This window comes from Epinephelus fuscoguttatus, linkage group LG12, assembly GCF_011397635.1.
Source record: "Epinephelus fuscoguttatus linkage group LG12, E.fuscoguttatus.final_Chr_v1".
NCBI lineage: Eukaryota > Metazoa > Chordata > Actinopteri > Perciformes > Serranidae > Epinephelus > Epinephelus fuscoguttatus.
Window position 1 is genome coordinate 19,370,042 of NC_064763.1, and position 72,089 is coordinate 19,442,130.

The following is a 72,089-nucleotide window of genomic DNA, read 5'->3' on the forward strand; positions in this document are numbered from 1 at the left end:
GGCTTCAGCCCCTGAATTGAGACACCGCTACAGTCCTCTTTGGGTTTGTGACATCCTTTCCACCGTGCTTCTTAAAGGCAACAGTTTCTCCATGAACAACACAAACCCCAGAAATCTTCAGCACCAGTGCAAGTTGTGAGAAGACCTTATCTGAAGCTGTGTGCATGTGAGAGGTTATGAACATAATCATGTAAACTGTCATTTACAGTTGGCTATGAAGCTAACAGCAGTAATGAAGCAAAGCCAGTGTAATGAGGAGCAATATAAACTGTGACAAGGAAACAGCTTTTCTGTACCAAAACCCTAAACCAGCTGCTCAGTCTTGTTTCCTGCCCTGTTTTTTAATGTCTCTTTCCCCCTTATGTGCTGGACTGTAAGCCATAAATGAAATATGAGTACCTGCCTTAAAGAGGCACCCATAAACGCTGCCAAAAATCACTTCCAAAAATGCATCTTGTGCTTTTTAGGGAAAGTGGGCAAACCATCGCTCTTTCCTTTCTGTTGGTTGACTTGGAGTGCAGACAGGAGTGCACAGTGACAGGTTCTGTCCTAGATTTTGTGCAGCAGGGATACATATGGTTAGGCAAGTAGAGCTGTTTGATATAGCAGCTTTATAGTACTGGGCTTGTGTCAGTGTTGTTTCATGGATTAAACTTGCGAGGGTTGTGTAGCCCTCTGTTTTCGTCCTCACGGTGTCCTGGTGTCAAACAGTTGCCGTTTCATCACTACTACAAATGCAGCTGTAGCCAGTATCTCACATATCACTATCCTCACTGGAAATGCTGGAAATCAGAAGTACAGAGAGTTGTTGCATAGAGATGATACACCATCTCATCTAGTTGCATTGGTGTGAACCAGCAGGTTTTTAGAATGGTGCATTGCAAGAAGTTGCCTGTTTCAACTTGTCTCATCGCGAGTCTTTGGTCTGAACTGGGTGTTAAACTAATATGGATGGATGTTTAAGTGCTACTTGGACGGAGATGGATGGTATTTTGTGAAAGTGTCATTGCATCTTGTCAGTTAAAGAGGCTAAAATTAGCATATTAACTGGGGTGTTGTGTTTCCATCAATTCTGATCGGAGCCAGAGCTGATGAATACCTGTGACTACTGCGGAGTCATCTGACCTGGGTGTGAATGCTGATTGTAACCTTTCCCGTTACATTTAAAAGCCAGATGTTAGCGGGTGCTAGTGGGTTTCCTGTGCAGTGGATAAGGGACTCGAAATAGATAGTTCCTGGTTTAAATTAAAGATATTGACAATTTTTGAGCATTTCATTCAGGCCAACTTCTTGTGTGGCTGCTTGTGCTATCATTCAAAGATCTCCTCCAGACAGGTTTTAAGATGAAGACAAAGAAGAAGAAGACGTACTTTATTGATCCCGAGGGGAAATTTAATGAAAAGAGCCAAAACAGTGGAATAGTGGAATCAGAGATATTATCTTATCTATTTTGTGCCTTCTTCTTCCTCGTCCAAACCTCATGACCCACAATGCAACTCAACCACTGACAGTGACATCACAAATTCAAGTATGTTTTACTATCAACAGTTTAAGTAGCCTCAAGCAGAGATGAGGAGCCGGCTACAGAGGTCTGGAAGGCTCACTTATTTGTATTTCACATCTCCAAATTTTCTTTTTCAGTTTCAAACTTGTAGTCTTCAGAACCAGCCTGTTATTTGGGGCAGTTCATCAGATTTCACATACAGCTCCCTCTGAAGCCCCTTTGTGATGGTCCGACAAGCTGTCGCAGTAAGCATGGAGCCCACACTGTAACTAACTGCACTCCCTGAAGAAATATTATCATATTTTTGGGAAAATGAAAGAGTGATTCCAGAGAGAAGCAGACAGAGGGGTCTACAGTCTGTGTTTGAAGGATATATCCAGGATGTCAAACTGACTCAGCAGCAACAACAGGTTAAAAAGACAAAGATAGTTAGAAGCTAAAGCCTAACTATAGGCTACAGATCACAGTGTAAAAGTGAACCACCACATCACTGCTGATTGCCACACAAGACAATGAATTTAAAGGGAAACCAGCCCGATGCTACGTTATGATTGGATAGTCTGCATCTGGGGGTGGGACTTAGCTAAGGGTCAATTGGATGAATCAAAGTTATCTAACTAGTACCAAATGTTTTCAAATGCCAAGTCCATAGCTTATCATAATTTAACCATCTTTTTTAATGTTTCCATCCCACAGTTTACACTCCTTGTTATACAGTTACACGTCATGGGCAAAGTGTCACATAGCAAATGTAGGAGCCTTTGCTACATTTTGCACTCTTCATCACTTCACACCACACTTGAAAATGACTGACCATATAACAAAAACTACAATCTGCAAGTTATGATTATTTATTTACACTAAAACAAATGTACAGTACAGGTTTTTTATAATTGTTGTATAAGCACTTAATGGCGTGGTATTTCTAATGATATTGACATAATTAGAAATAAATAAATTGCATGAAACCAGAAAATGATGTAGCACCTTTGCAATAATGCCATGGGTCAAACAGCTGCGACCTTGCTGTCTCAAACATGCGTGTCTCAAACGTGTGGGCTTCCTCTTGGATAGCAGGATTTTAATTTTTTTTTTTGGGATTCATCTCTTTTCCTAATCCAATTTAGTTGCAAATACTAGATATTTACAGTACAGAGCAGCAGTCTCCGTATGAGGTGTATCTGCCTTCATCCTGACAGGCAGAACTACTCAGTCTGGTTCGCATCTAGGGCAAAGCGTACGCTGCTCCTCCGAGGCTCGGGTCTCTCCAGCAGTGGTGGTGATGGTTCTCCTCCAGCAGCACCCTGGGAATGATGATGACTGGGTCGGAGAACCTCGTCCTTAGCATCTCTAGGAGGCAGCACATGATTATGATACCAGAGAAGAAGGAGACAGAAAGAGACACATGATGAGGCATTTCTCTCAGGCGAACAAGTCATTGGGTAGATTTGGGATGAACACCCTGTGACCGCTCATTTCAGATCAGAATATGAGGTGTCTATTTTAGGGCTGAAAGTTGCAACATAACTATGGAGCTTCTTTTCATGTTTGCTTGTCACAAATAATACAGAAAAATGCATAAAGGAAATCTGGATAGAACAAAGTGACTTACAATTCAAGTAATATGTATTGAAAAAAGAGTATAAAAGCCATTGTGCCTTAGGAATACACATGTAAAGTAGCTTTCGATCTATCTCTAACAATGCATTGGACAGCTTTGCATTTGGATCAATTCAAACTGTCGATTTAAATCTATTCTTTGACCCATTCAATTAGTCAAAGTGACACTATGAAGTACAGGATGCCAATAGTGCAATGAGGGTCTCGGGGTGTTCTGTGTAAGATTAGCTACAAGATGCAGTCCATTTATGGCAAAAAGTCCAATTTGAATGGAAATACATTAGCAGTAAATCAGAGTGAAGATCTTTAACATGCACTTACAATTTCCTTTGAACTGTGTGTTTCCAAAGCAGAGCCGCTTCCCTCATTCCATTCATACTTACCTCTCATCTTATATCCAAGCTAACACAAGTCTAGACCAAATTATTAAGCACAACATCAGATTGCAGGTCCAACAGATAACAGTGGCAGCATGCTTTTGAGACAAATTTGGAATAAAGAAAAACAAAACATTATAATGTAAACATAATATGAAACGTTCTGCTAGTGACAACAAGCTAAAATGCAACAATCCAATCACAAGAAAAAATGGTGGCATTGTATGTTGTGTTGGTATTTGCACGTTATTATGTACCAGTTATGTTGAAACTACATTATAACTACATTGTGGTTAATGTGTTGTTAAGTTTAGGACACACAAACTACTTGGTTCTGAAAAGATAATGTTTTGGCTTAAAATACCTGGTTTGGTTAGCATAGTTCTGACTGGAAACAGTGACGTCTCAGGAAAAAACAAACTATTTTTGTGCCTCTAGCCCGTTGGGTGCCTAAAAAGTTGACAGACACACAGTAATGACTAGCTACAAAAACAGTGACAGGTTACTACAAAACACCCATGTTTGGTGCCTAAAAAGCAGCTGGGAAAAACAAAAACTGGTCGCAACAGAACACCTTTGTTTGGTGCCAATAAAGCCACTGTAAAAACAGCGGCAGGTTCCTACAAAACACCCACATTTAGTGCCTAAAAAGTCGCTGGAAATACAATGGGTTGCTTCATAACACCCATGTTTGGTGCCTAAAGGGCTGCTGGAAAAACAGTGATAAGTTGCTACAAAACACCCATGTCTGGTGTGTAAAGGGCTGCTGGAGAAACAACAACAGGTTGCTACAAAACACCCATGTCTGGTGCCTAAAGGGCTGCTGGAAAAACAGTGACAGGTTGCTACAAAACACAAATATCTGGTGCCTAAAAGGCTGCTGGGAAAAACAGTGACAGGTTGCTACAAAACACCCATGTTTGGTGCCTAAAGGGCTGCTGGAAACACAGTGATGGGTTGCTACAAAACACCCATGTCTGGTGCCTAAAGAGCTGCTGGAAAAACAGTGACGGGTTGCTAAAAACACAAATGTCTGGTGCCTAAAAGGCTGCTGGGAAAAACAGTGACGGGTTGCTACAAAACACAAATGTCTGGTGCCTAAAAAGCCGCTGGGAAAAACAGTGACAGGTTGCTACAAAACACCCATGTTTGGTGCCTAAAGGGCTGCTGGAAACACAGTGATGGGTTGCTACAAAACACCCATGTCTGGTGCCTAAAGAGCTGCTGGAAAAACAGTGACGGGTTGCTAAAAACACAAATGTCTGGTGCCTAAAAGGCTGCTGGGAAAAACAGTGACGGGTTGCTACAAAACACAAATGTCTGGTGTCTAAAAATCCGCTGGAAACACAGTGATGGGTTGCTACAAAACAGCCATGTCTGGTACCTAAAGGGCCGCTAAAAACACAGTGATGGGTTGCTATAAAATATCCATGTCTGGTGCCTAAAAAGCTGCTGGAAAAACAGTGGGAGGTTGCTACAAAACACCCATGTCTGGTGCCTAAAAAGCTGCTGGAAAAACAGTGACAGGTTGGTACAAAACAACCATGTCTGGTGCCTAAAGGGCTGCTGGAAAAACAGTGACAGGTTGCTACAAAACACAAATGTCTGGTGCCTAAAAAGCCGCTGGGAAAAACAGTGACAGGTTGCTACAAAACACCCATGTTTGGTGCCTAAAGGGCTGCTGGAAACACAGTGATGGGTTGCTACAAAACACCCATGTCTGGTGCCTAAAAAGCTGCTGGAAAAACAGTGACAGGTTGGTACAAAACAACCATGTCTGGTGCCTAAAGGGCTGCTGGGAAAAACAGTGACGGGTTGCTACAAAACACAAATGTCTGGTGTCTAAAAATCCGCTGGAAACACAGTGATGGGTTGCTACAAAACAGCCATGTCTGGTACCTAAAGGGCCGCTAAAAACACAGTGATGGGTTGCTATAAAATATCCATGTCTGGTGCCTAAAAAGCTGCTGGAAAAACAGTGGGAGGTTGCTACAAAACACCCATGTCTGGTGCCTAAAAAGCTGCTGGAAAAACAGTGACAGGTTGGTACAAAACAACCATGTCTGGTGCCTAAAGGGCTGCTGGAAAAACAGTGACAGGTTGCTACAAAACACAAATGTCTGGTGCCTAAAAAGCCGCTGGGAAAAACAGTGACAGGTTGCTACAAAACACCCATGTTTGGTGCCTAAAGGGCTGCTGGAAACACAGTGATGGGTTGCTACAAAACACCCATGTCTGGTGCCTAAAGAGCTGCTGGAAAAACAGTGACGGGTTGCTAAAAACACAAATGTCTGGTGCCTAAAAGGCTGCTGGGAAAAACAGTGACGGGTTGCTACAAAACACAAATGTCTGGTGTCTAAAAATCCGCTGGAAACACAGTGATGGGTTGCTACAAAACAGCCATGTCTGGTACCTAAAGGGCCGCTAAAAACACAGTGATGGGTTGCTATAAAATATCCATGTCTGGTGCCTAAAAAGCTGCTGGAAAAACAGTGGGAGGTTGCTACAAAACACCCATGTCTGGTGCCTAAAAAGCTGCTGGAAAAACAGTGACAGGTTGGTACAAAACAACCATGTCTGGTGCCTAAAGGGCTGCTGGAAAAACAGTGACAGGTTGCTACAAAACACAAATGTCTGGTGCCTAAAAAGCCGCTGGGAAAAACAGTGACAGGTTGCTACAAAACAGCCATGTCTGGTGCCTAAAGGGCTGCTGGAAACACAGTGATGGGTTGCTACAAAACAGCCATGTCTGGAACCTAAAAAGCTGCTGGAAAAACAGTGACAGGTTGCTACAAAACACAAATGTCTGGTGCCTAAAAGGTTGTTGGAAACACAGTGATGGGTAGCTACAAAACACCCGTATTTGCTGCATTAAGCTTTTTATCGTGACGTATTTGCAAACATACAATGCCAACATTTTTGTTTGGCGACTGGGCTGGATGCAAACGCTACACTTTATAACATGTGAGTGATCTGCCTCATAAATGAATGTAATCTCCACTCTTCTACCTGGGTGGATAATTCAACAGTCATGCAGTTTCTTTTAACCATGAAGAGTGGGTGCATTACAGCAGCCGAGAGGCTCAGGCATGGCTGAAGATGTCTGGGCTAAACCTGGGGCCTCCTTAAGAATGGGCACCTTAAGGAACCTTACATGTAGGATGTGACAGCAGGCAGTCAGACAGCCCCATTCACCCTAGTCTAGTGTCCATATGGAAGAGAAATATACAGAAGTGCTATGACCTGAGGAGTAGACCAGAGATAATGTGGTGAAACAAAACTGTGCCACTGTACAGTAGAAAACAAACGGAAACCATAACTCCATGAGCATGTATGAATGGGAATGAGTGGCATTTGTGGCTCGTGGTCTATTTCCTTTCGCTGCTCTCATGATCGATTACCTGGGATTGGGTAGTGCACAGCCCCACAGGTGTTGCTTTAGAGTCTGCACCCAGCCAATATCTCGGATTGGCTGGCAGAGTTGTATGTAGTGGTACTGTTTTAGCACAACCCTTCAAATGAATCAGAATGTCACTCATTAGCACATGACAAATTGGACACAGCATGAGAAAGAACAATATGATCTCAGCATCATATCACACATTAGTGGGTGTTTTTTTTTTTTTTTCTCGCATAAAAGAGCATCATTCGTACATTAACTAGAAGCCTAAGAAGCACATGACATCTTATTCTGGAATGAGTGTCTGGACATCCTTTGACGTGCATGTTGCTCTATAAATTGGATGAGTTCTTGGAATATATTGGAGACAAGATGCAAAAATAATATATTCTTCAGTTCTCACATTGAGGGCAACATGCAGGGCCTGGACAGGATGTCAGAGCTCATGCCAGAATGTGGCTGGATAAGCATAGAAAGAAGTTGTGAGAGCAAAAAAATTCTCTTCCATGTGGATTTATTCAAAGTTGTCTGTCTCACGAAGACAAAGACTGGGACAGGAGAAACTGGGACAGATACCTGCAACTGCTAATCTTTCATTCTTCTTAACGAAAAAAAGCAAGAAGACACTGCTTTTTCTGCTTTTTGCATTTATTTGTAATGTTGCATTAAATATGAGCAAGCAGATAGAAACACAAGCACGTCACAGTCATTTTTTTTGTTGTTTTCTTTTTGCCCAAGACATAACTTTCTTTATCATACTTTCTATCCTTATTTGCCTAATAATCACAAAGATAGCACAGGGTGTGTGTGGTGTGCTAACAACATTTACTGCCCCTACAAGCCCCCTCCCTTGTGTTACATGACAAAGCGTCCCCCCCCAACCAAAGGCTGCAAAATGCTATTGAGACAGGCCCTCATCTCTGATGGGGTCCGTGCTCAGCTTGGATAGACACGGAGGTTGTGGTGATGGTTGCTGTCTCAGACGCCACAGAATAAAGAGATGGTACAGCCGTCCACTCAGAATGAAGGGAAGGATGCTGAGAAGCAGAGCTAATGCAAACAGTGAGGTGTGTGTGTGGGGTGGAGCACACTGATGGGCTGACCCATGACAAGACTGTACAGTGCTCTTCTAATCCAAAAACAAATTAAAAAATGATGTCTCTATATATACGATAAGAGTTAGTGAAAGCAACTGGATGCTTTGGACCGAGTGCAGACTCAGCCAAAATGTAGCCCTGCTATAATATAATATATTTATATAGATATAAAAGGGAGGTTATAATTAGTTTTAACAGATAAACAATTACAATACAACTTACTTCATGTTCCCTTTCAACACATCACACTAAGGAAATCTGGATTAAAGAGACACTTCACCCCGAAATCAAAAATACATATCTTTCTTCATACTTGTGATACTTTTTATCAATCTAGACTGTTTTTGGTGTGAGTTGCCGAGTGTTGGAGATATCGACTGTAGAGATGTCTGCCTTCTCTCCAATATAATGGGAGTGCCAAAGAATAAATTTGAAGCTCAACAGCAATGTCTCTTTCCAGAAATCATGACCTGGTTACTCAAGATAATCCACAGACCTTGTTGTGAGCAGTTTTATGTAGGAACTATTTTGTGTCTACTGAACTACACCTGCAGACCGTATCACTGCGCAGAAGGAAGTGTGCATCTACGTCTAGCTCACCTAGCATCAAAGTTGCATAATTGCCTTGAGTTGGTTTGTGTTCTCAAAGCAGAATTTACAAGCGGACCAGATGCTCTCGATTGGCCAGAATTTCCATGTAGGAAAAATCCAGGAAGTAAACAAAACACTGAAGAAGAGTACACTTGCAAGATAAATGTGACACTTTCTAATGTCACAATGGAGGGACAACAACGCAGGTTGATTTTAGCGCTGCTCATCGTGGACTATATTGCTGTCATTGTTCATTTTAGTCAAACCATACAGTTTGAAAACGAGGCGCAGCTCCAACTAGAAAACAATGTGTTGATGCATTGGATGTGCTGAATGTGCATAGTAAGGCAGTACAGGAGGAGGTGCACATTAATAATCTTCCAGGACTGTAACATGCTCATGTTTAACCCAAACAATGTGTCATGTGACTGCAGTTGGTTCAGATCCAGGTTGAAACACGTTCTCACCACAAACAAGCCGCACTAGAGTTTGTTTGTAACCACACTGAGATCACCTCTTCAAGAGGGACTTAGTCTGGTTCTTTTGGTGTGCTGTGTTCACACCTGCCCAAATGAACTGCGCTTAGGGGGCAAATGAACATGAATTGGACTGAACTGAACCAAACAGGGCAAGTGTGAGAGCACCCTAAGTTAGCCTGTAGCTAGCTATGAAGTGCTAGGTTAAAACATTTTTTTTCACATCTTCATGTATGATGAATAAAGTGGATTATTGCTACGTTTAGCCTCATGTTTATTCATAACAACAACATAGGGCTCAAATAACCATTGAGTTTGTGGATTTGTCCTGTACTGTGGGGACATGGCTGTAGCTATGTCTCCAAGCACGAGCCTCTCATCCATTAGTTGATCCAAGTCTTCTTCTGCACGGTGATATGGTTGGCAGATGTAGGTCGGTTGAAAGAAAACAGTTCCTTGACAATCTAGATTGATAAACAGCACCACAGATTAGAGGAAAAATACACATTTTCGATTTTGGGGTGAACTGTTCCTTTAAACCGTAATTCAAAAACGGAGGTTTTACACCTTATTTTGGTTTGCTTTGCTATAGATACCTCTCACACACAAACACAGCACCACCATGATGAACTTGCCACACACAGCAAAAGGACCTCCAGCGTTAAATCAACATTTTTAAATAAACTACACCATCAAACCAACATACGTTTCATCCTCTTGGAATTTGGGCAAAACATGTGGAGCATGGATTCAAAAAAACGGAGGCTGACGAACATTGGAGTCCAAAACAGAAGCAGTAACACTTATCATCACATCACTGTGCCCTTATTGGAGTGTATTCAAATACAAGATGGTGCTAACAGACACAATTAGGAAAATGAGATCAAACTTCTATATCCTTGGTGGTGAATTGTTCATAATTTATTAGGAATGTGAATCTGTGCTTCATCTATACAGCCTCCTCTTTAAAGGTTATGTGAAAAGTGCTATTAAGCAGCAATATGAGCCGTCTTTCTGTTATCATCCCATAGCAGTCTAATCATATTGGTTACGGTCACCCTCGGCAGAGTGCATTTAAAAAAAAAAGCCACGAGGAGGTGTGTGTTTGTGTGCATGCTGCTGCAATTGCATAACTGCTGTGAAGCTTTGCGGAGGGATCAGTCTTGTAAATAAAGAGCACACTGGAGGTGATTACACTGAGTTATGGCTATTGAGATTGACAGCTCTGCATGCTGTGTGCTTCGCAGACTGGATACAACTTGAACCACTCAACACCACATTTCCCAGCTCCACTCAACTCATCCCTCGCTGATTCTGAGAAATGTTGTTACTCTAATGTTAGATGTCAGTATGACTGCACGACAGTATTATCTTATTCTGTGGGAATACTCATCTGCTATGCAAATGACTGGTGTTTGATGCATAATCAGTTTAGTGTGACCCAGATGGTTCGCTGGCAACAAATTGGGTGCCTTGAGAGAACTGAAATACCACGGTATGAATGGGCTTCATGTACAAACAGCGAATGCTGAATGGGAGAACAGGTTGTTTCTCTTTAAATGAACTGAAAACAATTTTGTGGAGCCTACAACAGAGTTCAGAATGAGACACTGGGTTACAAAATCACATTGAACAAAAGCGTTGTGATAAACATTGAGCTCTATGAACAGAGAACCGTAGCAGAGATGACAGAGCAGGTACAAAACAAGCCATGGATCATACACTTGTGACTAACCAAGCGGGACATTTATCAAAGATTTTCAGATTTTTAATTTGTGCAGAAACCATATCCAAAATGCCAATTTGATTCTCCAAAACAATCAAAAAGAAAGGGGGAACAAAATCCTTGATAAACTCAACAAAGCAATCTGCTCAGCTGATCAAAGCCAACCCTTCAGAATTGCTTGTCGGTGGGGCCCATGCAACGAGAGCCATCCATTGCCTAGCCAGGCAGCCAGTAGCCATGGCAACCTGCGGATGGAGGCGAGCAGAGTGGGGGGTGGTGGGTGGCATCAAATGGCAAGGGAAGAGGATGCTCCCGCCCACTCGTTACTATAGCGATCTAACATAGCGTGAGGTGGGAGGAGCAATGGCATGTCATGTCTAAACCCCAATATCTTGTTATTATTGTAGCCAAGAGGTAGTGAAGGAGGACAGAGAAGAATGATGCCGAGAGACCGAACAAAGACGAGAGTAGAGAAAGAGACTGGAGGGGGAAACAGAGGGAAAGAAGATGAGAATAAAGATGAGAACCTTAATTAATTTTGCAGCCTCTGTGTTTGTTTCTCCCCCGAAAACATAAGAAATAAAAGGAGAAGTAGTGCTAAATGATTTTTACTCTTTTGCCTCAGCCAGTTTGTTGTTCATCTCTTTACTTTTCTCCTTGTCCCCCACCGCTGGCCGGTTCTCTGGCTGGTTCTCCGAGGTCGTCTTCTTGGAGCCCCTCAGCGCGGCGCTCTGCTTATCTTTGGCTTTCTTCAATGGCTTGCCCTGGCCTGCCGCTGTGGCTCCAGACTTTTTGGGTTTAGAGCGAGGGACACTATACCTGTCAACCTAAGGATGTGTGGATAGTGGAAATGAGATTCCTGAGCTGAACTTTTTTTTTTTTTGAATTTCTAAAACTGTGCCGTGCAATGAGATGAGCATGACAAGAATTTTTCCTCTTCTCACCTGTTTGATGGGGTCCATGTAAGGCTCACTGTACAAGCTGCGTATCCTCCTCCGCTCCAGGGCCTTGTTGTCAGCGGGCTGCAGCGGGGCCTGCCCCTTGAAGGTGGCGCTGTAGCTGGTCTCTAGGCTGGTCTTCCCATCAGGTGGAAGGTACTGGGACCGGGCCCGGATCATTTTTGCCGGCTTTACGTCTCTGTAGGCCTTGTACTCAGTTCTGTGTGTATGAGAGAGAGATGAAGGTCAGGTATCAGGAGGAAAATGTCCTGTGCTGCAGAGCTTTAAAACCCATCAGTGATGATTATCAATGCAGAGTCATGACAGAGCACTGACCTCAGTTGAGGATACTTATGGCTTTAAAGGTCTCAAGTTAAAGCAATGGTTTGACATTTTGGGAAATATGCTTACTTGCTGTCTTACAGAGAGTTGGATAAGAAGATTGATGATGTTCTCATGCATGTATGGTACCTTTTAGTACCAGATCTGTGTACTAGGTACCCCAACAGAGGGGGGACCAAAAATGGGGACAGTACGGAACGGTTCCATTGGTACCATCCACAACTTTTCACAGTGGAAAATATGCATACAGAACTGAACTGTACCGTACTGCTCGGTGGAAACAGGGCTTTAGAGTGCATCGGGGTGAGAACACCAGGTTTAGACAAGAGGCGAAAGTGCCGCAAAACACCCTGAAGCCTGGAAGCCAGCCACAGGGCTCTGTGGCTCTGCGGACCCACAAGTTCAACTTCAGACAGGAGGTGGAAACGCCCCGAGGTTGTGAAGCCGTTGGGGGCCAAATTCCAGGTACTGAAACTGGTTCAAATGTAAAAAAGTTTTCAACCTCACTGTCCAAAAAACAAAAAGAATCCACTACAGTCTCCGGTAGTTTCTTAGCAAGACTCTGAGAGGTCTCTGCACCCAGACAAGAAATACCCCATTGTACAAACACCCAGGGTACAGACATGAGATAGTATCCACCCTCTCATCTACCTCTCAGAAGGAAAGTTATCCTTAAAATCCACACTATGAGAGATTTTCCAAAAAACGATATATAGATTCCCATAAAACTAATCCATCTCAGTCATCACTTATGACAGACTAGCAGTGTGTGGCAGTATATTTATCTGCAGAGATCCTGCCCTCTGCCTGTATTGTCTTATTTTCTTCTTATTTTGGTTTGTTTGGGACGTTTCTGGCTGTCAGCCTTTGGGCAGTGGTGTGTAGCCTCCAGCCAACAGTAGCGTGAGGTCAGGACTCTATAAAAATGTAGCGACCAGGTTACACTGCTGTCTCCATCTCTCTACCCTGATCTGTGGTTGCAAGCTGCAAGTCTGTGTCTGTTTGATTGAGGGTGAGGTTGAGCCACACACACACACACACACACACACACACACACACACACACACACACACATGCACGCAGACATAGAGCAGAGAAGCCAAGCAGACAGGATGAAGCATGTACTTCGGCTGAATTCACACAAATCTGTCAATGCAGCACCTCCCTGCAGGGCTGTGCGGAGGTGTGCGTGTGTTTATTTGTGCTTTGCAACATAACCACCATGAAACAAATCAGAAAAAACATTTTATTACTCTGATTCTCTGCTTTGTCCTAATTACTGCATAGTGCACCTTTAACATCAATTAAGTTTACTGTTTGTTTTTAAAGAAGCCCTATTATCCTAATTTTCAGGTTCATACTTGTATTTTCAGTTGCTACTACCACGTTTACATGCATTAATGTCCAAAAAACACTTTATTTTTTTATCAAACTGTCTGTGCTGGAACACCTGTATTTACCCTCTGCATTTCCAGGTCTTCCATATCTTGGCGTCTCTGCACCGTCAGGAGTGACTGTAATGGAGAATAATGTCCCATTCTGCCGTTAAAAAAAAAAAATCACCAATTAAAGCTTCTAAACCAAAATCTTAACAACTTGACATGGTCCAGCACAAATATGATCCAAAATCAGGAAGAAATTAACAACACTGGCAACCAAGATTACATGTTTTCCTGACATTAGCATGTAGCTTCAGTACTGCACTTGCAGCTGCGTATTGAATGTAACAGAGTACAGCTGTACTTTCTGGCACAAAATATTCCCAACTGGACATGTTATAGCAGGAATATAATAAATGAAAAACAGTGGCAGCCAAGTTTACATGTTTTCCCTGATGTTAGCATGTAGCTTCATGTAGCACTGTACTTGCAGCAAGGTAACGACTGTGACAAAGTATAGAAGCACTTTTTTATGTGAAAAATCATTAATGAAAGATTCTTAACCAAAATCTTCACAACCAGACTTGTTCCAGCAGGAATACGATCCAAAATCAGGGAGAAATTAACAACATATCCAAGATTATATGTTTCCCTGATGTTAGCATGTAGCTACATGTAGCACTGTACTTGCAGCCAGGTAATGACTGTAGCAGAATACAAAGGCACTTTCAACCATGTAAAATCACCAATAAAGCATCTAGCACAAAATCTTCACAACTGGGCATGTTCCAGTAGGAATATGGTCCAAAATCATAGAGAAATTCACAACATTGGCGACCAACATTAAATGTTTCCTTGATATTAGCATGTAGCTTTCTACCATGAAAAAAAATTACCAATAAAAACTTGTAAACTGAAATCTTCACAACTGGACATGTTTCAGCAAGAATATGATCCAAAGCTGGGGAGAAATTTACAACATTGGCAACCAAGATTATTTCCTTGACATTAGCATGTAGCTACATGTAGCACTGTACTTGCAGACAGGTAATTACTGCAACAGAGTATAGAGGCACTTTCAACCATGAAAAATCACCATTAAAAGCCTTTAAACCAAAATCTTCACTATCAGACATGTTCCAACAGGAATACAATCCAAAATCAGGGAGAAATGAACAACAGTGGCAACCAAGATTACATGTTTTCTTGACATTGGCTTGTAGCTTCATGTAGCACTGTACTTGCAGCCAGGTAATGATTACTGTGAAAAATCACCAATAAAAGCTTCTAGACCAATATCTTCACAACCAGACATGTTATAGCAGAATTGTGACAAAAAACTGCAATCAAGTGTACATGTTTTCCTGACATTAGCATGTAGCTACATGTAGGAGTGTAGGCTATGTAATGTCAACACTTGCAGTAGCGTGCCTGGAGCAGATGACCACATAAAACCCCCCCGCCAAGAACTGACCTTCAGCTCGTCTTGAAAGTAGAAAAAAAACATTGGAAACAGAGTATTCAGAATGCTCTGTTTGTTTATGGGGATATATATATATGAAAAGCATTCCCAGCTACTATCGTGCTTCATTATACCTCTTCAATATTTCGTATATTTGTATTTTCTTTACTCGTTTCGTGGCTGACATCTGCGGTGTAATCATCCCTATGCAAATCAGTGATTATTTTGGGTCTCTACATTGTCCCTGCGTATTGTGTTTTGTTGTCCCTGCATATTGTGTTTTGTTGGCGACTCTCTCATAAAAATCATTAAAGGAAATCTCTACAAACATAGATATTACTTTCTATTATAATCCCTGTGTAGAGATCAAGTGAAGTGGTGCATCACTACGGTAGAGCAGAGTATGTCAGTGGTGCTGTAGGTGGGAGGAGGTCTGCACCGCAGCGTGGTGGTGTGATACTCTGTAGTCCTCCTCACACAGCAGTTCTGAAGAAGGTCAGCAGTATGGCATTCACACAGAGCTGACTGGCCTGCAGCATGTACTCTATATCAGGCTCCCCACATTTACAGACCAATGGATAAGTATACCACAGAGTCCAACCGCAGCAGCTTGATACCAGGTGCATATTATAAGATTATTTTTTGGGGGGGGCTTTTTGCCTTTAATGGACAGGACAGATTGAAATAGGGTGAGAGAGAGAGTGGGGGTTGACATGCAGCAAAAGGTTGCAAGCCGGAGTCGAACCTGCGACTGCTGCAGCGAGGCATCGCCTCTGTACATGGGGCGCCGGCACTATCCACTACGCTACCGATGCCCCCAGGTGCATATTATAGTTTATACTTTAATACATCACACTGCATCACTGTCTTTCTCTCTGTCTTATACTTTTGATTATTCTCTGCAGTGTAATGTCTTCCCACAGCATCCATTCATTTGAAACTAACATTGTAGATACAGATGATTATTTAAGGCTTAAACTACTAAAAATTATCACAGGATAAGGGCATGGTGAAGACATGAACATGAGCTATATTGACAGAAGCTTCACTCTTAACAGCTTTGTCCTACGTAATCTTTTTATCAATCATTTTTATCTTTGCATGTCTTGTCTGCACTTTTGCTATTTTTAATGGTGATTTTTTTTTTAAAATTATAAATCATTAACTAGGGGCGGCACGGTGGTGTGGTGGTTAGCACTCTCGCCTCACAGCAAGAGGGTTGCCGGTTCGATCCCGGGCGTGGGAGCCCTTCTGTGCGGAGTTTGCATGTTCTCCCCGTGTCAGCGTGGGTTCTCTCCGGGCACTCCGGCTTCCTCCCACAGTCCAAAGACATGCAGATTGGGGACTAGGTTAATTGGTGACTCTAAATTGTCCGTAGGTGTGAATGTGAGCGTGAATGGTTGTTTGTCTCTATGTGTCAGCCCTGCGATAGTCTGGCAACCTGTCCAGGGTGTACCCTGCCTCTCGCCCGATGTAGCTGGGATAGGCTCCAGCCCCCCCGCGACCCTCAAGAGGATGAAGCGGTTAGAATGAATGAATGAATCATTAACTAATTATTTTTACCTTTTATATCTTTTTTATATCCTTTTTTATCTTTTTCTCTTTACTCTTTTACTGTAACAACACCCAAAGAGTGAACAGAGCAATGGTCAGGCGTCAGGGAGAAGAAAATAAATATAGAGAAAAAAAAATAGGAAGCCTTTTAAGTATGCATGATCACTGAAAATAAATAAATATACAGTACATAAAACATACAGACACAAGTTCCTAAAATATCAGGAAAACTCATCTCTGATGCAATATTCACGGAAAAAATGCACTCAAAAATCATCATACTGCTTATTGACTCAAACTTCCTGAAACTATTGTGTTCACTTTTTGGATTAATTTGTATTTATTTAAGTTATTCTCTACTGTTACTGTTATGCACTGCATATAATATGAAATATCCATTAAATATGAGACTTAGGTGGAGGCTGTGAGTTCACTTAAAAACATTTAATATCATAAAATGATTTCTGATACTCAAGTACAATAAATATCAGATACTTTACTTTTGCTCAAGTAATATAGGCGAGTTTCTGGTAAGATACCTGTACTTTTACTCAGGTACTTCATCCACCTCAGCCAATATTTTTCATGGTGTCTTGCTCCTCCTATCGTAAGATACTGAGATGCTGTAACTTCAAAGGAAAACAGACAGCTCTCTGTTTTAGGGCAGTCAGGTGACACCTATCTGTTGTCCCCTGTGGCTCCACTACAGTCACAAGCAAATAAATTTCCCCCAACGCAGCACAATGCAGCGTGAGCGCAGTTGTAGCCAAGGTTCAGTGAAAAGTCTGCGCTCCCCGGGGCAACACCACGGATAGAAGAGCAGACGAGGCTGGGCTGCTGTACTCGTGCCTCATTAGAACAATTTGTTCGCACAAGTCATATAGAAAGACATCAAATCAATAACTGGCAGCTATGGAACACAGCCTTGGAGACCACGTGATTCTGTTTGATGTAATGTATGTTTCAGGGACGGGTGCATTGATTTAACATGTTTTAATGTATTACACTGAGAAGGGGTGGTGAGAGTGGAGCTGGGGTGTCTGACCTTGCATCACAGTGTGGAAGCTGTGTAAATTTCCACATAATAAAATGCATGGAAGGGATGATGTGTCCAAAAGACCTGTCACGTCCATCACAGCCACAGTTGTAGGATCGATATTGTGCTATCCTGATCATGTCTTGAAAGACAGCTCAGACTAAAACCAACCACTCACTGTAAGCTCCACAAAATGGTCAAATTATCATACATTATGGCACCTTTGGCATTGTTGATCGTACAAAGGGCATGATTATCACACAAATAGGATAATTATTGTGCATCTGGCATCGCTGTTAGGCTCTGACCTCAAATGTTCTTGTGGTGGTTTGTCATGGGACAGCATGTGGGAGTCAAACAACAACAGAAGGACTTAGGAGTCTTAGATTTTTCTCAGTGGATTGTAATGGTGTGAAAAAAATTTCTATATCAGTTAAAGTATACGCTACATACCTTGCTGTCAGACGGCGATTTGCAATGGGCAACTGAAGCGGTTGTATCATTCCCTTCAAACCCAGACTACATTTGACTACATGATTTACCCTTGCCTTGATCAGTTAGTTTGTGTGACTTTGGGGTTTAAATGGGTTAGTTCTGACTCAAAAAAGTCTTAGGATAACAAACAAATAAATTAAGTCATTGAGGCAGCAGTAGAGCAGTAGAGCAGCTCCCGTGCTCAGCAAGCTAGAATTACAGTTTTTTCAATGAGTCTGATGGCTTGGATGAGAGACTAAAGCTGTCAGTGGCTTCCCTGTCAGAGTGGGTTGAGAGCGGTAAAAATCCACAGCAGTACATTGTCTCCAAACTGGGGGTGGGCTGACTGCCATCTACTGTTGTAAATACAGTGACTGTGGATTAGTATCTTGTACAATCCCACTTCAAAACTTTCCAGTGAAGTCATACCTACTGTATGTCGGTGCCACTACTGAATATACAGCCACCGCCAAAAAACTTTCACAGGTGCTGGATCAAAAAATTCAAATAAAAGTGTATTAAAAAGCTCACAGCAATTTAATCTTTAACAGAGATCTTTGTCAGGCATCGTCAAATCACCATCACAAAGCAGAACAAGCAATATGAGCACACAAACACATTCGTCACTCAGGTGATTGTGATCTGCTTGAGTGAGAGTCAGTCCACTCTCAGGTTGAAACAGTCAGATCAGAGCTGAATAAGACTGTCTGATACCCCAACATGGGGGATAGAGCATGCCTCTATTAAAAGAAACTGGAGACATCAAAATCAGTTTTATACAGGCATATAATGAACGTAACATATCAGAAGTTAAGTCAAATATACAGTATATTATAAACATGTCATAAAAACTGCTATATAGAAAAATACAGTGAAAAAGTGGAGAAATAGAGAACAATGATATATTACGGGACTATACACAAATTCAGATTAGCAACTGCTAAGATATTGCTGTCTTAAATCTCTACTGCTTGCAAAAAGATATTCTCTTACAGACTGACAATCGCATAAAAGGTTCCTAAAATAACAGGAAAACTCATCTCTGATGCAATATTCACAGAATATAATGCACTCCCCTCAATTTTTTTCTTTTTTCCCAATTGGTGAATCTCATTCAGGGCGCCCTATTTAAACTGCTCTGGCCTGCCTACTGTTGCTGCTTCCTCTGCAAGCCACTTTGCAACCTGCTCCACCCCAGCTCCTCCTTTACATGCTGTGTCTGACTTATCAATATCATTTCTGTTTGTCAGTGATGCTGCTCTGTTCTGTTCCCGGGGGGGTCTTTACTGCTGCTCTCCCTGCCTTAGGCTTTCCATGTAGGTGCATGGAAGGGCAGGGAGGTTTGTTCTCTCTGCCTCGGGCTGTCCTCATTTGCACATGGAAAGGCAGGGAGGTGTGCTCTCTCTGCCTTAGGCTTTCCACGAAGGCGCATGGCAGAGGCCTTGGGAAAGGCAGAGAGGCCCCAGAACAGAGCCATACCGCCAAATATAATACTACAAATGGAAATAAAGTTTTCTTTGACTAAAGTGTTCGTGACTGAACTAACATTTAGGCAGTATGAGGAAGGGTAAATTCAAAATGCTTTAGAGATTTAAAAAATGTTATCCAAAGTGAAATTGAAAATGTCTGATGACAATGTTGACTGCTGGAGGGAAACATTGCACAATTAAAATTGCTGTGAGCTTTTAATACAGTGTGCGAACCACTAGTGAATATACTTTGGACAAAACTCAAACAGCCATGCTTGCAGCTTTGTGAGGTCCAACTAAATGCTTAAAGGCAGCATGCTAACATATCGTTAATTAGCACCAAACACAAAGTACAGCTGAGGCTGATCAGACAGGTCATTAGTTTTGCAAGTATTTAGTCAGAAATGGACAAAAATGTTGCACTAATGACAGTGAAACGGAAAAAGTTAAAGGGCCACCCAAGTTGTTATAATTCATAAACAGATAGATGGTGAACATGGAGGAAAATATGAATTTAATTATGATTTGTTATAGAAGTTACTCAAGTATTTCATCTAACCTTTGTGAAACTGTCAAGTAGAACATAAATAAAGACAAGTGACCTTTACAAATTCAAACAGATTTTCAATTAACAGTAAGTTCCCATTAATCTAAACTTTAATCAGCTATCAGGCGCTAACATTTAAGCTGTTCATGTAAACAGTTGTTCATGAAACAAAAAACTGAGGCGTAAACATGTCACTTTACTGTAAGATGAAAAGTAAATAGTCAATGGTACCATGTGTGGTGACAGTGACATGGCTGCTGAACACAGAGGAGAGGTGGAAATTACAGAGAGCGATTACATAACTGGACTGAAGTCCATTTTCACTGCTCGACTGGGCCAAGAAGCCACAATGCAAAGACAGGTTATACAACAATGTCCAAGGCCAAGGGTCTGAAGCACTCATATGACACCACAGTGTGTGTGTGTGTGTGTGTGTGTGTGTGTGTGTGTGTGAGGAAGACAGAGAAAGAGGCAGATTGTGAGTGCAGACAGGTTTCACAGCGTGAAACACCGGTCTGTACTGTAACATTGCTGCTATTCATGGACATATGACTGTGTAACAACAATACAGCCTGTGTCTCTGAGGTCACTGTGTACTTGGTACTTGTTTAAATGTTCAGAAAGCTTCCTTGGTGCTGTGGGTGTCACGTCACAGAGCTGTATCTGTTGCGTAAAGCTACTGTACATATCATGAGCGAGAAAACATAATAGTGTGAGGTTCACATGAGGCTCTGGAAATATTATCTCAGTGCTCAGTACCTCGGGACATAGTTAATGTTAGACACGGGCATTTCACTGTGCTACACTGAAGCTAGTAGCTCACTGTAAAGCACTAATATACACTGAGGTAAGGAGCGTTCTTGGTAAACCTCTTTGTTTCATGTCATAGAAGGTGTTATACAGACAGCTTGTCATAAAATATGCATCTTTAAGTTCTTGTTACACCTCACACTGCTCTCCTCCCATACACGCAGCTTTATTTATCGTGTTTTCAGCTCTGTTGCCTTTCTGGGTTCCTCGTATAAATATATTCCTCACAATGTTGTTTACAGTAACATCCAGGTAGAAAACCCCTGCCTCACGCATATGCAGTTTAAGGGCGCTGAGCAAATTGGGGCAACTAATGGGTGAGATATGAAGAGAGCATACTTAAGTCTTGTTGTGTATGTAACAATAAAGAGTGAAGAAGGGTTTGGGTTTTTCAGATTTCCATTTGTGAGGAGCAAACATGCTCTGCAAGTCAGCTCTGGACTCAGCGTCTTAAAAATGAGGAGATCATGCAAGTGTCAGGGGTTGGGTACACCTGGCAGTCTGATCCTCATAAGCCAATACATGGGAGGCACTTTGCGACAAGTAACATTTTTTCATTAATTGACCCTTTGCTAATTCCCGCCCCTGGACACAGACTGGCCAATCATAACGAAGCATTGGGCCGGCTGAGACCAGGGTCCGACAACAACACAGCTGTGCTCCATTGACTCTAATGCAGTTGTTTCAGATTTCCTTCATTTTCAAGCTGGTTTTGTAGATTTGGAGCTAAATGTTGTGCCTGGGGCACGTCGTGTATTAATGATACTCATTACCTGGAGAGGTTGGAAAAAGACATACGTGTTCCAAAACCAAAATCAAACCCTGAAAAGTGTAGGGTTAGCTAGCTAGCTACTGAAGATATAGCCTACTGAATGTATACACATGCTGCTTTTGCTTTCTAATGATTGTAACAGTGAAAAAAAGAGCGACCCTGCTGTACAGGAACCAGTGAAGGGAAGCAGGGAAACTTTGCTGATGTTCAACCAGCTGTGTGTCATCACATTGTGCACAGATGAATGTTGTTTGACTTTCCAGAGAGATCCCTGCCTGTCCAGCGGCAGAGGTCCAGGTGCCCAACACGGTTGATCTGCACACACTGTGATGCCACACAGCTGGTTCAATATCGGCAAAGTTTCCCTCTATATTCATTGTCTTGTGTGGCGATCAGCAGTGATGTGGTGGTTCACTTTTACACTGTGATCTGTAGCCAATAGTTGGGCTTTAGCTTCTAACTATCTTTGTCTTTTTAACCTGTTGTTGCTGCTGAGTCAGTTTGACATCCTGGATATATCCTTCACACACAGACTGTAGACCCCTCTGTCTGCTTCTCTCTGCAATCACTCTTTCATTTTTACAAAAATGAGATAATATTTCATCAGGGAGTGCAGTTGGTTACAGTGTGGGCTCTGTGCTTACTCCAACAGTTTGTCGGACCATAACAAAGGGCGGGGCTTAGCGAAAGGTCAATTAACGAATCAACTACAGCACTACTTAACTGGGACAGTTTGACCGCATGTGATTCGTTGGCAAGATGCTGAAAAAGTCAGGCGTCTGGAATAGTTTCAAAGAATTCCAGATCAATACGATACGATACTATGCGATATGATATGATACGATATGATATATTTTGTTGTCCCTGTAAGGAAATTTGTCTCGGACTCAGGGGCTGCACAAGTATTGCTGCCTGACAATAATACTCCATAAGAAATTAAGCATACACCATAAAAACAGATACTACACATAACAGTATTGCACATCAGCCATTCATGTGTTGCACATAACACCAGCACACAACAGAGCACCATAAGCAAAGCACCACACAACCCAGAAAGCATCAAGCGACATTCTTTAAAATCTTAATTGAAGTTGGCTGAAATTAATTTTTAAAGCGATTCAGTTTAAATTTGGGCATCCTGTATCGCCTGCCTGCACGTATCCCAAATCAGCAGCAAGCTTGGCAACTGTAAGTAGCAGCTTAGCCAGCCTTTTTTCTAGCTGTTATGGCCAAGGTTACAGTGACCTGCATGCTAACTAAGTAGCTGACTGTCACTTTATTTTAGGTGCATTCACTGAAAACTTCAAAAAGTCAGACTTATGTACCTGTTTTCATCAGGGACTCATACCTGCCCTTAAAAGAGATGGTACAGTTCTGAATAGTGCTGCGATATGCTTAAAAAAGTTCTGTTTACTGCATTAGACACCATCTACTGTATCACACCACCACGGTACAGTCACCTCCTAATGAACACTTCAGTATCTAACTAATAACCAACTCTGCCTCAACCTCCTCTTCTATTTTTATCTTACTCTAACTTTCTTTTCTTTCTGCATGGTTTCCTGATTTGTTATTTAGGAAGATGAGTCACTGCGGCTCAGGCAATGCTCTCATACTGCCTAATATTTCTTGCTGTGTGACGAAAGCTGCTTTGGACGGCTGACCCTGCTGACCCGCTGTGGTGGACGGGATGTGCAAAGAAAGGCCTCGTCACTACGACCAAACACTGGCAACTGACAGGGGTGGAACGGCGCCAGGGTACAACACTGCTGAGCTCCATGCAGCCCTGCTCTAACATGGCACAATCTGGACCACTCTCCAAAGAGAGAGTTATGAGAGGGAAGAATAAAAAACAAACGGCTGCAAATTTCTGCACAGTGGGATCAAACAGTGTCACAAGATGTCTTGACACACAAGTTAAAAGTACGATGACAGGTTATTGGCTGGCCAGACAACCAACCAAATCCAGTTTACTCCAGTAAACGACCAGCATTGAGAAGATGCTAACATTTGCTAGTTAGCATTAACAAGGACAGCTGAGGCTGATGTCATTGGCTGTTCAGGTATTTGGTCATAAACCAAAGTATGAGACTGAGCAGGATTTTGGCCTGATGATCCACTGGGAGAAAATAGGGGCAGGAATCACCAGAGGATCCACAATATGATATGATAATATCACGATATTTAAGTCACGACACAATGTTATTGCGTTCTGAAATATGTTGTGATATGCTGAGTATTGCGATAAAATAAATTGCAATATATATATTGCCATTTTTGTCAACTGTAAATTATATTTCCAAAAGAAAACTTGTTCAGTTTTCAGTCTGTTCATCTGACGTCAGCCATTTTTTCAGCAGCAAAATGTATCTAGTGGACTGAAAAAGCAATTGACTATACCATTCTAGTGGGCTACCTGAAGTTTAATTTGTATTTTTGTCATATTTATAATTTCTATGATAAAAAAATTGACACTTGACTCGGCACTGTGCGACGATGACATTGCCACGCAAAAATATCGCAATACTATGCTGTATCGATTTTATCCCCAAGAATATGAATATCCGTCCTAAATTTCATGACAAGCTATCCAATAGTTGTTGAGACATTTCATTAAAAATCAAAAATGTCAACCTGCTGGTGGCACCAGGCCTGTAGATAAGAGTGGAGGTGGGGGGCTTTCCGGGGAGCCCATTGAGAGCCGCAATAATTATATTCATCCTAAATATAAGCAATGATAACCACATTTTATTTTGAACCAAAATATTCACCATTAATAGCTAAAACAACAAAAATACCACATAAAAAATATACAGCTCTAAAACAAGCAATATAAAACACCAAAAGAGATCACTACAAAGAAAAGCCAAAACGTATGTTAATATATGCTAGAGGTGAACCATTAAAATGCATAAACAGGCAACTACACATGATTAGAAAGACCAGCTAAAATACACCCTGACACTGGCATATAGATAACTGCAACCATTTGTGTGAGGAAAAAAAAAAGAAAAGTCCGGGGATCAACAAAGTCAGTAGGATTTATTGTCCAGGCATGGGCGGATTATGAGACAGTGGGCCCCTGGGTACAGATAAGCAGACGGCCCCACCACCTCTCTGACATAGGAGCGAGACACACAGACTTTATAGATGTGAAGCCTCAGTGGTTTTATGTCTTTTAAGGGTCATTTTCTGTCTCTTTGTAGTTGTTTTGCCCCATTTTGTTGTTGTATTGCATCTCTTTGTACTTCATTTGTGTATCTTTGTGGTTGATTTGCTCCTTGTAGCAGTTGTTGTGAGTCTCTTTATGTCTCTTTGCAGCTGCTTTGCATCTCGTTAGTCGTATCGTGTCTCTTTATGGTGTTTTTGTAGTCGTTTTATATTTTTTGTGGTCTTTTGGCGTTGCCCTTATTCTGTAACGGTGTCAGGGGGAAATGCAGGAAACAAGGATGGACAAGAACGTAAGTTAAGTGGGCAACAGTCCGAGTAGGTGGGTGGGAGAGTCCAACAACCACTGACTTTCACCTCGGAGGCCGGTGTTCACTTATGTTATGAATGTAAAGACAAACCCTGTTCTATTTCCCCAAACCCAACCATGTGTGCTTGTTGTTGAAGGAAAAAATGTCCATTTGCAGTGTTGTAACAATGTAGTGCGTTTATTTTGAAAGAGACTGCATGCAAACTGTACATTGTCTGTGAAAACTGAAGTGTATTTTGAAAACAGACAATGCATATATCAGGCTGAAGTTGACATGGTGTCCCAGAACGTCAACAAGCAACGCACCCAGGGTACCTTGCACGTGATAGCTCCATGACCAAACGGCAATATGTGTCGAGGTCAGAGTGAGAATGTGTTGGAAGGCCAGGGGGGTCACCAGATACTTTGGGCCCCTAGGCCTGTGCCCAGCAGGCCTGTACAGTAATCCATCCATGCCTCCAGGAATGATGAATGTCTAGGGTGACCATATTTTGATTTCCAAAAAAGAGGACACTCGGCCGGCCACGACATAGCCTACTTAAATGATACTCGCAGTTTACTCAAAGATGCCTTATAATTTTAATATATTTAAAATGTATATGTATGGATAGAAAATTCAGTTATATTACAAAATAATATCTCTCAAAGACAGAAATTCAGATAGGCCCCAATAGGGGACACATACACACACTAGAGTGTGGCGATCCGAGCCCGACGGTACCCGACGGGTCGGGCCGGGTTTGGTCAAAAATGTAGCTATAAATTGTATTCGGGCTCGGGTCGGATTCGGTCAGCTTTCAGTGAAAATGTAGTGTAAAAATAAATAAAATCCTATTGTCTGTCCTGTTTATTACTTGGGCACTGTTATTTACGTGACAACACCTGAACATAACACACGTAGACACACATTGGCTGTTTGTTTCTACCGCTCCCCTCGCTGGAAGTTCGGACCTCCAGCCGCCCGCCTCCGCCTTGATTAAATGCTGAAAATAAAATAAAAGAGGGAGACAGGTTTTTCCTATTTTATCTTATTTTGTTTTATGTCTCCCTCTCCCCTCGCTGGAAGCGTCGGACCTCCCGCCTCCCGCTCCTGTCTCAAACACAGAGGTCTCCCTCTCCGCTGAGCACGCCCGGCCTGTTAAATAGCCTATAACTGTAACCACTGTGTGACACAAACTCAGTGCTTTGGTCATTAAATAATGTCGGGCTTGGTTCGGGTTCGAACAGAAATATGCTGCCCGTGCCGCACTCTAACACACACACACACACAAACACACAAAAAACTGGACATTATCATCAGTTTATAAAACCCCCCGGACGCCCCAGACGGGACGTGAAAAGTGGACATGTCTGGGCAAAAGAGGACGTTTGGTCAGCCTAATTCTGAATGTTTGTACAAAGTTTCTTGGCCATCCATCTATTAATTATTGAGATATTATAGTTCATACAGAGAATATGCTGTACCACATCCACCAACCAAAATAAATCCTAATTACATTACGTGCATGATAAAAAGCACTAACACTGCTAAAGCAAACTTATGTGCAGCTATCCCTGATGGCAACCACAGTGATTCTGGCTCTGATCCTGCACCAGTGCTGGCTGTACATACAGTGAAGAGCTGCTCCACCTCTCTCACAGTATTCTAGAGAATCAATCTGCCCACACACAATACTGTAGCCTCACTTCCTAGCAGTGTTTCTTGGTGTGTCAGCGGCTGTGCAGCCTGGCTTGTGGTCAATACTCCCTCCTCCCTCTGGGATCGGTTGGCCTCAGCTCTAACTCACAGCCTCTCTGTGGCTTCTCAGACTGTGTCTCAATGGAAACAGCTACACTGGGAGCTGGAACAGCACATTACAGTGTTAACGGGGGATTGTCATTAAGCAACAAAGGGAGGCTCCCACGCACATTTACCAAGCATTCTTGGTATTATCAGTAATTACAGTAATGCCAATTTCTATTAAGGGTATAATATGAGGCATTTCTACATTAAAATGTCTAAAAACGAGGAGACCTGTGTTAGAATCACCCTATATTTCAAACTCAGTCACAGAATAGGTTGTGGATTCACTTTCCCTTAATCAGAGCGGAACTAGGAAGAGTGTCATCCTCTTACAATGCTCCTTATCCATGGAATAATCTGCAAAAGACCTTAAACTTGGACACTCTGCCACCCTTATGTCTGTTTATGACTTCACCTGTGTCTGATTGTTGGTCCCGCCCTGATTGGCCTCACCTGTGTGTCGTTATCCTTCCCCTCACCAGAGTATTTAGTGTGTCTTGTTTTCTCTCAGTGCCAGTTCGTCTCAGCTCCTTGTGTGTCTAGTGTCCCAGCCTTTTGTTTCCCTGTGTCCTTTTCTTGTTTTTTTGTATTTGGCCTGTTGATTGACTCTTCGTCATCTATTGGATTTGTTTGCATTCACTGACAGTCCTTTTGTGTGCTGCTGAACCTACCTTTTGACCAGTAGAGACTGTTATGTTACCTGAACTGTCTCCAGAGTCATGTCGTCTCTCACCAGGTTCACCAGTTGCTACACAATGTGCTACAATGACACGTGTGTCATTGCCACCAAGCTAATAAGTACACTGATGTTATATTGTATTATTATATTGTTACATATTTAACACACTTGTAAAGTTATTTTTAGTGTGATTATTTTGACCATGGATAGCAGCGTTGGGCTACCCCATGACTGAATTCACCACTTACCAATAAAGGCCAGACACATCAAAATAAATCAATAATATAACTATTAAATTAGCCTAGTGATGAGCAGTGATTTCCTCTACTCATATATGAAGCCAGGATAAATACTTAAGTATAAATCCCCGAAGGATAAATCACACACAGGACCTAAAATATCTTATCTGTGAAATTAAAGTAAATGAAAGCTTTGTTTCCACTGAGGGAAATGGTTTCAGCTTTCAGCAATAGTCAGGAGCGTCATGGCGACTTGTAGTTATATATTTGGGGAGGTGCACGTCATGCTATAGCGTAGGGTAAGGCTGTAGGTACAGCAATTGAACACATAAGAGTTCATACCGCTTTAGAACTGCAGGTTTAACTGGGTTACAGTATCTTACATAATTCATTCATATCCAGAATCAAATTTGAAGACATTTCCTTGTAAATTAACTGTAATGAGATATGATGAATCAGATTAGATTGGTTACATAAGACAGAAAGCTTCAGCTGGCAGAGCTCTGACTTGATGCAACAAATGAAGAGTAGATGTCAGTGGACATTTTACATTTTGGCAACAAGAAATCTCAACACAACTAGTCCTCACTGGTTTTATTTTCAGGCAGCAGAAAAATCAAAGTACTGCTAATGAGTTAGCTTGGGACATTTGAGATAACAACACACCGTTTTTTTTTTCCAGAATGGGTGTTTCTGCATTCACTGCTTGTCAGTGGAAACATGAGGCTTTACTGGCTCTCTAAGAGGATCATTTTTAAATCCACCAGAATCCATTGGCCTCTTTACAGCGCACTGTCTGGTGCCACAGGGGCTATGTAAATGTGACATAAAAGACAAAGTCATTTTGAGTTGGTGGAGCATCCTTGTCTGGGAGAGGAAGGATTTTATGTGCCAAGGTGAGAAACATGAGAGAAGGGTATCAAAAGGAGACACTGTTTAGATTGTGCTGCGATGGAAAATGTCGAGCTGTGATACGTGACACAAATTAAAATAAAAAAACCATGCCACCGTCTCCCTCTCTCTCTTCCTGAACTCATTGAACCTGCATGAGCTGCCGTACTGCCGGTGATGAAACTCTCATTTGTCATTCTCTGTAATTTCCTCATAATTCTTCACGCAATCTCCTCTTTGTGTGTCTTTTATTAGAAGATGCAGCGAATAATGGAACAAATAACGCTGACAAGATGAAGAATGGCCTTTGTTTTTTACAGCAGCACAAAGAAAACACTAACAAAGAGTCCAGCAGCAGCTGTCTGAGGCGCGTGACTTATTCTCATGCAAAAAATGGCATTTTAAACATAATGCAGTGAGTTGGCGGCAACATGAAGGCTGTATGGGGCGTGTGACTGGGAGGGCGTTGGTTAAAAATGCTGTACCAGTTTAGGCAAGAAAAGAAATGGTTAACACAGCAGCTGACAGAAAAGAACTGTAGTCGCCTTTAGCATTTCCTAGGTACGCTGCAGAGAAAGAGCATTTGTGCTCTCTGTGGATAAATAAAAGTTTATAAAAACGTCAGACAATAAGGATGAGGGGGAAACAGGACTTCACGTGTAATTGGCCCGGTGTGAACCATGCAACTGAATGGAGGCTGGCTTTGAATAGACAGTGAATGTGTCTCCTGAATAAAAGGTGCTTCCTGCTACAGAGTCTATATTCACTGACTGAATAGAATTAACTACGACAACCAACTGAGACACCATTTGTCATGGCCGATACCCATATTTAAATTTACGAAATTTTACTATGATAATTTTTTTCCCTTTCTATAAACACATAACATCCTCCTGAGACCCAAACGTTTTATTTCTCCTAGCTATTTAGGATCAGTAGGACTCAATGCATATATGCATGTGGCGGGGGGCTGCAGCAAGGACACAGGCTGTGATCATGTGACTCCTGGCTTGTAGGACTAAGGAAGTGGTATAAAGACTGACAGTCCACATAAGGAGGCAGTTTGTTGTGATGGACGCGTCACAAACACAGGACTTTCCCCAGGAGACAGATATGAAACCTGATTGATTCAAACTCCCCTTCAAGAATCGCCACCTTAACGTGGCAGAGGGGTTTGCGTGTCCTTGTGATCCTGGAAGATGTGTTGTCCAGGGCTTTTAGCACCTAGTAGGGTCTCCCAAAGCAGAGGAGGGGCCAGACTAAGAGCAGTTCAAGAAGACCATGATGACACGGCACATTCTGGGAAAGAATACCTTGCCCAGTATGGGGACACCGGGGCCCGGGCATGCTGACCCCTGGTGTCGCACACTGGCTCTGGCCTGGGTGCCTCGTGTTAGAGGTGTTTTGGGCAAGTCCAACTGGTAGGAGAGCCCGGGGCAGACCCAGAACCTGCTGGAGAGATTATACTGTATATCTCGTCTGGCCTGGGAATGCCTCGGGGTCCCCCAGGAGGAGCTGGAAAGTGTTGCTGGGGAGAGGGACGTCTGGAATACTTTGCTCAGCCTGCTGCCCCCGTGACTCAGCTTCTGATAAGTGGTTGAAACTGGATGGATGGATCATTCCAACTGTTGGTGTCAACGCCCTAATTGTCCTCAAACATTTCTTTACTTCAATTTTTTGCGAGTTGTTATCTGATACAGATCCATCTGTAATATATCTGAATATATATATTGACTGTGATACATCCACCTGGCTAATTTATCAATCTAGTTTTTAATACAACTGCACAAATGAGGATCCTGATGCTAGTAATCAAGATGAAGATTCCTCATTAGGATTGATCTCACTCTTGTGCTGTCAGCAATTCAAATGCTTGGTGACGAGCAAACCACGACAAAACTATAACCCTGTTGATGATCAGAACATAGCTTGAAACTGTATTTGGGCCCCAGTATGCATTTTTTTTCTTGTTCTGATGACTTTTTGGTGATAAATGGTTATTGTTTCTGTTTGTTATCGCCCCTCTCATTCATCATGTTTGTGCAACTCAGCCTAGAGCTGGGAAACAATTCAGTAAGTGTCTTGCTCTGTAATCGAATGTGTTTTTGTGATGATTCGATTGTACTGTTTTTGCAAATTGATGTTGGAATGAATGGTTCAAGGGAAACTGTAGTGAAAAGCTAACAAAATTAACAGTTTTGTTGTACATGCAGATGTAATGAGCAACAGTGAAACACTGTCCAATGATAAATAACCCATCAGAAAATTATTAATATTGGGGCATTGCCCAGACCTTATTGAGGAATCAGTCTTTGTTTGTTTGTTTGCAGTGATGTTCCTGTGTGATTATGCATAACAATTAGAAAGTGACAAGGTCAAAACATACTTTAACACAATTTTTTTAGTGCATGCGTTATATGTGAGTTTGTGTGTGTGTGTGTCTGTTGTGTGTCTGTACGCACACATGACATTAACCCACAGCTGACCTGCTTTGAGACAGAGACTTGACTGAGCCTCTGCTCGTCACGGTGCAGCCATTTCATGCCATGCAGGGGGGAAAGTGCTCCGGGCCGTACCCTGCTGACTGCTCAACAATACAGGCACAGCAGCAACGGGCACCAAACAGCTGTAAGACTCACTCACTGACCTCACATAGCGCCGCTCACCTCTGCCAGCCCCGTAACACTTACACCAGGGTTACTGTATCAGCCCAACACTGAGTCAAAATACAATAATTTCCATCCCTTTTGAGGACACTGTGAATCAAATGAAATGTTTTACAGGTTGTAGTATTCAGTATAAATGCTGGAATATGACTCTATGCTGAGGTAAGACAGATAATAAAACAGTAAATGCTCTAAATCCCCTAAAAATCCACTAAAAGCCAGATTACAGCGGCAGGAACAAAAAACCCACAAAAATCAAGTCGCAAGTGTGACATGGATCTCATATATCACATCGTCTCACACTCTCACAACTAACAGCCTTCCCAGAACATAATTGCAGCTGATAACATCAAGGCACATCCTCAAGAGACATGCGTACAGTGAATGTGATGTGCGTGACTTGATGCTCATCCATCCGCCACCAGTCCCCATCATCCTCTTGAACATTGCATAATAGGGCAGAGATTAACCCTGCAGACCTAAACATCAACAGTCAACTCCACCTTGACCTTCTCTGTTTAATTTGATTATTTATGTGGGGAAATAACAGTTCTGTGATGTTTTCACATGCTGTATGTACCTCTGATTTGCTTGTTTCAAATTAACAGGCGTCCAATTACTGTTTACTACGTGATGAATTAGTAACCCTCAATTAAGTCCTGTGTTGTGGAAACATTCACATTTCACATTTCTCAGGCCAGCAATGCAACGAATGACAAAGCTTTCATGATTCAATGGACTGTTTTTTGAAGATTTTCATCCAGGCAGGGCCCCCGCCTCCATTTAAGAGGGAACTGTATGAAAATTATTTGGGGGGAAGGGTGGTTCAGAAAAGGAGGAGGGGTAGGTATATTTTCTTTTTGCCGAAGAGCGTTTGTGTGTTGGCAGTATGGGATGTTCCTAATGACTAATTTACCTGACGTTTAAATAAAAGTTGAAACTTAGACTAGTCGGCTAGTCTAAAATTAAAAATCAAACAAACAAAGAAAAAACACTCAGAAAACAGTCAAAATTTAGCACAATTTAATCTATAACAGTCCGCAAGTGATTCGGGAATGTGTCCAGTTTGTAAAAAAACACACTTTATTTTAAAGCACAGTGAATTTCCGGCACAGATCTTTTATTTTGAAGTGCTGTTTCCTGCTGTAGAATGAGTAAATAATGGAAAGCTACTCAACAGAGACAGCAAACTAGGTTGACGACATGGGCAAACGCAAGTATGGCACTGAATACGCTATATTGTGCGGACCTGAGGAGAACTCTGGACCCCGTGGCTGGACCACTTAAGACCCACTGATCCATAAGGTTAATAAACACTGTTCCAAAAAATATTGCATGTATTATAAGAGCCATGTGAAATCCTTAATCACATTTTCAATGACCAATCTGTGTTTTAAATATGAAATGTGTGACAGGATGCAGATTTCTGTTAAGTTTGTCATAATTATGTACTTGTGTCAGCTCTATGCAGAGCCTATGCCGTAGCCCACGCACTTGGACGACACCATTGTGAGCGTTTATACTTGTGCAGTGGTGTGTCTGTGTCACTCTGCAGTTACACCTCCGAATGACTAGTCAGCACTGGGATTTCTGTGAAGTGCTGTAAAGTTTAGTTGATTCAAAACACACATTAAACACACATTAAACATGGCTTAATAGAGACAATTTCAAACACAATCACACAAATCAGCTTCACTATAACTCGCAGCATTCACAGACAAAGCACTTGTCTTTATCTAGACACATTTTCCCCACAAATACAACATGCTAATGTTTTTAGCACAAGCCTATGGCATTTTACATTGTATAAATTAGCCTAGTGGCTAGCGGACTTTTCCTCTCATATAAAGCCAGGGTCAACAGCAACATTTAACAAAGGTAACGTTACAAAATTCAGCTCCATTACAACTCACAAGGTTCACATACAAAACAATTGTCTTATACTAAACACGTTTTCCAACAAACACAACATGCTAACGTTATTAGCACAAGGTTATGGCATTTCAAATTGTATAAATTAGCCTATATCCTATAGGCTACTCATATGATGCCACAATAAATCACACACAAGATTTAAAATGCTATTTTGTGGAGGCTTTATTGTCTTCACAATTTATTGTTTCTTATCTGTGAAATTAAAGTAACTATAAGCATCGTTTCCACTGAGGGAAATGGTTTCAGCTTACATAAAATAGGCAGGAGGTCATTCGCCGTGACATGCAGTTAGATTTCTGGGGAGGTAAATGTCACATATAATGGCAGACAAAACAACTCATTATCAGGTAACAAAAACACAGATCTTAGTTTTAGGTGATTATACACCAATGAAATCATAGTTATAAAAATTATACTTCATTTATGATCATAGATGCTCCCAAATCCTACAACCTGGACCTTTAATGACAAAGCTACATTTTCTGGTAGGATATTACTACTGTGGGGAAGGTGTTGTAGTTTTTAGTCTTAGGGTACACAGGAAAGGTTATTAGGCTGAAGAGGGCTTACTTTTTTAAAAAACAAAATGTTCAGGACCCCTTCACACCCCAATAATTTTCGTACAGTCCCTTAATATTTTTACCTGACAGCCCGTTCATTGCTGTGTTCTCAGCATTCATAGTATGTGAAACCCCTGATTATAATTGTCCCTCTGATAATAAAGTGCATGAATAAATGTGTGATTAATACAGTATAATGACCCTATGACCCCTCATGGATGCCTGAGGCCCCTGGGCTCCCAGTGTGCTGTGATGATACACTCACTTGTATGAGCTGTCGGCTGTGATCTCCTCTTTGATCTGCCTGTTCACAGCATCCGCCGCCCTCCCTCTGCCCTCTCCTTCCACCTTCAGGACAACTTTCTTCTGCCCCTCCTGTTTACTGGACCTCTTTTTCCTCTCGTGCCCCTGCAGGAGGTCTTTCTCCTGCACCTTGTCGGCGATAGCGCTCTTCTCCACCCCGCTGTCCGCATCCGCCAGCTGCTTGGCGTGCCTGGACCTGTCCGGAGCCCGGTCATCACTCGGAGGTTGTTTAGGTATCCAGGGATGGTCGTACCTTTTCGGTATGGGCCAGGGTTTGAAGTCCTTCTGGTACTGGGTCTCGCTGTTGAACGGTGTTTCCGGTCCGTGGTACTCGTTCTTGGGTTTACAGCTCGGTTCGGGTCGCACTTTCCAGTGCTTAAAGTCCTCGCGCATCACCGAGCTGCACACGCGCTCCTCAGAGACGCACCTCCGCGGCGGCCGCGCCGCTGTCGTGGTGCGGTTGTCTGCGCGAGACGGCTGCGTTTCTATGGCGACCCGGGCCTGGGGAGGGTGGAGCGGCGGCTGCAGCTGGATGTGCTGCATCTCAGAGACGTCCGTGTACTTGGTGAAGACCAAAGGCACCGCAATGTCAGCCTTGTCCAACTGGTTCCAGAAGCGGGCCATGCAGCACGCCCTGCTGATACAGGGCCACGCCATGGTGAGCTGTACAGAGCTCCACTACAATGCACTGTGCACCGGTCCAAAATGAAGAAAGATGTGTCTCTGCACTCCGGTATCCTGATAGGAGAGAAACAAGATGTCCGTGTGTGTCAGGCTACACGGAGGGTTCCAATACTGCTGACGTTAGATTGGGGTTTTCAGTAAATCCATTTTGCTTGTAGACAGATTTCAGTGTATTAATCGAATAAAAAGCAGTCGTCCTGATGTTTCCTCCTCTCCTTCTGTGCCCGCTCTGTCCCGTGCGTCTTGCTACATCACTCCACGGCAGGGCACTGCAACGAAAAACAGCCCCGCCCGCCTGCTCAGCATCCCGGAGACACAGGACTGGACCCACCGAGGAGAAAAATCAAAGTCAAGTCGGAAAGAATATGAAAGGTGTTCCGGTTTAATCTGCAGCCTCTAAACCGTTGTGACGCTCCTTTGAAACGGTGTATTTATATTAATAGTAATAAAAGAGCTGCGTGAGCATTTATGTAATAGGTCAATTATTTTGAAGTCCCATATCTGTGGCCATAAAAACTCAAGTCTGCTGCTTTAATTTTGAAATATGAACATACATTTCCGGTGAACACAGAGAACTTGACGTGCGTATTTTTACGCACACTGCGTAGTGGTACAGGGACGTTTGGCCCTCCAGCCATCACCTTGCTTCTTAATTATTAATCTTAATATCTTTAAATATTTGTTCATATTTCATAAATAACAATGAGAAAGTGAGTGGAAATGAAATTTAAAAATAAATAAATAAATAAATAAAAAAGGCAATATATTCTCCTGAGACCCACACTTTTGCTTTTGGAATTAGTAGCACCTGATAAGTATAAAAGATAAACATAGTCAACAATAGCAAAGTCCTAATGTTTTCAAATGAGTACTTTCTAATTAACAGTGTCTTAGCTGGTTGCTGCTGCTAAAATTGATCAAATCTGCTGCCATATAAAACTACAAACATTATTAATCATAGATAAATAAGTTTCAACCATAAAATGTGATCAGGTTCTGTACCTTGTCCACTTTTGTGTCAGGATCAGCTGCAGACTGACTCAGCAGAGATGGCTGCCATCTTGTTTTTACATGGATTAGTGTATTGTGCTCTTACTACCACTAGATGGCACAAAAAAAGTGTCCACGAATGAGGACAACAGGTCTAAGTTAAGTAGGATGAAGTATAAGGTCCAGTAAAGCCATAATGTGATGTCCGCATATGAGGACGCAGGGTCTCAGGAGGATGTTTATTTGAGGAGAAAATATAAAATGATTACTAAGAATAACTGGTTAAAATTACTGTCATCCACTACTAGACTTAATATAATACATAATTAATGTGAAGTTAATTTTTATATGGAGGAAGGTTCTAAATAACAATAGTAATCTCATTTAAATTATGCACAATACAGCCTATCAAAGCCAAAAAAGATCCACTGCCACTGATTCATGCAAAACTGCCTTTGTGACAAAGACACTGGCGGCAGCAGACTGTGTGCCAGCAAATAGAACACATGAATAATGCCGACTCATTACACACCCCGAGGGCCTGTTTCACATCGGACTACGATTTCTGAGACATCTGACAGACATGCACATTATCTAAAGAGAGGTTTTAATAATGGAGGCTGACAGCTCATTTTTAAGAAGCAATAATCACTCATGTGTTTTTCCTTTTATTTTACTGCATTCACTTCTTTTTGTGCAGGGCTGCAGGAAAAACATTGACTGACTGTCTGAGTGTTTAAGATCAGCATTAATGAGGTAATTAAGATAAGCTCAGAATGAATCAATAATTTATGAGGATGCAATCAAAGGGCCAAAGTATATGGAATGGCAGTTATACCTATTGGCCCCGGCAAATGTCAGTCTAATAGGTGTTAATGAGGGAAACGGATTGATGGATGAACATAAAGACAGAGAGCGCAATAATATGCATGGTTTGACATTCCCCTGAGCGCCTGACTTGTGTGTTTATTGTTGATGCAAGGCATGGGAGGCTCCACCACTATCTTCTTTCAGCTTTTTTTCTTTCATCAACACCTTGAATAACCTCTCTGCACACACAGCATATGGGCTTAGTTATGTTGCTTTACAAAACTACAAGTGCCCTTTTCTTAAACCAATATCAAAATAATTACAAAGTGATACTAATGACAATGACAATATGTGATTATAAAAGTGCCTCTACAAAGGACCTTTATCACTCTCCGCACCCTGAGATGCAGTAACATGATTGCTCAACCAGATGGGGCTGCCATTACAACCACACCGATATATTACACAGTCATGCTAACCACTGACTGCCAGGAAGTTGAATTTAGAGCAACACAAAAAGCCCTTTGATATTCCCCCTCTTCCACTGAGTTATTATCATTGCTCATGTGTGAATGCTCTCCACATGCAGCTCCGTCCCTACAGGGTCAAAAGTCAGACGTGATAGATATGGATTGACAAATCAATCCTTGCAGTGAGCATTTGAGATAAGGCCGTCAGTAGGAGGTGATGGTGGAGGTGAGAAGGGCAGACTTTGGACCCACTTTACCCACTTTGCTCTTCTTCTTCACCACTGGCTGCAGCGCCTCGGTCTGTCTCTTTTCCCCTCGTGGAAAACATGATTGATTTTGCCCCTTTGAAACTGCCCCTGCACAGGAGACTGCAGACGGCTGCGGTGCTGCAGTGGGTCTACTCCTTCCTTGGCCTGGGTGAGTGTACATGCTTATATGTGTGTTCACTGGAAACAACTGGAAATGATACTGATGGGGAAGGGTGTAGAAACATATCAAACAGGGGGTGTGGAGGTCCTCTGGTGATTTTTTATGCACCAATTGTGCCTTTCTACATCAATTTACAATGGAAATGTCATGTTAGTCTGTTTCCTGCTTCAAGTTTTATGTCCGATTGCAACTGCTGCTTTTGAGGTTGCATACTGCCACCACCAACTTCACAGGAGGCGTTATTGCAGCAGTCTGTCTAATAAAGTCCCTTGCTACATTCATGTTACTAGGGGGGACATTAAGGAGGATGTGTCTCCTGCATCCTGTCAAAATCTACACCTGTGCTGATGGGATTTTAGGCCTAAATCTACCTGCCTAGCTGCTCTTGGGCAAAGTGTAAGTGAATATGAGAGGAAGAGAACTGTTGACATGAACTGCTGGACAGCCAGAAGAGGGAGCCAAGCAGGACGTGCAGAGTGAAGTTGACCACTTCTGACTGGTCAGGTTGACAATTATTTTATTGACCGCTAACATTTTAAACAAAAAGAAGCAAACTATGAGTTTCACATGTTGCTTCACCAGAGTCACTTTGTGCTTGATTGCCATTAGGTGTGCCTTTTAGGGTGTTTTCACACTTGGTCCTTTTCAACCCTCTAAACAGACTCAGAGCAGTGACGTGGCATTTTTTGCATATGTGACATATGTGAAAACTCCAAGAGAACTCAGACGTCTCTGAAGCGAACTGAACTCAGACCACCGTGGGAGATGGTCTGAGTTTGGTTCGCTTCAAGTCCGAAGTGCGGTTCACCAAACCTGTGCCTTGTGAACACAAAGCACTCCAGGTTCCCTTTGCTCTTTGCCATTGCATTGTAGCCCTCAAGATTGCATGCTTTTGCACTGAGGTGCTTAAAAAAAAACCAGACGAAACCATGTTGGCCTGTAACGCTTGCAAGGACGGGGTAGTTTGGTCCACAGAGGATACTGCACGTCTCCAGATGTGGAATGTAGAATACATCAAACGGCAACAGTCTACAGCACAGACACACTCCAGTTTTACTCCAGTTAAGTTCATCTGAAAGTGTGAACAGGTAGAGGACTGTCAGAGCTCATGTTGACCAGAAAGAGAACTGAGTCCTCTTTCAAATAGACTGACAATGTGGACACAAAAAGAACTGAGTCCCCTTTCTGTCGGTCCACGTTTTGGTGCACTTTAAGAGGGCTGAGTTTGCTTTGTTTAAAAAGGACTATATGTGAAAACCCCCCTAAATAATCATGCTGATTAGCAAAGAATCTAATGCAGGTGCACTGCAAAGGCAACTATAAGGGTGTTTTCACATATCATCCTTTTGTGTTAGTGAGATTAACACAAGAATATAATACCCCAAAACATTATCAGCCAGATGAGGCAGTGCTCTGCAGTGTTCTGCAGCAGTGACTGGAATCTGCAAAGAGAAACCAAGTTTTGCAATATTAGATCTCGCTGCAGAAAGAAGAGGGAGAGGATGCTCAGCTCAACCTCCTAACTCAAGCACTCTTTATTCCACTAAAACAGAACCGTTTTAATTCTTTTACAATACATACATCCAGATAATTTCATGATTAGCACAAAGACCGTCACCTGATGCAAGTGATCATTTAAAGGTAAAGGTGTGGAGGTAGTTCTGCTAGCTGACCCTGACCCTTGCACTTTGACCTGACGTAATGGTGTTGCTATGTCAGACCGGAGGAATAATTAAAATGTTTTTCCTATATTTTCTGACAGGCACCCGATCATACGCTGTTTAGAATTTAAAACAAATATCCAGATTGCCGTTAGTTAAGGTGAAACAGCCACCTATGTACAGATGGTGTTCCACCCCTTGCCAATTAATAGTGGGTGCTGGAAAACCCTCAGCACCCACTTTCCTTCACCCATGGCGAGGACCAATTAAATAGGACTCGAGTCAAGATCTCCACCGGCCAAGGCCAATGTTGAACTCACATACTCCTTGAATGGTCATTCTTCCGACTTGTGTGTGTTCATGAGCTTTAAGTTGTCATGTTGAAACGACACGGATGTGACAAAGTTGATATATTTTAATATTTTTTATTTTGCCCAGAGGGTTTTAACAACATTTTGATAATGAAGAGCAAAGGAACTGGATCAAGTGAAATATAAACAGGTGCTAATTTTTCCAATTATTCTTTTTGAAAGGACACTGATGACTGTGTGCACCCAGGAAACCAGTGAGCTAAAATGAAAACTGTTACATCATATTAAATTGTATAGATATCATACAAGCACATTATACAACAGCATGGCTCTGTTAACCACCAAACCACTTGGGATGTACTCTCCAGCAGAACTGAATGCAGTCGATGCAGAGCATTCGGAATATTAATAATTCCAGCTAAACACATGATCTCTAGAATTCTAGTAACCATTCATTCAGCGTGTTTTGCATTTGTATACAGATCTGTTTACAGGACTGTATTTTCTTGTTGCTGCTCATGACACTCCTCTCCTGTTTCCTCAGCACCCACCTGCATCTTCCTCTTCCTTTACCTGCTGTTCACTCGCTTCTGGCTGATCAGTGTGCTGTACGCCGTGTGGTGGTACATTGACTATGACACGCCAGCACGGGGAGGCCGCAGGGTGCCCTACTTGTGTGGCCTCAAACTTTGGGACCACATGCGGGATTATTTCCCCATCAAGGTGAGAGAAAGGTTTTAGACTGTGAGACCTACACTCTAGTCACTGTGTACACTGCATATGCACACCATTAAAGCAGCCCTAAAGTCCATGTCAGGAGGGGCGGGGTTCACCTCTGCAGGTCAGAGAATGGGACATCAGAACATCTCGCTCTGCCAGTTCAGTTTATCTAATCTTTGATCTGTAGCTACATACAAGCGGCGGCCCTTATCTCTGTCCTTGGCAGCAAATGAACCACCGATGGACGAGGCGCATGTGTTCCCTACAGACATGTACAGTATATGGGCACATAGCCTCCCCAAATCCTAAAGAGTCAGTCTCTTTGTTGTCAGATCAAACACAGACTGTACTGCAGGGTATGTGTATTTGACTAGTGTTACTGAGAGACATTTCACTGTCAACACTAGACTAATTTTAGAGTCCTCAAATACTATACTAAAGGACAGCTAGGATTAGGGTGCACACAAGATGCACAGCCAGATGCAGTTTGATGATTTTCATTTCAAAGGCAAACATTTTATTTGTTGGTGACGTGAAGGAATAGTTTCACAATTTGCTGAAAGGTAGAGGAGTAGATTTACTCCCACTCCCATATCTGTCTTATCAAGAAGACCTATTATGTGTTTCCTTATTTTCAGTTGTATAATGTTAAATAGACAGATGTTCCTATTAAACCTGGCCAACGGTTTAAATAATGAGGTAAACGTATGTGAAAGAAATCCCTTTGAGCAAAGACTCGGAATACTCTGTTTCCAATGGTTTTTCTACTTTGGGACAAGTTGACGCCAGCTCATTACGGATTTCTTTATATCCAGGAACACCACTGCAGCTGTTTACATTACCTAGCCTACAATGCTACATGTACCTACATGCATACATACATGGGAAACAAACTTGGTCGCCAGTGCTATTAATTTCTCGAAGATTTTAGATCAGACTTCTGCTGGAACATGTCTGATTGTGAAGATTTTTGTCGATAGCCTTTTATCTGTGATTTTTCACAGTAGAAAGTGTCACTATAGTTACTCAGGACAGGAATGACTCAGGTCATTCTCCAGCTGCAAGTACACTGCTACATGTAGCTTCTTGCTGAAACATGTCAGATGGTGAAGATTTTTATTTAGAGGCTTTTATTGGTGATTTTTCACACGTAAACATGTAATATTGTTTGCTGATTTTGTTGATTTCTCCCAACTTCAAATCATTTTCCTGGTGGAACATGTCCAGCTGTGGTTATTTTGGTACTAACTTAGGTTTTATTGGGGATTTTTCACAGCGGAAAGTACCACTATATTTCCTACATTACTGTAATTCCCTGGCTTCAAGTACACTGCTACATGTAGCTACATGCTAACGTCAGGGAAATGTGTTATCTTGTATGCTGATGTTGTTAATTTTACCTGATCTCAGATCATACTCTTGCTGGAACGTGTCTGGTGGTGAAGATTTTGGTTTGGAAGTGTTTATTGGTGATTTTTGAGGTAGAAAGTGCCACTGTACTGTGTTACAGTCATTCCCACAGCTGCAATGACGATGCAGCAACCTTGTGATACGGAAGTCCTGGAAATGCTGACAGACGCTAAAACAGAGCATCTCAGACAGAGGGTGAATACACATATTTCAGCACAGACAGTTGGAGGGAAAAAAAGTGTTTTTTGAACATTAAAGCATGTAAACATGTTCTAATAGAAACCCAAAATCCACTTATGAACCTGAAAATGAACATTAGAGGTCTTCTTTAAACATGGTGCTGTAGCCAGTAGACACTTAGCTTCATATAAAGAGCAGAAGCAGGTACAAACAGCTAACCTGGCTCTGTTACAGTAGTTATAGTTTTATGGGGGTTATGTGCTAGACTATCTTTTGGCCCTGAAGTAACTCCCTAGAGTTGCCTTGACACCTCAGGGTGACAACACTACCATAGGAAGTCACTGCTTTTGGCAAAGAAATAGTGCCGCACATAAATACCTGTAAAACCCCAGCCTGTTGTTTTCTACTTTTTGGTTTGGTTTGGTGATCTGAGCCTTAAAAAACGCTGGAAAAAGTGGTCAAGTTGTGCTGTGAGATCACTGGTGTTACTTTTAATAACCTACAGCATATGTATAAAGAGAGGGTCACCTCTAAAGCCCAGACTATTGTCTCAGACTGTCAGCATCTCCTCCATGTTGAGTTTCAGATGCTTCCATCAGGGTGGAGGTTTTGCATCCCTTACTTTAGGGGTGCTGGTAGGCATCGTAACCTTAAGACTGAGCCAGGCAAGCTGTTTCCCCGTTTCCAGTCTTTATGCTAAGCTAACGTAACCACTCTCCTTGCTCCAGCTTAATATTTAACAGACATGCATGAGAGTGGAATTGATTGATCATGATCTCATCTAATGCTTGGCAAGAAAGCGAATAATAGCATTTCTCAGAATGTGAAACTAGTACTTAAAACTACTCCTTTGCGTAACCAGTGCCCTTCTGATGATTTTTCACAGATTTTTTTCTGGCTGCTCACCAGACCTTACTGCAGACCAAAACTATTTTAGTGTTCACATGCACTGTTGGTTGAAATACAAAAGGCTGTTGTTACTCTGCAAATGGATGACCAGTGTCTGTCGGCCATGCCTGTGAACTGTCTGATTAATTAAAAGAAATCAACTTCTATTTCTGGTTCACACATGGATCCAGGGTGGTTAGAGACAATCGACTGTCAGTGCAGGTTTAACTTTGCAGGACTGGTTTTGTGTCAGCGGCAGATAAGTTATCTGTGGTTTTAATGTTACATTACAAACATTTTCAACTGACCCTGACCCCACCAAGCCCTGACTGCTCAGTGCACTCTCCTCTCTCTTGCAGCCCGTTGTGTCCCTCTTGTGGTTATGCATAAGTATTGCATAAACTGTGGTTCATTTAATTCCTACCTCTGATCATAAAAATCCCAGTAAGTTATATCAGTTTCAGAATTTGATGTTGGGTGTGTCATCTTCAAACTATGAAACATAAGTGGAGACCTGACCTCATCTGTGGAATTCCCAGAGAACAAAAATCTTGTTGACAACTTGCTCTACGTTACATGGGCCTGTGTCTTGGCCCAGGGCACGACTCACAGTATACTTTGAACCGCGCTGATAAGACAGGGTGCAATCACAACACAAGTTCAACAGCATATTTTATTCAGACTTATTGGTCTCTTTGAGTATTAAGTGGGTCATGTCTTTATTTGAACAGTTTAACCTTTTACAGCCATGAATGATAACACAGTAATCCATACTGGCCTGTTTAGGTGACCCTTCTGAACCAATCAGACCCTTTTCATCCACAGCAGAAAATAAAATCCTGTTAACGACAGGAAATGTCTGAGATTAGAAGACTCCATTTAAAAATACAAATAACACATAATATTTTATCAGTTTTAAATACAGAAATACGACACAACTATGACGTCACAACTACTAATATCATCAGTGTTGTACTTTATTTATATACATTGATTAAAGCGGCTTCCGTGTCAGCTATAACATCTTCATCAGAAAAATAACAAGGGGGAAAATATATGAACAATAAAAGAACAAAAAAAAGTATAATAATAAAAGCCAAGACCAGGTATGATAAGGCAGTTACAGCAGTGAGCACCATAAACACAGCACCATATAACAATAAAAGTCAGGAGAAGACCGGTACAGAAGTGATAATACTGTAACAAGAGCAACAATAAATTTAGTGAAATGAATAATATTAACTCTGTCTGAAATATTAAGGAAACAATATGAAGTCTTTTAAATATTATTAAAGAGATGATACAGTCCAGAGTTATTATGGTTTTGTATTTTTCATTAGTTTTTATATTAATTTTGTTTTTAATTTTTGTTTGTTTTAAATTCAGTTAGTTTCAGAGTGGGTTTGTGCATTTCAATTTAATTTTCATTGTTTAAAAATGTGTAGTTATAGTTCAGTTTTTATTAGTTTTAGTATTAGTTTGTTTTTGTTTTTTTTGTTTTTTTTTAAAATGGGGGTTATTTGTCAGGGGCAAGATTTAAGAAGTTCAGAATAGGTATTACAATACAAACGCAACACTCTGCAAAGAACTCACAGTCATGTAGACATCCCAGTCTCTATAAACATATGCACCAAAGTCTCCTCATGCTTGTTAAAGGGAAATTTCGGTCTATTTCAACCCGTCTCCTATCGTCCTAAATTTGTTTCAAGTGACTAGTGACATAAAAATAATAGTTAGCATGTTAGCCGTTAGCCTAGATACAGCTGGGGCGCATAGTAGCGTCAGACCTGTTAAAACGTAAGTGAACGGGCATACTACAAGTACAAAATTAGTCCACTAAACAAGCTTTTTCTCCACAAAGACCGCCTCATATCGTTAGGATAAATGTCAGAGAACATATAGAAAACGACATGTAAACATGTTGTCTTACCTTACCGGTGTGGTGCCATGTTTGTTTACCATTTAGCTCTGCTTTCCAAAGCGGCCGAAATATATCTCGCAAGATCTAGATAAAGCCCAGCTGGATACTACTCCAGGTGGAGGTGTCTCGTCCTCGGTCACATCCAGACCTTGAAAATAAGGCTGCAACCGGTCCCATTCCTTGCAACAGAGGCATTCCTCTCCTGTGGGCACTGGGGCACAGCATTCACAGGTACACCACCAACCTCCTGTATTCTGGCTCAAACTCTGCAAAATCATATTCCTCCTCCACAAAGTCTAAGTCTGACAAAAAGTCAGCCATTATTCTATAAATCTTTCATAAAATAAATTAATGAACTTTTCAGGCTACTGTCCGGTTCTGCCTTCCAGCTGTTGCTGCTTGTTCTCGTGAGATTTCAGACACAGTATGAGATCAATTCTTGTTCTCGCGATATTTCGGCCGCTTTGGAAAGCAGAGCTAAATGGTAAACAAACATGGCAGCACACCGGTAAGGTAAGACAACACGTTTACATGTCGTTTTCTGTATGTTCTCTGACATTTATCCTAACGATGTGAGGTGGTCTTTGTGGAGAAAAAGCTTGTTTAGTGGACTAACTTTGCACTTGAAGGGATGCCCGTTCACTTACGTTTTAACAGGTCTGACGCTATGCGCCCTGGCTGTATCTAGGCTAACGGCTAACATGCTAACTATTATTTTTAAGTCACTAGTCACTTGAACCAAATTTAGGACGATAGGAGACAGGTTGAAATAAACCGAAATTTCCCTTTAAGTTAACAAATGTCAAATTTAATTTTGTTTTTGTTAGTTTTGTCCGTTTTTTAAGTACACAATACAGTTTCAGTTAGTTTTTTTTTTTCGTAAAGTTTAGTTTTTATTTTTACCTTGGTTGCTAAAACAAAACATTTTACCGCAATTTCCTGCAGACTGAAATTTATTCATTGATTTATCTATTTGTTTATTTATTTATTTATATATAAAGTTAAAGGACGGCTTGGATGGCATGTAGCAGGGGGCCACCGGCTGGAATTGAACCCACAGCCACTGCGGCAAGGACATTGCCTTATACTGTTCATGGGACACCCACGCTACCCACTAAGCTACTGGGCACCCCGGAAGGCTAATATTTGATGGTGCTTCTATGTATAGGTTATTATGCAATGGTTTTAGTGGTCTGGCCCATGTGAGATCAGATCGGGCTGTATGTGGCACATAAACAAAAACGATTCTGACTCTCCTGATCTAAACAGAGGAAGTCATCAAAAACAGTTAGTCTACTTTAGCCATCATGGGTCTGCTTCAAAGCCTGAATTTGACTCTGACATACAGGACAGAATATCACTAACACCCATGTTTAACAGAAAACCTTTTAATGCTATACTTTTGCTTACATAGTGTCAGAAAGGTGTAAGTCAATGTGTATCTGAGTTTTCTTTTCTGGAATTGTGTTGTTGCATTATAATGTCAGTTGTACCTACTTTTGTACCATTATTATATTTGACTTAAGATAGAAGTCTGACACATGTTGTTCTGTAATAAAGCTGCCGATCGACAATATATTTTTACAATGTTTAATTTCTCTGACTAAGACCATAAGAAGTATGCATTGTTCTTTCAGATAACTGTATTCTGTTTGGGGTGACCAGCCTCTGAAGCTGCATTTTACATGAAGTACGCAACCCACTGTCTAACTTCTTTAACCTGATACCCCTTAGCTTCTCAGCATGACCAAAATCATCCAGTGGGCTGGACGGGACCCTTTGACGGGTCGATCCTGGACCGTTGGCCGTACGTTTGACACCCCTGGTTTAGATGATAGGATTTCTGCCGTCTTTAGGTAGCTGACAGAATATGTTTTGCTCAGATATACAGAGCCAGGTGACTCGCAAATAGTCCCTGTTTATATGGTTTATGATGCTGTAAATAAAGACACTAATCAGATTGCGTATTTTATGGCAGCTAAGGTGAAAGTAATCAGAGTTGGTTATCAGATCAGCCTCTCATTTGAGATCTTGTGTGAATGTCCATCAGACAAATACTGTCTTTATTTTTTAAGCCATTCCTATGATGAAAACTCATAGAATTCCCTGCTTTGGCCTCATCTTACGTATCCAGCTCCAAGTGAATCATGTCCAATATCATCTGACTGTATGCCTCATTAAGGCTGAAACAAGGAGTCAATGTGAGGGTGAAGAGAAGCAGTGTCCTTTAGAGAGCCCAATTAGTTTCATTGGTGTGTCTCTACCCACCGTTTCTAATGACACCATCATCAGCTCAGACCGAAAGCTCACCAGCTGATGCATGCTCTCTTGGTTTTCAGGAGGATGACACAACACGTTTACACAGGATGTACGTGTAAGTCATAAGTAAAGGATAAACAGAGCACGTCAGTTCAAGTCAAGTTTATGTTATAGCTCATTTCATATGACAGGTGTAGACTCCATGTGCTTCAAAAACTAGGCAGAGATCATACATGACAAAAGCAAAGAAGATAGGGACATAAAAGATAAGAACATATTACATACTGTATATAAAAACATAAAATAAGATATCTAAGAACATAAAAGATAAGGAGGTATTATTATATTATAATTTAAAACGGGAGTAATAATAACAAGTATTTTATTTCTGTACAAATCTCTGTTTTACTGGGAGACAGTGAAGAGAAGTTCTGAATAAGCTGGAGTTTATTTAAACTGTTTTGTCAGTCCAGCAAAAAAGTGCATTGCCATTATCTCCTGCAAATTAATCTCTAATAAAAGAATCTCTGTTTTATCTTCATTTAGCTGCACTTTTTTTTTTTTTTTTTTTTTGGCTATCCAATATTTGGTATCACCAGTGCATTGGATGAGGCCATTCACTTGGCTAAGGTAGAAGGCAGAAACAGATTTGTATAACTCTATGTACCAGCATAGGAGTGAAATTAAATATTGTATTGCTGAAATTAAACAGCAATGGACCAAAACTTGACCCTTGAGGGACTCCATATGGAATGCTGACTTCATCTGTTCTGTAGTTCACTCTAAAACAAGACTGGTGAACATCATTTTATTATATGACATATACTGTATATATATAGTTGTTGGTTTATAACCTTTGCAAGAAACAGAAGGTTTGAGATTGGTCTGTAGTTCTCAAAAACAAATGGATAAAGCTTTTTTTTTTTTTTTTTTTTAAACAATGGTGTTATAATATCATCATAGAGAGTTATGAGGAAGATTCCAGAGAGTAGGTAGGCAATAGCAATCTCAAGGATAACAACAAACAAACAGCTAAAGGCATTTTTGAGCAAGGTAGCAGGCCAAGAGCACTTGCTGCAGAACTTCACTGCTGCACCACTTCTGTACTTCAGTATGTTATAGGCTGGACTTCGTGTTTGCAACATGGCATTAAGTGTAAGAAGAGCAGTTGCATCCGCTAGAAGAGGACAATATTATTGCATCCATCCATTTTTATCCACTTATCTGGGAACAGGTTGCAGGGACAGCAGGCAAAACAAGGTACTCCAGACACTGCTCTCCCCAGCAACGCTTTCCACTTCCTCCTGGGGGATCCTGAGGCGTTCTGAGGCCAGATAAGATATTAATTCTTCCAGTGTTGTTCTGGGTCTACTTTGGGGTCTCCTATCACTGTCCAGAAAGGAAGCATCCTGATTAGCCCGATCTACCTCAGCTGGCCCCTTTAAACGTGAAGGAGCACCAGCACAGAGCTTTACTCCGAGCTCTCTCTGGATGTCTGAACTCCTTACCCTATCTCTAAGGTAGAGCCCAGCCACCCTAAGGAGGAAACTCATTTCGATAACTATCATCCACCATCTCAATCTTTCTGTCACTACCCAAACCTCATGACCATAGGTGAGGGTCGGAAACCTAGATGGACCGGTAAATCAAGAGCTTTGCTTTACAACTCACCTCCCTCTTCACCTTGACGCTACGGTGGCAATGCCTGCATCACTGCTGATGTTGCATCAAACTGCCTGTCCATCCAATGCTCCATTTCAGCCTTACTCATAAACAAGCCCCCAAGATACTTGAACTCTTTCCCTTGGAGCAGTTACTCTCTCCAAACCCAGAGGGGGCAATCCATTGTTTTCTGACAGAGGACCATGGCCTCGGACTTGGAGGTACTTATTCTCATCCAGGCTGCTTCACATTTAACTGCAAACTGCCCCAGTGCCTGCTGGAGGTCATGGTAAGATGGAGAATAATATTCCTAATATTGGAAATTAGGATGCCAAGGCTGTACAATCCTCCGATATGAGTTATTTTGGGCAGAGCCAGGCCAACTGTTTATCCTTGCCTTGAGTTGTTATGGAAAGCTAGAGTGGGCAAGTCATTTCCTTGCTCCAGCTAACAGACATGTCAGTGGTATCAGTGTTCTCATTGAACTCTCAAGAAAGTGAATAAGGATATTTCCCAAAATGTTAAACTTTTCCTTTTTCTTTTTCAGGCTGAAAGTTTATGTCTAGATCCAAATCTAACCCCCAAAATACGTTTAATTCATTAAATATTACTGATTAAAACCAAAGTCCTAGGCAGGGATAATATAGACGATGTTGTGGTGACAACCTTGTAGGAGCACAAAATGACTGGTCACTAGAGGACAGTTCTTCTGTTTATATACAGCTCCGGTCCTAATGATTAACTTTGTGAGCTAGGGGCCACCAGCAGTGGGCACACACAATACAAACAGAGTGGACACAAAACAACGAACAAGCTTTGTGAAGGTCTGATATCCTGACTTGTCTCTACGGTACAAACCTGTTTGATCTTTATACATCCTATTGGCGATGGGCTACATGGAACTACTACTGTATCAGTGCTGTGTGAAAATTTTCTTTTTTTATTAGATAAATGAGTTAAAAGAAAGGAAAGAACAAAAAAAGTAAAAGTAAAAATAGAATCAAAGTGTAAAATCCCATCTTTAAGGCTGCGTATTTGTCCCTGGGAAGATATCATGACTCCCTGATAGTAGCAGTTAATGTTGTGCCATGAGAACCTTGAAATACTTATCTCACACACAGTGAGGAGAGCAGATTTGTTCTGAGGACAATGCTGGCCATGTGCTGCAAAACAAACGACAACACATGACAGGCAACTTTTGACAGTGACCTTTGGTGCCTCTCACTATCTCGTCTCCATCCGCACTGGACTGGTGGAGACATGCAAACAAAGCTCCATAAGTGAGATATCTTATCTAGACTTTTACAGTTGATGGGGAACCATTGTTTCTAACACTACAGATGTATATCACTCAATTTCCAAGGTTTGATTACACACCCAAAGGTTTGTAGAGCACTAGAGCCACTTTACCTGCCAAACAGAGCTATCCTCTGTGTTAAGTGTAAACATTAAAGCATCTCTTTGGATTCGCTGCCCAGTGACAAACAAATGGAGTATGGTACTAGTCCAGGATGTTTGTAAGTCACCTTGACTTTTAGATAGCTTTGAAGAGCTGCCCCAGAGTTTTATCAGTAGTGAACAAATGACTCTCCAATCAACATTTGCCAAATCAAAATACTAGACAATGAACATAAGGTACTTAAGGTACCAAAGGGGAGGTCCACTGATTTAAGGCTACATTCATTACTTCCAGACTGGACTACTGCAATAGTCTCCTCTACGGTTTGTCAACCAAAACACTCAAGAAGCTACAGTATATCCAGAACTCAGCTGCTTGTTTTCTCACACACTCCTGCACCCATGACTACATTACCCCCACCCTTCATAATCTCCACTGGCTGCCCATCCCCCAGCACATTCACTTCAAACTCCTCATCATCACTTACAAAGCCCTCCACAACCTGGCTCCCCCTTACCTGTCTGAGCTCCTACTTAGTTGCAGCCCTACTGTATCGATCCATTGTTTAGGAGATTCTACTTGTAATCACTGCCTCTGAAATGTAGTGGAGTAGAGGTAGCTGAAAACTGAAATACACAAGTAAATGTCGAAATTCTGCAAAATTGCACCTAAGTACAGTGCTTGAGTAAATGTACTCAGCTGCCTTTTGGCACTCGGACAGGAGGGATGAGAGATGGTTCAGAGAGTTGACACTGGGATATGAAGGCACATGTTTGGGCTGCAGCCAGATGGGCCAACACAATCCGCCCTCAGCTCTTTTCGGGAGAATCAGATACCCTTAAATAAATCATTCTGCGTGATTACAACAAGAATAACTGGGGCGAACGACAGCGGTGACTGTGCAATACAGCTCAGTTCTCCTGAGTTTGGCAGATCGGCCGTCTTTAGGAGAGCAGCAAACTTTTTGAGCTCAGTGCTAAGTTATGTAAAAGAGTGCTGCTGCTTTACTGATTTCGAATTCAAGAATATTTGAATACAGAGATAATATTCTCTGTGCAGAGATGTTATTCTCTGTTTCCTGCCCAGTGACTACAGATGTAAGTTTGCTTATAGCTAACTCTGGTGTAGCCAAGAAGCTGTGCATTGTCCCTGTCAAATCAACAAATAAAAAATTAAATAAACTAACCTACATGATTATGGATCAATCTTCAGATACAAAAATGGACTAGCATTCTTTTCTGTTCCTCTCCCAGTTGGTGAAGACGGCTGATCTGGATTCCAGGCACAACTACGTCCTGGGCTTCCATCCCCATGGCGTGTTGGTGGCAGGAGCCTTTACCAACTTCTGCACCTATGCTACAGGCTTCAAACAGCTGTTTCCTGGCCTCACCAGCTACCTGCTCATGTTGCCACTTTGGTTCAGAGCCCCATTCTTCAGAGACTACATCATGTGTGCAGGTGTGCACCAGAAACATTTGTACTTCTATGTAATTGTCTAAAATATACTGTAATTTGTAGCGTTCAAAGTATTATTTGACTTACTTTGATCATTGTATATTATTTTGATCACTTCTTATTTTCTGTTGCAACAATGCAGGTCTGATTCCTTCAGACAAAGACAGCGCCAGCTATGTGCTCCGCAAAAAAGGTGGTGGTCACGCTGTTGTAATAGCAGTCGGTGGGGCCCCAGAGGCCCTTGATGCCCACCCTGGGACCTACAATGTACTACTGGCTAATAAGAAAGGCTTCATCAAAATTGCGATGGAGCATGGGTAAGAGCAGAGAGCCTCAGGGGAGGGATGAGTTAACTTTCCTGTTAAATACAGTTAATTCTCCAAGGTCTCATGGCTTGTGAGAGGATTGTGTCCGTCTATTCATGTAAGGTTTCTTACAGTTTGAGCGTGGCTTCTTGAAACAGAGGCTTATTCAAACCCCTCAAATGGAATATCCTGGGAAATCATACAGGCTGTTATGAAATCAATTTAGAATGAAAAGTGAAACACAAGGATTTCAAGTATGAACAAAAATCAGCTCAACAATATTCTCATTGAAATCTTTTTTTTCTCCAGTGCTCATCTGGTGCCAGTCTTCTCCTTTGGAGAGAATGAAGTGTTCGATCAAGTAGAAAACCAAAGAGGAACCTGGCTTCGATGGACGCAGGAGCGGCTGCAAAGCTTCATGGGTATCTCCCTGCCTCTCTTCCATGCACGTGGCATTTTCCAGTACTCCTTTGGTCTCATGCCGTACAGAAAACCCATCACTACAGTAGGTGAGTATGCTGTGCTCAACTAGCAGGGTGGCACAGTACATGCAGCACTGATTGCTTGAATCTATGGATTCCATGCTGTTGTATCAGTCACTGTAAACATCCCCTGCAGTATGTCAAATAATACCCCAGTTGCCAGAGGGAAATTGTATGTGTGAGACTGGGGGGGCCTTCTGTGAGGACTTTGCATGTTCTCCCCGTGTCAGTGTTGGTTTTCTCAGGGTACTTCAGCTTCCTCCCACAGTCCAGAGACATGCAGGCTAACTGGTGACTTTTAATTTCCTGTAGGTGTGAATGTGAGTGTGAATGGTTGTCTGTCTCTATGTGTCAGCCCCGTGATAGTCTGGTGACCTGTCCAGGGTGTACCCCGCCTCTCACACAATGTCAGCTGGGATAGGCTCAAGTCCATCTGTGACCCATAACAGGATAAGCGGTTAAGGAAAATGAATGAATAAACAAATACACTGATTTTGAAAAGTGAATGGCGAGACACCTGCCAAGCTGCACAAATAAACAACAACGCCAACTGATTTTTGGCAATCCTCTGTGGGATTTTCCCTGGTGTTTGTGGCCAGAACCTGGGTTTTCTAATGGCACATTGCGGTGTTTCTCGGCAGCATTTGAGCCACTGAACCTGCTCTTCCAGTGGTTTTTGTGCCACCAAACATGGGTGTTTTAAGCAAAGTACGGTTTTTTAGTGTTTTTTGTACCTAAACTTAACCACGCCTTCACCACAGTGCTTTGAGAAACATAAACTTTCAATGTATCCAATACAAAATAAAGTAATGTGCCTGTGGTTTATAGAAATGTATAATATCACCATTCTTCCTGGTGATTGGGTTGCAAATAAAGGATGCACTGCAGCAGACTTTGTCTGGTGGGCAACAAACCTGAGCTATATTTTCTATGCTCATGTATTTCCCAACCAGCAGTTGATTTTGGCAGAAGCTAGTAATGTCAAGGCAGACCTAAGATAAACAGCCCTCAAATAGCATCAAACACACCATACTGTATATTCTAAAGCAAACTGACTGTGAGTGTGTTGCACTTCACCTTGTCACCTCCCTGCAGTTGGACGACCGATTAGGGTGGAGAGGAATGAGAAGCCAACGGCCGAGGAACTGGATGCCCTCCACCAGCTCTATATGGACGAACTCAGCAATCTGTTTGAGGAGCACAAAGGCAGCTTTGGAGTGGATAAGGACACACACCTGAACTTTGTCTAAACTGGACTGATAATGAAATTGATTTGAATGCATATTTATTTTGAAAGCTCAGATAATTTTACTTTTTGATTGCGTCTGTAAACATGACTTTGCTCTGCTGTTAATTAAAGATAAACACACTGCTGTATACTTTTATATAAGGGAGGATCCATTGACTATATGAAAGAAAAGCAACCACAATAGAAATGCTTACCCATCACTGAGACCTGGCTGTTCATTTAGACTGCTGTGTGGGGAATCGCTGCAGAACACTGATGACAGAAGTTTTCCTCATCGTCTCCCAGCGGTGGCATCTGTCTGGGGTTTTGGACTTTGTGCAAGACCTGACACTTTCTCAAACAGAGTCATAGGTTGAATTTAGGTTGCAACATCATTTGGAGACACTGTCATACATCGTCAGTAATTTCAGGATCTGGTGTCTTTCTGAAGGAAAATAAAAATAATTTATACACAACTCAACTTAACTGTCTTTCTGTTGTTTCTATAATATGCTCTCGAGACATTAAAGGAATAGTTCCATGTTTTAATGTGGGAAAGTGTTGAGGTACTTGTACTTTACTTGAAGTAACGAAAAGTATTTCTATTTTCTGCTACGTTATACTTCTTCTTACATTTCAGTGGGATGTATTACACCTTTCACAGCATGACAATTATTTCATAGATATGGGTAAGATGTGACATTGAAAAATCATATTAGAATTAATATTAAACCAGTGCTTCTCAACAGCAGTTATGGTCCCTTGTCACATTTCACCTCTAAAAATTTTTAGTAGTTCAGTCAAAGAGACATTTGATGAAACATTTGACTCCTCTCACATGGTTTCATGTCAATAACTGTTTGAGGCCAAACAAGTCAAATGATCTGCCTCAAAAATGAATACAAATTTGTGTTGCAGAACTTTGCTTTCTCCGTCCTTGTCCTATTAATTATCTCACGACCCCTCAGGTTTATCCTAATGTATGACTCTTTGAAGGGGCACAACTCCTTGGCTAGGGTAAACTACAATGTTAAAACCAGTTGTTAGAGTTAAATGCTGCTTGACAGGGTTGCTCAATATCACTGTCATGTCTGTTGGCATGGGTGGTTTACTGAATAGGTCTACTGGGCACAGGCCCAGAAGCCAAAAGTGTCAGAGGGGCCCCTCCATGGCCTTCACCTGCAACATGTCACTTGAGGAGACACGTGCTGACCATAAAGAGACATAAAACAACTAGAGAAAGGGGCAAAACAATCACAAAAAGATACAAAAAAGGTTCAAAATGACCACAAAGAGGCACAGACTACAAACAACAATGAAAAGAGGCTAAACAATTATAAAGTCTGTGTGTCTTGTTCCTTTTAGGAGAGGTAGTGGGGCCTTCTGCATGTCTGGGCCGATGGAGGAGCCCATCATCTCATAAACCCTGTTTCCACCAAGCAGTATAGTGCAATTCAGTTCGGTAGGGATTTTTTCCCATTTCCACTGTGAAAAGTTGTGGATGGTAAAAATGGAACCGTTCTGCACTGTCCCCATTTTTGGTCCCCCCCCCCTCTGTCGGGGTACCTAGCACACAGATCTGATACTAAAAGGTGGAGCTGTGAACAATAGCAGACGGTCACTCTACTCAGAGCTGAGTTGTGCCTGGTTTTATGTAACCTCTGTTCATACCTTGGCAAGTCTCAAGTACATTAGTAAACTATAACTATAAAATGAAAGGATGTTTTGCTGCCTCTCACAGCAGCTGGAGTCTGAGAAAAAATAACTTAATCCACCAGGCCGTCTGCCGGCAACTTTTGAGGTGGCACATTAACTTGTAATGTTGCTCAATGTATGAGGTGACGATGTGAATCCATCAGCACACCTTAAATATCAATGTGACAACTTTGACCATTACTTTTTATTGTCTCTCTTGGATGACATATATTCTAATCCTCACTTGGAGAAAAAGAAAGCAAGGTGGAGCGTTGTTCCTGTGGGCTCTGGCAACACTAAACCCCTGAGCTTGGCTAAGAAGGACTAAATGCACAAACCTGCTATTTTTAAATACCCCCTGGGAGAGAGACTCTCACTGCAACCTGTTTTATTTTGTTTTGAAAATGTCGGCGTGCAGCCTTGTTCTGTGGACGATAAATGAGGCAGAAACTTCCATCTGTGTCACCGATAATGAGGAGATACAGTGAGTGCTGGACGGAGCAGTGAGTGACAACAACCCCGCCCACATTTAAGAGTACTGTTTGCAGTGGAAACACTAGGGTCTAGGTACCACGTCTGAAGGGTTACTTTGGGTTCCAAAGGTACCATACTGAAAGTGTTTGGTGGAAACGGGGCTATAATCCAGGTTACATTTTAAGATAGAGCCGGGAAACTATAGTATTAAAACTGAAAGCAGGGGGAAACATCCCAAGATATCATGTCCTGCAGGAATTAGAGTGGTATTGATCTGCTGTTTCAACTCTGCTATAAAGTGGGAATTAAGCCTGCTGGACCTGTTGATCAAACAGTGGACATGGACACGTGTCTCATTTATTGTTTTATTAGTTCTAAGTCCCACATTAAAATCAGACTGCCTGGTTTTGGATCAGGTTCCCGAATGATAAGACTGTCTGTGAACTTTGGCAGACATTTATGAGATGGCAGAGTTGTGATATTTCCAAATGAAAGTTTGGACAATGCCCCCGATCCTTTCAACACAGTCTTGGATGAGATTTGTGTGTGTGTTGTGTGTTTAGCTGATGAAAATGCTGACTAGAATAAAAAACCTTCCTGCAGTACTGTGATGCAAAAGAGACAAATAATTGGGAAAATATTGGAAGTAAAGTGGCACACTGTGTCATGGCAAGACTGGAAAACACTGACCAACCTGTAAAGGAACCAAACAACTGCAGAGACTGTCATAAAGTTCATAAAGTAAACATCCTGTATTCATATACTTGATATAAACATGTTGTCTGTATCAAAGAATGAATAGACTCTCTTGCAGATTGACTGAACAGGCTTTGTGTTGTGCGTCAGAAGGGGGAGTGTATTCATATATCACACTGGCGTCTGCTGTTGGGACAAACCTGCTCCCCAGCTGATGACTGTGTTGTGGTAGAGGGGGTGAGGTCAGGTTAACAACATTATTGACTTATTTTTGAAGACAGTGGTCAAGGTACAAAAGAATCAAGGCCTTTTGGGTCATATCTTATCTCGGCTTCTTCTTATAGGAAAACAAAACATAAATGGAGTTCCGCTCCCACGAGTCACATACTGTACAGCAGTGGACTATTTATTTATTCATTTTTATGAATCACAGAGGGTAAACAAATGAAAAGTTATATCAGGACAAAAAGACTTACACGTCCTTAAGTAAAACAAATACAGAGAGGAAGCTGGCATGATGATAAAGTCATATCTGTAGATGATTGGGTAGCTGCTCTTCAGATACAGTATGCTGTACGCAGCATGAGTTATATAAGAACATGGAACACTGAAACAACATGTGTAAACAGGTTAGATTAATTGAGGTATTGCACAACACGAACAAATAACGTAAGGATTGACTGGACCAGGGGTTCTCAAATGGTGTGTGCTAGCTAAAAAATGCAATTTAATTTAATTCAATTAAAAAGACCTTCACGGGGAACCTATCTGTAGCTGTTTGCACAGAGGAAGTATAAGTGTGACACATTAAATGCCCTGATTGGCAGCCAGTGCGAAGGTTGATAACATCTGAAAGGAGAAAGCTGTGAGTGGGAAGATGGATCGTTTTATTTTACAGAGAAAATTACAACAAAGCATGCGTAAGGATGACCTGTCAGTAGACAGTATCACGAAAGCTACCTGTCTTATTTTTTCTTATTTTTATTGCCTTAAGTTGTGATAAGAGTGATAACACACGTTATAGAGCAGTGGTTCCCAACTAGTCCAGCTACAGGGTCCAGATTTCATTTCGTTAGTTCAAGGTCCACACAGTTTAAGATATTCAGTGTCATACTTGTGTTTGGCCATGTCGATGAGCTAGTTTGCTGTCTCTGTTAAGTAGCTGTCCGTTAGTCACTCTACAGCACTTTAAATAAAAGCTCTGTGTCAAAAATTCACTCGAGTCACTTGAGGTCCATTCAGAATGAACCTGCGACCTTACTTTCGGACCGTGACCCACCAGTTGGGAACCACTGTTATAGAAGCTATTGTGCACAGAACTGAATACAAGTGTGCCTTGAGAAACAAAAGTTTGAAAAGCACTGGACTAGACCACCCAAACTCTACTTGCTTTGCCCAGGGGCCACTTATGCAAGGGCCCATGACAAACATTGTTAATATTTATCAGTATATAAACAAATGGTCCGTTTCAACCTTTCGACGTTTGCTGTTCTTCATTGACTTTGTAAGATGCAAGTACCACACAGCAGCCCTGCACAGGTCAGGTGTACACAGGGGGGTTTCTAAGATTTGGGGAAATTCAGGGCTTAACCTGTCTTCTTTTGAGGGGCCCATGGATCTGCTACTGTCACTTTTTTTATACTATACAGCTCTATTTTTCTTTTTTTTAGAGTCCGGGACCTGATTTACATTCGAAGTTCAACAAAAAATATGCCATCCATCCATCCATTTTCATAACCGTCTATCCTCTTGAGGGTCGCGGGGGTCTGGAGCCTATTCCAGCTGACATTGGGCGAGAGGCAGGGTTCACCCTGGACAGGTCACCAGACTATCGCAGGGCTGACACATAGAGACAGACAACTATTCACACTCACATTCACACCTACGGACCACCAATTAACCTGCATGTCTTTGGACTGTGGGAGGAAGCTGGAGTACCCTGAGAAAACCCACGATGACACAGGGAGAAATGATAAAACAACATGAAATAAGAGAGAGAAACCATAGATGATATTAGAGGTGGGTTGCTGAGACTGCGCCTGATTATATAACTGATGTCCCAAATGGCTAGACGGTGGCATTTCTCAACAGCAGCCTCATGTCAAGGACTGTATGACTGATTTCAGCCAAAAGCAGTTATGATTCTTGGGTCTGCTCCCACCAGATATGTGCTATCAGTTCAACTTTTTGGGATGAACTTCATTCGACACAAAGTGCAACGATTTTTCCGGTGGAGACTGGTTATAATATTTAATTTGATAAAGTGATAGGGGGCGAGGACATGGACCGGGGGATGTATTGGAGATGTTAAAGTTGGCACTGGGCTCCCTTTTGAATCGGCATGACCTCTGTTTAAAATTTAAACTTGAGAGCTGATGTGGTGTGTTACATTCAGAAGTGAGACTTGACTCGAGACCTGGGGCCGAGTTAATACATATTGGTTATGATATTGATCATAACCAGTGGAAGAAAGCAACTAACAACATTTACTCAAGTAGTGCAGCAGAGTTCTGAGGTATTTGTACTTCAGTATTTCCTTTTCTTTTTTATATCTCAGAAGGAAATGTAGTTTTTACTGCAGTATATAGTTGGTTACTTTTTATTTTAACTGTTGAAGATTAAACTGGTGGTTCTCAACCCTTTGGGTTTGTCTTAAAAGTAGCGTCTAGTTAGGGTCCTTTGTATCATTCACGAGTTGTTGCACCAAAGAAAATGTCTCAGATGGATTCATTTAAATGATTATCCAATATATAAGAAAACTACTTTTGTTCTTTGCTGATAGTACATCTGTACTTTTACCTAAGTAGGGTTTTAAATGCAGGACTTTCTTGTCGTGGAGTATTTTTTTTTACATCATAATATTGGTGCTTTCACATAAGAAAAAAATCTAAGTACATCTTCCACCCCTGGATCCTCAGCCATTTGCCAGCTGCTGTACATTAGCACTATGTCACCTTCAGCTGGTCCTGGCTCGGTGAGTGCCAGCTGGCAGCTGCTGTCAGACGCCACACAGACTTACCTGGAGGCTCGAGCAGATGGCAGCCTCTTCAGACTTTCACAATGCAGCTCAAAGTTGCTGGTACTCTGAAGTCACCACCAGGGCACGACTTACACGACTGTTTGGTGCCAGACAGTGCAATTAATGCAAAGTCTCTCTAACGCAAATTGTTTTGTAGCAGATTTTGCATTAACCAAATAGTGTTGGTTTGATATACAGTAGCCAGCCAGACACTGTCATTTGACATCTGTTTGAATTGGCTCAGCCTCTGAACATGTGAAACAAGGCATCATGAGTCCAGTGGGTTGGCAGCTGTAGGCTTGTATTGTGTAAGGCGGCAAACCCTGCCACATGTTCTCTTACTGTAAGAGTTCAAACATCATAAATTAAAAGAGCAGTGTGTGCCATTCAGAACATTAATTCAACAGTGAACCACTGTTTGCTATGTTAAGATATGGTGGAATAACAGTGTCCTGAGCAGAGAATGAAGTCACACTCCCTCTGTGTGTGTGTTGTAATCTGAGCTCCTCTGTAGGACGATAAGGCTGCAGGATATGCAAAAAAAAAAAGAAAAAAAAGTGGCAATTATTTTGACAGATATTCCAATGGCAATTTAAGTCGCAGTTATAATAGGAATGCTAATTTTACATTTCATTTTCACAAAAAAACAATATAAAAGTGACTGATGTGACGTTTGCTGATTTGATCGTAGGCCGGGCTATCTCTATGGCACCACTACACATTGTTTATCATGACACATTTTACCTTTATTAGAAAACTGCAGCTCCTGATATTGCACTCGGCCATATTGCGATTTTGATTTTGTGATTAACCATGCAGACCTGGTAGACAGTCCGACTGTGCGTGCATGTTAGTGCATGAGAATCCCTGTGAGTGTGTCTCACAGGCTAGCTTATCACCACTGTTCTGCATCGCACGCACATGTCGATTAATGCTGGTATCAGGTCAGTGTCATCGTGGAAGCAGAGTGCCCATTCTCCAGTTTTTGCCTAGGTTAACAATGTTAGCTCCGTCAGCACTGTCACCATTGTAATCGCTGTTTATGTTATAGCTGTATTAGGAGAGCTGGAGACAGCATCGAATGTGGGGTCCCGTTCATACCTATGAGAGCTGCTCAGAGGCACACTGAGTGAAAATGGTTCAACTGTTGCGTGTAAAATTACCTGGATGATCTGGGGATTATGGGCACTGATTCTGCATTGTGCGGCTCATAGAGCAAATGCATTAGAGACTTCCTCCGGCTGAATGTCAAACTTCTAGTTTAGTGCTCCGCCAACTTGAATGGGGATAAAAAATTCAATCAGATGTTGTTGGACCAAATGGATCAAATCCTGAAATCGTGTCATTTTATTGGGTTTGTGACGCTCAAAAAATGTCTACACTAATTTACAGAAGTCTCTTTCGACACGTAAGGCCATGGGAAGTATTTTGGGGCTGCAAGGCATCATGTGACGGACCCTAGAAATTGTAGTACCACTATTTGGCCACTACAAAAATTGGCTTCATAGCCTGGCACTTCCTGGGGGTCTGGTTTACAGATTTAGCGAGGTTAGCTGCTAGCCACCACCTCAGCTGCCTCCATGTTGAGAGCCATGTGCAGACAATCTCACCCCAGACTGAATCATGAATATGCGCTTAATATCGCATACGGCTCCTTTAAATAATATTTATAATGTAGCCCAACCATGACATAGTGTATACCCCCCTGAGACCCTGTGTCGTCATGTGTGGACATCACGTCTTGGGTTTACTGGATCTTATACTTCTTTCTTCTTAACTTAGACCTGTTGTCCTCGTTCGTGGACACTTTTGTGTGCCATCTAGTGGTAGTAAGAGCACACTACACTAATCCATGTAAAAACAAGACGGCAGCCATCTCTATCAAGTCTATCAGTCTGCAGGCGATCCCGACACAAAAGTGGACAAGGTCCACATTTTATGGTTGACACTTGTTTATTTATGATTAAGAATATTTGTGGTTTGATATGGCAACCAATTTGACAAATTAAGTTAAGTTAAGACGCTGTTAATTAGGAAGTAGGGATGTAACGCTACACAAAAATCTCGGTTCGGTACGTATCTCGGTACACAAGTCACGGTTCGGTTTTTTTTGGGACAGTAATGAAAAAAATAGACAACTATTAAATATCTTTTACTTATTGGTAACCTTATTAAAACATACCACCACAGCAGTTAACTCTTTTTCCACAATTTTTGAATGAAAAAAATATACATAAAATCCTGCTTTTTCACATTGTTTGAATGAAAATAGAAATATAAAAGTGAAAAATAAAATCCTGCTGTTTTTTTAACACATTTTTTGAATGAAAAATATAAATATACATTTCTGCTTAAACAGTTTTACTCAATTAAAATAAAAAGTATAGTGCAGCTGGTCAGCTTTAAAGCCTGCTCAGATTCAGTTTTACTAGGAACTTACCTAGCTTTCCCACTTTGTTAAAGTGCAGTAAACAAAACGTGCTAATATCTAAAGTGCAGCTTAAACAATTTTACTCAACTCCAATGGCGTTGATTATTTCTTTAGCGCGATGGTCAGGGAAACGCTCTTTCTTTTTAAACGACGACGATATCGTAGTTTGCACCAGATTGCTCTTTCTAGTCGTGCTGGTTAACGTTCAAACTCGGGTGGTGTCGTTTTAGATGCGTTAGCATGTTAGACGTGTTTCCAAGTACATACCCGACCGCTGTTCTGCAGTGTCAGCACACTGCTTTTGTCTTGTCCACTTGTTTATTTCCATCTTCGTATTTTACCCTGAAACCAAAGTGTTCCCAAACAGAGGACTTAAGGTTTGGTGGGTCTTCAGGTTCGTTAGGCTCACTTGCCTTGTTGTCAAAATGTGAGAATGCGCTGCACAAAGTCAAAGCGGAGATTTACGGGACTTGGTCCGTCACTCAATTATGTCCGTCGGGGAACTAGATATTTTAAATGGTTCGGCTCGCAAAAACGGAATTAAAATAAAACAAAATAAAATAAAATAATATCCTGTGCCCAATAATTCGGTACAGGGTCGTGCCGAACCGAAAGTCGCGTACCGAACGGTTCGACACAAATACATGTACCGTTACGGCCCTATTAGGAAGTACTCATTTGAAAATGTTAGGACTTTATTATTGTTGAAAGTGTTTAGTTTTTTATACTTACTGAGTCCGACTGATCCCAAATAGCTTGGGGAAATTAAAAATGCAGGAGGATATAACATAATTACAAAAAGCACAAAGAAAACACTAGTGTCAATCCAAATAAATGTCCTTGTGGGGGAATAACAGGCTTGATATTGTAGGTAGGACACACAATGCTCTTAATGTTAAATGCATCAAATCAGGAGAGGTTCAGAGATCTGACAGAATAAATGTCCCACAGTGACTTTTTGAAACATGTGTCTCACATCCAAACCAAAGATCAGACCCACACCTGGAGCAGAGGTGAAGCAGGATCAATGGTCAGTACAGGCTCGATGTTTTCCTCAGCTGTCTCACGTGACCGCCCCAATAAATACAGGCAGAGAGGGGCAGGGGCAACAGTGATTCCCACCTGCAGCTCTTCGTGTATCCGCACAGGGAGGGCGCGTCGCGTCCAGACTCCTTGGCACAATATTAATACAGTTTAGTCTCCTGTCTCCGTCTCTGTGGCTCCTCCCCGCACTGATTAAATGCCCACTCGGCGCTGCAGCCTGCCACAGTTGAAGGCAGCCGTGTCAGAGGAGCAGTAAGGTTGGACTTTCATCCTCCTAACAGCGAGCAAACAGCTGAGTGTTTTTTTCTTTCGGGCACCCTCTCCATCCAAGAAGCCTCAGCTATGAAGACCATTCTTGCTGCATACTCTGGCGTCCTCAAAGGTAACACGGTTTGTGGTTTGAGAAGTGTTTGAGGGGCTACGACAGGCAAACAAACAGAGGTGATCAAACAAATCAGGGAGTCGATATTAAAGAGGTCAGAGGGACATGAATGACACAGCACACGCCAAGTGTTTAATTCACTGTCCAGCACTTTGTAGTATCTGTTTTTACCAACAAAACTTTAAGTTATTTAAAAATATTACCAGTATTATCATGACAAAAATAATTTTGGAGGGATACTTCTGAAATGGAACAAGAAAACTACAAAAAATGCTGAATTTTCAAACCAAAAATATATTTATTTTCTTTAAAAAATTGTCAAAACTGTTTAAAAAGCATGGCTGGTCTTAAACAAAGCAATAAAAGTAAAATTATCACTATTTTTGTGCTACAAAGACTCTGCATGTTCTAGGGCTAAACTCATGACCCCTCACTAAGTGACATATCTGATGGATAGTTCTTATAAAATTCAATGCATAACAAAAACAGAGCAGACCAACTGATAAACTGTACAATTAAACCAAATGCCTACCTGCAGGAAGTCTAATAAGAGATTTGGGTGTGAATATTGCATCAATGATGAGTTTCCTGGTGTTTGTAAAAACGTTTTTTGTAATTCTCTGTATTATAATCATGATAATAATTATTATTATTAACAATCTTACATATTTAAAAGGCTTCTTTTTGAGAGACGCAGTGTTTTCCTCTTTCTTTTGCTTGTTCTCTTCTTGCTTTGGTGGGTTCAACTCTACTTTGTAACACATGATGAGGCAATTCAGCAGAGGGACACTGCTCTGTGAATGTAGACTGTGTTCAGGTCTTCTTCGTGCCGCCTTAAGATTTTTTTCTTTTGAATATATATCTTAATCTAAACTTTAAAATAAATTAAAATGAATAAATTGCTGAAATATAGACCTACTATATACATATAGTATATAAAATTCAAGAAGGTCTCGTGACAACCTGTGAATCTTTTGCAAACCCTAATGGGGGTCTGGACCCCTAGGTTGGGAACTAGTGTTCTAGGTGACACTAAAGGGGATTAAAAGAAGCATAGATTTACTACTGAATGTCATTTTTACAGTGTTCTGCAGCTGTTAACGCTACTGCTTCCAAGTCGGGTACTAACAAATCCCCAGTTTTATGTGCAACCCAATTTTGCATTTTCCTGCAGTTGAAATTTAGGCTGAACGGAGAATTATTTGTTGATGTCTGAGATGAGAATAAGTGATTTCTTCTGGGGAAATAAATGAACTTGAAATGGCTGCCATGGTGAAATTAAACAAGGACTGTGGATTTTATCCCCAGTATGTCAAGGTGAAACACTTACACCAACCAATAACTCTCTAAATGTGCAGATGTGCTTGTCACTATTATTATAAGATGGTCATGGAAAAAATGTGAACTTCTCCTTAAGTCAACTCTTCAGCTGTAGATGAGTCTGGCAGTGCAGTTTCAGATTTATCAATGCGGTCGAGTTACTTTCTTACTACATTGAGAGAAGCAGGATGATTTTTGTGACACCCGTTGCTTCATCTGCAGGATAGAGTTTGTGCACCTCTCTGTCTGGTGACCAGTTTGATCTGGCTCAGAGATAACATACTAAAAGTGGGCAGATTCAGCCATTAACCGGTCACCATTTATATTCCTGACCCTCTCTCTGTCCCTTTCCATCGACCGCTGGCACTGATTCAAGCAGGGATAGCCCTGAAGGCGTCATAGTATCACAGTTTAAAGGTATTACCATCAGCAGCTCCGTGCTGGTTTATTTTCAGTGTGCACAGATGGGATTAGACAACAGTGTTTTTCTGGAGGGGAGCTCTTCTTCTTATTGGCTCTCAGTGGTGTGAGCCTGAGTAGCCTCAGACGCTCTTTATGTGTCCGTCATGCTCCCTCGGTCTCCTCACATGTAGCTGCAAGGCTTCACTTTCATGGGCTGGCGACTGGAAAGAGCTGGTGAGTAGTTGAGGCTGTGTGGATTTCAGGCTGCTTGGTTGTGTTGTCAAACCAGAACTAGAACAGTATTACTACAAGGAATGTTTTAAGCTTCTGTAAGCGTGTCTTCAGTAATCCCTCCCCATGAATATGTGACCTTTTTGATAAAACTCCTTTTTATTGTCTCCTGTTTTGTCTCTAGGCACCGGCTCCAGCATCCTCTCCGCCCTGCAGGACCTGTCCGTGACTTTTTGGCCCTGCAGATCCAAGATGGAGAAACACCTGCAGGTCATCTCGGTGCTGCAGTGGGTCCTCAGCTTCTTAGCCATGGGTGAGTGAGCGTGTTAGTGTGCGGAGGGGGCTGTGCATTTCACTTAAGCTGCAACAAAGCAAGGAAACCTAGAAGATTTAGCATGTTAGACTCATTAGTGTCATGGTAAGGAGGTCAGGTCTCTGAGCTGCACACATGCTTATTTCTGAGTCCTGATTGCTCTCCTAGCTTGTAACTGAGTATTTTAACCTCTAATGTAGCCCATAATTTTAGGTAATTTGTCAATTCTATTCAAATTCTTGATTGTACATTCTTTCTCGTCTCTCCCTCCAGGGGCTGCCTGCACTGTCCTCCTCGTCTACATGTTCTGCACTGACTGCTGGCTTATTGCTGCCATTTACACTGCCTGGCTCATTGTTGACTGGAACACCCCGAAACAAGGCGAGACATTAAAGATATCAACCAAAGAAATCATAGTTACATATTAGTCCAATTTTGACCACCCCGTGAAGAGCATCAATGGTCTGATGATGATGATGATGATGATGATGATGAAATTACCAAATATGCAAAGGCATGATACATAAGATGTTTCTGGTTAGCAAATGTTGATATGCTAACAAGCTAAACTATACTGGTGAACATGGTTATCACCATCATTGGTTTCCAACTGGTCCAGCAGTGGGGTCCAGATTTCTCCGTAGTCAACAGTGAAAGGTTCATACAATTAAATATATTCAGTGTCATAGTTGTGTTCGGCTATGTCGTTTAACTAGTTTGCTGTCACTGTTTGAATGAATGAATGATAATACTTTATTTCGGTCCAGTTGCATAGCAAGAAACATTTCTAAAATCAATAGATACATTTTATAATGGTCGAAAACGTCAAGTAGTTGTCGATAAGTCACTTCGTTTACAGCGGGAAACAGCACTTCAAAGTAAAAGTTCTGTGCTTCAAAAGAAAGTGTGTTTTTTACAAACTTTACATGTGCGTGAGTCACATGCGGTTCATTCAGAATGGACCCGTGGGCCGCAAGTTGGAAACCACTGGCATGATGCACAGCAGCACTATGCCAAAGTATAGCTTTACAGTGCCACTAGCCTGACTGTAGACTGTCATATTTACATGTAATTATGGAGCTTGTGGTTTTTTTTCAATAGCGCTGAAACACTTTGTGGATCAACAGTGATAACAGAGCAAGTAAAATTCGATTAATTGGTTTCAGCTTCTCAAATGTGGGGATACATGTCCGCTATAAGACATGCAGTTTGAAGAGGTTACCTCAGGCTCTGGATGAACATTTTTAAACTAATTTATTTATAATGGAAGGGTAAAAAAAAAAAAAAAAAAGTTACTATAACGGTTGCAGCTGTATTGTTTTATATAATGAAATGACTTCTGATCTGTAATGTCCTCCTCAGGTGGCAGGAGGTCCTCTTGGGTGAGAAGCTGGACTGTGTGGACATATTTTCGAGACTACTTCCCAGTCAGGGTAGGTAACTCTGTCAGTTTCTTGCCGTTATTTAATTATGCTAATTTATCCGACCCCAACCTTGAAACTCAAGAGAATAGTTGAGGTATGGACGCCATTGCAAAAAAACGCACAGTTTTGTGTATTTTGTCACACAAAAAACACAGACTTGTTATAACCTTGCTCAGGATAGTCAGTGTTGTATGATTCAGCCAGTGCATTGATTTCCAGTCATGCAAAGGTTTGACGATAAGCTTATCAGGGGTGAATCGGGTATCAGCTGTGTGCTCCATGCTGCTCCTTGTCCTGTGTTGATTGTGATGAGTGCTTGACGTGAGTTGGGAGTTTTGGACTTTGTTCTAGCCGATAGGCCAAGGAGCAGCGCTAACCTTGTTTGTATTCCACACTGCATCTTTAAATGAGAGGACAAACCTGGTTCAGGGTGTCGGAGGAAGCGTTATCGCAGACTGTCACACAAACTGCATGCAGGGGAATGCACATTACTGTCGCTGTCACTGAGGAAACCAAAAGTCAGGGGTGGAGTAGGTTACGTGTCCTTCATGACTCAGCCAGTAATCACAGGATTTTATTGAGTCATCATCACTCTTACAGACTAGAGCTGCAAAAATCTGTTGAATAATCAATTTGTGGGTGGCCACAAAAATAATCTGCAACTGCTTTGATTATTGTGTAATCATTTTTAATAATTTTCTAAGCAAAAATAGCAAACTGGTTCCAGCTTCTCCAGTAAGATGATTTGCTGCTTTTTTATATTGCAATCATTGTAAACTGAACATCTGCGGGTTTTGGATGAGTGGTTGGACATTAAATGATGTCTTCTCGGAAGCAGAAATAATTTCATGGACATTACTCAACAATTTTTTAGTATTTAATAGACAAAACAATTTATTAATTACTAGCCGCAGTTCTACTACTAGTATACAGATACTGTCCTATCAATATTGCTCTCACCCCTGTAAGTGTTGTCACATAAAACAGAGTTAATCAGTGTTCAAAGATACAGGATTGAATGTTTGTCAAATGTAATATATTCCTCCCTGCTGCTCAATTAGCTTTTGTTTGCTCCTCACTCCTCAGAATGCTAATGAAACACAGCTTGTTGTATCCTGTTATTTCTTTAATTAATGTTTTACTCGTGCTATCAAAGAAAGCTTTAACTACTGACTAGATCTTAGTGTATGAAATCCACTCTTCCCAGGTGTTGACAAGCTTATCTACTGTACAGAGTTGAAAAAAAGAAAAGGGTTGTCTTTGAGGACATTCTCTTTGCAGCTGAACTTTGTTCATCTTATTGATCTGTACAGTTTGTTCTATGTAGTCGTTTGTCTCGGTAGGTTGATGAGATCATTCTTTTGTCACCCAGATGCTCAATGGCCAGCTGGCTCTCACATTTCTCTTATTTTAATCTCAATATTGCAGCAAGATATAAATTAGTCAACATTTTTTGCTGTTGTGCAAAGTTTTAGCTTTCTGACAGATGTTGAAATGTAGATGATTAGCTACTGAGGGGCTGATTCTCTAGTTGAAAGGTTATCTACTGCAATAGAGTCGAATAAATCAGTCAAAGGTGCATTAAATGATACTTTTACTGTCTCGTAGCTCAAAACAGAATATACTTATCTGCAGGGCATCGACTGATTGTAGGGCAAGCATTCTCTATCTATCATGAACATATGACTATTATTTATGAGTTGGAAGCCACCGATCAAAGTCCGAGCCAGCCTGAAAGTGGGGACTGTATAGAGTCTAGAGTGTTACGTGGATGTCTGCAAGTCTTCCTCAGCGCTAGAAACAAAGACTCTTCTGCGATATTAGTGATTTTATCACCCACTAATTCACAGACAGTGGTAGAATTTCCATCTTAGTATTACATGATTTCAGTGCTGCATTTGATACAGTCAACCACAACATATTAGTAGACTGACTGGAAAACTGTGTGGGACTTTCTGGCAGTGTTAACCTGGTTTGAATCCTACTTAAAGGACAGGAGCCACTTTGTGTTTATACGTAATTGCTCATCTGAGCCCAGCGGCAATATCCGGGGCTGAAAAATGGAGCCAACACCATTCTTATAAAACATTCTTACAACCTGGTACAAAAAACAGTTTTGGTCTGTAAAGCTAATTTTCCCATTCATGACAACTGTACAGGGGATGATTTTTTTTTTTTTTTATGTAACTCACTTGTTTAAATTTTTTTGAAGGCCTAAAGTTATGTATAATTAAAGACATGGCAGCTTTGAGTGACAGGCTGTTTATGGATAGTGTCTTTGGGCTCTCAGTCAGATCCACCCCTCACTCCTCCATAGCTTCACCCTCTCATCCAGATATGGCCACCTCTAAATCCCTTAATCCAAGATGGCAATGGCCAAAATGCCAGGCTTCAAAACAGGAGTCCACAAACCAATGATATACAGATCTCTGATCTAAGCAGACAAAATGTCATGCGGTGTTCCCCAAGGCTCTGTTCTGGGGCTCCTTCTGTTTACCATCTACATGCTTCCACTGGCTCAGATTATCAAAATAAAAAACAAAATATGTCACTATAATTACACATGCGACTCACAGTTTTACATAACCAGGGCAGTATGATCCAATACTAGCACCGAGTAAATGCATTAAACGAATCAAAGATTGGATGAGCCAGAATGTTCTTCAATTAAACAAAGTCAAAACTAAGGTAGTTGCTTTTTGGAGGCAAGGAGGAACGATTAAACGTCAGTACTCATCTTCACTTGCCAATGTTAAAAACCACAGACCAAGCCAGAAGTCTGACCTGAGCTTCACAGGCACATTAAGACAATAACAAAGTCACGTCTCCCTTGGTCCTACTGTAAGCCCATTACATCTGCTATGCCAGCCAGGTGAATGTGATCTCCTTTGCTAATGTGGTTATGCAACTGTTGTGTTTGACTAGCTGCACGGGGAGCTCTGTGTACACACGCTGATGGGTTAAAACCTACAGTGCAGACCAGAGCACAGTTAACGTTTCAGATGAGATTCTGCTGTTTTATAAGTTCAACATGAAACCAAGAGGTTAAAATAATGCTGAATTTTTAAAGCTGTACTTTATTGCTGCCAGTGCAATATACATGTACAACATATATAGCCGGTCAGTATTTTACGACTGTACTGAGACAGAGGAGATCATGTCAGGTTCCAGCTGATAAGGATGTCCTATTTCTACTGAAACATAAGCCGTGTCCCAAATTCATATACCATTCGTACTAATTCTGAGCAGGTTTTGAGTATGAGGCGTGTTCACAAAGGAAAAATGACAAAACTAATAATTGAGCACACATATTGATATACATACACATGCATTTACAGTTAAAGATGAAGCTACAGAATATGTGGGTGGATTAAAAATTTCATATACTAACCGGTTGCTATAGTGATAATTGATTTATTACATTTTTTTTATTTAAAAATAAATATATAAGGATTTGCTTATTTTCTGCTTTTTAAAACTGAACGTAAATTTAATATTTTTGAGCAAGGCAAAACAAATAAGGGGACCAGAACACTGTAAAAAGCTTTTCCTCACTGTTGTCTTACGTTTTATAGACTGGTGGTTCCTAACTGGTCCAGCCACAAGGCCCAGATTTCTCCTTAGTCATAAGTTTAATGTTTAGTTTAGTTTGGCCGTGTCATTTATTTAGTTTGCTGCCTCTATCAAGTATCTGCCTGTTATTCAGACTCCACAGCATGAAACAGTATTTCAAAATAAAAGCTCTGTGCTGAAAATTCACTGTAGGCTACCTAAAAATAAAGTGTGTTTCTTACAAATGTGATATGTTTGCAAGTCTTTCGTGGTCCATTCAGAATGGACCCGTGACCCACTTTTAGACTGCGACCCACCAGTTGGGACCCACTGTTACTAGCTGCAAAAATTAGAATACTATAAAGATTGTAAAAATAATGATAATGAGGTTTATTTTCAAAGCATGTCTCAAAAACTATATGACAAAGAGCTACACAAAACAAACAGAAATGAAATCAACCAGGCTGGAACCAGTAAATCATAAACATGAGATAGGAATATACTGTAGTTTATACTGTTTATAATAAGTACAGTATTTATTGTAAAACTGGTTACAGCTTCTGTTCTCAAAGCCCTTCAGCCATATTGGTCACTAACATGACATTTTTCGATCAGCTGTTCCCAGTCCAGCAGTGTGCCCCTCATATGGAAATCAGCCTTACACTGCTCCTCTTTGTGCTCTTGTCCCCCAGCTCATTAAAACCCACAACCTGCTGCCCAGCCGGAACTACATCTTCGGCTACCACCCTCACGGCATCTTCTGCTTTGGTGCTTTCTGCAACTTTGGGACGGAGGCCACGGGCTTCTCTAAGAAATTCCCGGGCATCAAGCCTTCCCTGGCAACCCTGGCAGGAAACTTCCGCTTGCCTGTCCTGCGAGACTACCTCATGTCAGGAGGTGAGATGAGTTGAGAAGCAGTGGAGTCTAATTTGAGTTCTTAAAAAGACTGATAAGTGTATCTGTGAGGGAGCTGACCTTTGTCCTGTTGCACAGCTGAAACAGCTTCTGTTTACTTGGATCTCCTGATTGATAGAGCTTTAGCTGTTCTGTTCTGAAGGGCTGTTTGCTGTTCAGCTTTACCTAAAGATACTGTGCATACTCTCTAAAGTTACTATAGGTTATTGTACATGTGGTTTCGAAATGCCTCATTGGTAAATAGCCCCCGTACAACTTTCTTTGTGACCCTTTTTCTGTTGTATTGTGTAATGTAACTGTCTTTTCTACAAAATTTCTGTAGTTTTGAGACAATGTTTTTACTTTCAGGTGCTAGACTTGAGGATTTTGCTGCAGAGCAATGCAGACTGACGAATACAATATTTGCAGCCAGCATTTAACCACATATAATAGGAATAGGAAGATGTAAACAGACTTAAGTCAGTGTATTTGCCTCATGCATTGCTTCTTTACTGCAGTTTGAATCATCCTCCCACGTGTCTTTATCCCTATCAGGTATCTGTCCAGTGAACAGGAACTCCATTGACTACCTGCTGTCGCGTAACGGGACGGGAAATGCTGTGATCATCGTTGTTGGAGGAGCGGCGGAATCTCTGCAGTGTGCACCAGGCATGAATTCTGTCACCCTGAAGAACCGCAAAGGCTTTGTGAGGCTGGCCTTACAGAAAGGGTGAGCCGGCAGCACAAACACTCCTCAGACAAGGACACGTGCAGTTCCAGTGACAAAACAAAGCCTTGAACAAATCAGATTTGAACATTAAAATGTCATTCTCAGGG

General features: G+C 41.5%; 3 protein-coding genes across 5 annotated transcripts in view; 2 read left to right on the forward strand and 1 right to left on the reverse strand.

Moving 5' to 3' along the window:
- Nucleotides 1-2,257: 2,257 nt before the first annotated feature.
- Nucleotides 2,258-35,121, reverse strand: map6a (microtubule-associated protein 6a). Of its 3 annotated transcripts, XM_049593165.1 has the most exons (5): nt 34,074-35,121; nt 11,736-11,949; nt 11,404-11,618; nt 6,903-7,013; nt 2,258-2,854 (listed from the first exon to the last, which is right to left on the reverse strand). In XM_049593165.1, the coding sequence occupies exons 1-5, from the start codon at nt 34,766-34,768 to the stop codon at nt 2,710-2,712; spliced, it is 1,380 nt and encodes a 459-aa protein (XP_049449122.1). In that variant the 5' UTR covers nt 34,769-35,121; the 3' UTR covers nt 2,258-2,709. The 3 variants fall into 3 exon arrangements, with proteins under 3 accessions (XP_049449122.1, XP_049449123.1, XP_049449124.1); XM_049593166.1 differs by lacking the exon at nt 6,903-7,013 and having other exon boundaries at nt 2,261-2,854; nt 11,441-11,618; XM_049593167.1 differs by lacking the exon at nt 2,258-2,854 and having other exon boundaries at nt 6,950-7,013; nt 11,441-11,618.
- Nucleotides 35,122-37,272: 2,151 nt separating this feature from the next.
- Nucleotides 37,273-53,760, forward strand: mogat2 (monoacylglycerol O-acyltransferase 2). The gene is made up of 6 exons (XM_049593180.1): nt 37,273-37,482; nt 40,011-40,189; nt 51,159-51,363; nt 51,503-51,677; nt 51,975-52,174; nt 53,243-53,760. The coding sequence occupies exons 1-6, from the start codon at nt 37,392-37,394 to the stop codon at nt 53,395-53,397; spliced, it is 1,005 nt and encodes a 334-aa protein (XP_049449137.1). The 5' UTR covers nt 37,273-37,391; the 3' UTR covers nt 53,398-53,760.
- Nucleotides 53,761-62,792: 9,032 nt separating this feature from the next.
- Nucleotides 62,793-72,089, forward strand: part of dgat2 (diacylglycerol O-acyltransferase 2) — a 13,341-nt gene continuing 4,044 nt past the window's right edge. Inside the window, exons 1-6 of the mRNA XM_049593174.1 lie at nt 62,793-63,116; nt 65,254-65,382; nt 65,656-65,763; nt 66,745-66,815; nt 71,051-71,255; nt 71,808-71,982. Of these exons, the coding sequence (XP_049449131.1) occupies nt 63,077-63,116; nt 65,254-65,382; nt 65,656-65,763; nt 66,745-66,815; nt 71,051-71,255; nt 71,808-71,982 (728 nt within the window). The 5' untranslated portion in view covers nt 62,793-63,076. The remainder of the gene's footprint in view (nt 63,117-65,253; nt 65,383-65,655; nt 65,764-66,744; nt 66,816-71,050; nt 71,256-71,807; nt 71,983-72,089) is intronic.

Coding starts and splice junctions, on each gene's coding strand:
- map6a (XM_049593165.1), bottom strand. CDS start 34,768: ATGGCGTGGCCCTGTATCAGCAGGGCGTGCTGCATGGCCCGCTTCTGG. Junction 11,619..11,735: donor ACATGGACCCCATCAAACAG/GTGAGAAGAGGA, acceptor ACACATCCTTAG/GTTGACAGGTATAGTGTCCC. Junction 2,855..6,902: donor TGTGCACTACCCAATCCCAG/GTAATCGATCAT, acceptor GCTGCCTCCTAG/AGATGCTAAGGACGAGGTTC.
- mogat2 (XM_049593180.1), top strand. CDS start 37,392: ATGATTGATTTTGCCCCTTTGAAACTGCCCCTGCACAGGAGACTGCAG. Junction 40,190..51,158: donor GGGATTATTTCCCCATCAAG/GTGAGAGAAAGG, acceptor TTCCTCTCCCAG/TTGGTGAAGACGGCTGATCT. Junction 51,678..51,974: donor AAAATTGCGATGGAGCATGG/GTAAGAGCAGAG, acceptor TTTTTTCTCCAG/TGCTCATCTGGTGCCAGTCT.